This window comes from Hordeum vulgare, chromosome 5H, assembly GCF_904849725.1.
Source record: "Hordeum vulgare subsp. vulgare chromosome 5H, MorexV3_pseudomolecules_assembly, whole genome shotgun sequence".
Taxonomy (NCBI): Eukaryota; Viridiplantae; Streptophyta; class Magnoliopsida; order Poales; family Poaceae; genus Hordeum; species Hordeum vulgare.
The window spans coordinates 35897720-35969808 of NC_058522.1; the positions used below are offsets into that span (position 1 = coordinate 35897720).

Here is a 72089-nt window from a genome sequence, read left to right on the forward strand (position 1 = left end):
CTATCATACTACCTCATAATCATCTTGAAATTCATATTGGCATCCAAGACAAACCATTATAAGCTCCTAGCTAATTACGAATGGCATTAGAAACTATGATCTCTAAGTTGTCATTGCAAACATGTTTCTCTCATAACAAAGCTGAATTAGGAACGATGATCTAGTCATATTTGCAAAAACAAAATAGATCGAGTTCATACCATCTTTTCCAAGCTCAGTCACTTCATCATATATCGTCATTATTGCCTTTCGCTTGCACGACTGACTGATGTGAATAATAATGAGAGTGTTCATGCATTGGACTAAGCTGGAATCTGCAAGCAAACACAGAGGAGAAGACAAAGTAATATGGCTCTTTGACGGATAAACAGATATGCAAGTGAGAGCCACTAAACAGTTTAATCATGGTCTTCTACCTTGACCCAAAGAAAAGGAAAACTATTTACACGGGAAAGCTCCCAACAAGCAAAAGAAGAACGGGAAATCTTTTTGGGTTTTCTTTTTAAACACCACTAAGCAAGCTGGAAAGTAAACTTGCAACTAATTTTTTTTGTTTTTGTCAATCTAAACAAACACACGAGAAGAAAGCGAGAAAAAGAAATAAACTAGCACGGATGATACAGTGGCAAGGTGTGAATAGTGACTAGCAAAGTGAAAGTGCAAGCATGAATATAAAGTCGGTGAGAAACACGTACTCCCCGAAACTTAGGCTTTTGGCCTAAGTTGGTCTACTCCCACGGCTGGTCCGGGCGATATCCAAAATCATAATGGGGGTTGTACAGGAACGCGGCAGCTACCGCCTGAATATCTGTCTCACGGAGGCGAGCAGCCTTCGCCTCCCTCTCATACTCCCCTGCCTCTCCTCTGGTTATGTAATATCTCCGTTTTACCTGAAAGTCAAAGAAGGCAGGAGCAGGAAGGGTAAATTGGAAAACACGTTTTCGGTTAAATATTAACCGGTATAGGAGGGATTCATTATCCCTCTCAAGGAACTGAGAACGTGTCATAGCGACGTGATCAAGGAAAGCTGTATGGAGCGGGGGATCTCCTTCGCGGATGGGTACTCCAAGAAAATTTGCTATGCGAGTGGGATTGATCCCACCAAAGAAATCCCCTTCATTAGCGTTATTATTTAGCCTCCTCGTGATTATAGCTCCCATGTTGAAACTTCCATCACCCGTTACTGCACTCTTAAGAATACTGAGGTCAGGTGCGCAGAGGTGACAATGCTCAATCTTGCCGTTAATGCATCTACCTATGAAGAGGGCAAAGTAATGTAAGGCAGGAAAATGAATGCTCCCCATGGTAGCCTGCGTAATATCTCTAGTTTCTCGAACAGTTATACTAGAGATAAAATATCTAACCGAATACTTAGGAGGATCATTAATACTACCCCAATCAGGTATCTTGCAAATTCTATGAAAATCCTCTAAATCCATGGTATACGATTTGTCATAAAGATCAGATGGTATGGATGTGTCATGGCCAACTGAAAATTTGAATCTACGAACAAAAGAGGAAGTGAGTGTAGTATACTGTTCGCATTTGTTGGAGATGAATTCTTTGAGCCCGGGTTGTGAACAAATGCATCAAACTCGTCCTTGAAACCTGCATCAATCATGAATTCATCGGAAGGCCATTCACATGGTTGTACCTGTGCATTCCTCGGCTGATAAGGATTGGGCTCCCGAATCGAGAGACGGGGACCCCTTTGGCTTGAGGAACCACCATGATAGTTTCTCCTGAACATCTTCCTTTTCTGAAATTTTTAGTGACACAAAAGAAAAGTGAACAAGGCTCAACAGAACTCATAGCAACTACTCCTACAAGTGCCTAGAGGCCATATCATGCATCAAAACTACTTGGGACCAACTAAGATTATCATGCAAAGCTAAAGAACAAGGTCACCAAGGCAGCAAAAATATGCATGTAATAAAGCACTAGAGCAAAAACTAATTGGACCAATGGAGGAGTCACATACCAAGGAACAATTCCCCCAAAATAGTTTGGTGAATGGGGCTTTGCACAAGGAGATCGAAAAATGCAGCAAGAAGAGCAAGAACACGGGTTTGAGTTGTGGAATGATTTTTTCTCGAGGTAGGAGAAGGAGATGGGAGCTGGAATAAGTGGAGGGGGTCCATGTGGGACCCACAAGCCTGCCAGGCGCGGCCAGGGAGCTGCCCGCGCCTCCCGGGCTTGTGGCCCACTCGTGCATCCCCATGTCTAGCTCTCTATCTCAAAAAAATTCAAAAATTCCAGAAAAAATCATACTTGAGTTTGAGGGCATTTGAAGAACTTTTATTTTCGGGGCACTTTTCTAAGGGACGGAAAAAGCAGAAGACAGGAATAAAGCTAAGTTTATCATTTTTCTTCTAAACAACAGAAAATAAAAGTTCGGAACAGAAGGTTGTGACTCCTAGATTCATCCATCTCATGGTCATCAAAAGAAATCTGTCAATGAGGTTGATCAAGTTTCCTTGACAAACTTTTTTCGAATCACATAAAACCGGAGAATTTTCGAATAATCACTAGGTTACCTCAACGGGGATGTGCATATCCCCAACAAGTAAATCATACTTCATCTTGGCAGTAGGTATAGGGCATTCAATGCTTCCAATAAGAATTGATGAAGATTTTTCAATAGCGTTGATGCAATGTACTCGATATTGTTTCTTTGGAAAGTGCACCGTGTGCTCATTACCATTAACATGCAAAGTGACATTGCCTTCGTTGCAATCAATAACAGCCCCTGCAGTGTTTAAAAATGGTCTTCCAAGGATGACCGCCATGGCATCATCCTTGGGAATATCCAAAATAACAAAGTTTGTTAAGATAGTAACATTAGCAACCACAACAGGCACATCCTCGCAAATGCCGATAGGAAAAGCAATTGATTTGTCGGCCATTTGCAAAGACATTTCAGTGGGTGTCAACTTATCCAATTCAAGTCTACGATAAAGAGAGAGAGGCATAACACTAACACCAGCTCCAAGATCGCATAAAGCAGTTCTAACATAATTTCCTTTAATGGAGCAAGGTATAGTGGGCACTCCGGGATCACCAAGTTTCTTAGGAGTTTCACCCTTGAAGGTGTATTTAGCAAGCATGGTGGAAATCTCAACCTCAGGTATCTTCTTTTTATTAGTCACAAGATCTTTCATGTACTTAGCATAAGGAGACATTTTGAGCATATCTGCCAAACGCATTTGCAGAAAGACATGTCTAATCATTTCAAAAAAGCGCTCAAAATCCTCATCATCCTTTTTCTTGGATGGTTTGGGAGGAAAGGGCATGGGTTTCTGAAACCATGGTTCTCTTTCTTTACCATGCTTCCTAGCAATAACGTCGTTCTTATCATATCTCTTGTTCTTAGGTTGTGGGTTATCAAGATCAACAGCAGGTTCAATCTCCACATCCTTATCATTACTAGGTTGAGCATCATCATGAACACCACTATCGATATTATCACTAGGCTCATGTTCATCACTAGATTGTGTTTCGGCATCACAAACAAAGATATCATTTGGATTCTCAGGTGTAACAGCAGCAGGTTTGCTAGCATGCAAGCTCCTATCATCTTTCTTTTTCTTCCTATTACTAGGATGACTAGGTGCCTCAGTGCTAACTCCTTGAGAATCTTGTTAACATAATCATTGAAACTTTGTTGTTTGGCAACAAAATTATCAAATTCATCTAAGGATAATCTCGCACGTTTATCAAAAGGAATATCACTCTCATTGAATCTACGAAGAGAATTTACCTCTACTACCTGTGTCGGGTTATCAAGACCATGTATCTCTTCGATAGGTGGTAGATTCTTAACATCTTCAGATTTAATACCTTTCTCTTGCATAGGTTTCGTGGCTTTTTGCATATCTTCATGACTGAGGAATAGAATACCTCTTTTCTTCGGAGTTGGCTTCGGAGGTGGTTCGGGAATAGTCCAAGCATTATCATTGCTCAAGATATTATTCAATAGAATTTCAGCTTGTTCCACAGTTCGTTCCCTGAAAACACAACCACCACAACTATCCAGGTGGTCCCTAGAAGCATCGGTTAGTCCATTATAAAATATATCAAGTATTTCATTTTTCTAAAGTGGGGGATGAGGCAAAGCATTCAGTAACTGGACAAGCCTCCCCCAAGCTTGTGGGAGACTCTCTTCTTCAACTTGCACAAAGTTATATATATCCTCCAAGGCAGCTTGTTTCTTATGGGCACGAAAATATTTCTCAAAGAAGTAGTAGATCATATCCTGGGGACTACGCACACAACCAGGAGCAAGAGAAGTAAACCAAGTCTTAGCATCACCCTTTAGCAAGAAAGGAAACAACTTAAGGATATAGTAATGGAGAATCTTTTCCTCACTCGTGAATAGGGTGGCTATATCATTTAGCTTAGTAAGATGTGCTACAACCGTTTCAGACTCATAACCATGAAAAGGATCAGATTCAACCAAAGTGATCAACTCAGGATCAACAGAGAATTCATAATCCTTATTAGTCACAAAGATGGGTGAAGTAGCAAACTTAGGATCGTATTTCATTCTAGCATTCAGAGATTTTTCTTTCCACTTGCATAATAAATTCTCAAGATCATAGCTATCCTTACAAGCAAGAAAGTCCTTAGCTACCTCTCCCTCCCTAACATAACCCTCAGGTATATCAGGCAATTCATATCTAGGAGAGCTAGTTCTAATAGGTGAAAGAGCAGGTTATACTTCTATAATTTCAGCAGTTTCAGAAGTACCATCACATTCAGCAGCAACTCTAGCAATTTGTGCATCAAGGAATGCACCCAGTGGCAAAGCAGTATCAAGCAAAGCATCATCATCAGCATCATGGATAGTAGAAGTAGCATCATAAAGCACAGGTGACATATCAGAATTTCTAGTAGGTGGTGGTGTCGCAAACTTACTCATAACTGAAGGTGAGTCAAGTGGAGACCTAGATGGCAATTCCTTAACTGTCCTCGTAGTTGAGGGCAAGACATTAGTTTTTGGATCTCTCGGATTCCTCATAGTGATCAACAGACGTAAATCCCAAGTGACTCACAGAATAGAGTTATGCTTCCCCGGCAACGGCGCCACAAAATAGTCTTGATAACCCACAAATATAGGGGATCGCAACAGTTTTCGAGGGTAGAGTATTCAACCCAAATTTGTTGATTCGACACAAGGGGAAGCCAAAGAATATTCTCGAGTATTAGCAGTTGAGTTGTCAATTCAACCACACCTGAAAGACTTAGTATCTGCAGCAAAGTTTTAGTAGCAAAGTAGTAACAGCAGTAGCGGTAACAGTAGCAGCAGTGACAGCAATAGTGGTAAAGTAACGTAGCAAGGACCAATAGGAAAAGCACGTAGGCATCAGATCGGTGATGGATAATTATGTCGGATGACATTCATCATGTAACAGTTATAACATGGGGAGATGTGTAATTAGCTCCAGTTCGTCAATGTAATGTAGGCATGTATTCCGTATATAGTCATACGTGCTTATGGAAAAGAACTTGCATGACATCTATTGTCCATCCCTCCCGTGGCAGCGGGGTCTTAATGGAAACTAAGGGATATTATGGTATCCTTTTAATAGAGAACCGGCACAAAGCATTAGCACTTAGTGAATACATGAACTCCTCATACTATGGTCATCTCCGGGAGTGGTACCAGCTATTGTCACTCCGGGGTTGCCGGGTCATAACACATAGTAGGTGACTACAACTTGCAAGATAGGATCAAGAACACACATATATTGATGAAAACATAATAGGTTCAGATCTGAAATCATGGCACTCGGGCCCTAGTGACAAGAATTAAGCATAGCAAAGTAGTAGCAACATCAATCTCAGAACATAGTGGATACTAGGGATCAAACTCCATCAAAACTAACTTGATTACATGATAGATCTCATCCAACCCATCACCGTCCAGCAAGCCTACGATGAGATTACTCACGAACGGTGAAGAGCATCATGGAATTGGCGATGAAGGATGGTTGATGATGACGACGGCGATGATTTCCCCTCTCCGGAGCCCAGAGCGGACTCCAGATCTGCCCTCCAGAGGAAGAACAGGTGGTGGTGGCGGCTCATTGTCATGAAACGCGATGAACTCTTCTCTCTTAATTTTTTCTGGGTAAGAGAGACTATATAGAGCTGGATTGGAGGCGGCGGAGCCACGAGAGCCTCACAAGCCTGCTAGGCGCGGCCAGGGGGGCCACGCCTCCTGGGCTTGTGGGCTCCTCGCTCCGTCCCTCCAGGTAATTCTTGCGCCAGTATTTTTATATATTCCACAAAAAATCCTAGTAAATTTCTAGGTCATTCTGAGAACTTTTATTTCTGCGCAAAAACAACACCATGGCAATTCTGCTGAAAACAGCGTCAGTCCGGGTTAGTTCCATTCAAATCATGCAAATTAGAGTCCAAAACAAGGGCAAAAGAGTTTGGAAAAGTAGATACGATGGAGACGTATCACACATCCATTTGACAAAGAGTCATATTGTAATGATTAACATAAGCAAGCAGTATTCGAATAACTTCAAGTCTAGCAACAAGTGCAAAAGTTTCATCAAAGTCAATTCCTTCATCCTGTGTGTAGCCTTGGGCTACAAGTCGTGCCTTGTTCCTCACAACCTGACCATCCTCATCTTGCTTGTTTCGGTAGATCCACTTTGTGTCGGTGATATTGTGCTTGCGAAGGTCAAGTATTTTCACAAGCTCCCAGACAACATTTATCTTTAACTGAAGAAGTCCATCTTGCATGGCTTGAATCCACTCAGGTTCCATGAAGGCTTCAACAACTTTTGAGGATTCTATGCTAGACACAAAAGAGAAATGCCCACAAAAGTTAACTAAATGTGATGTTTTTGAGTGAGTGAGAGGACCTGCCGCATCTATGTCATCAACGATTTTGTCAATTTCCACTTCGTTTGCAATCCTTGGATGTGTTGGTCGATGACACTGGATGGGCTGAGGAATTTGATCTTGAGTATTTTCCTCAGGAGCACCCGCATCAACTTCATCATTCTTGGGAACGATTTTTCAAGAGGAGGTTGTTCCTCACAGTACAAGAAATATGCTCATACATGACGTTCTTTAAGATGTCGTTGATGAATTCGTCATAAATCTATGACAATTTCATCCAAGATTGTCGTAACCGTTTGAGGGGATCAAATCTACATATAAATTACGACGATGTGATTCAAAAACGTCGTAACTGCATAAGATGAGATCGTCATAACTTTTACGACGATTATAAAAATGTCATACCATGTTAACTATGTTGACATGTCACTCGTGGGTCCATTATATCCCACCTCATCCTAGTTTGTGAATCAACCTACTATTCTGTCATTCCAAAAATTCTCGAAAAATTCTCATAAATACTTTTGATCATATATTCCTCAAATATGTGAAAACCCTTCCTTCCATAGTTCTAAAATAATTCATCAATATTCATTTTCCTATTTTGTTCAGAATAGCACTTTGTGAAGTAAGTGCTATTTCTATTTCTTTTATTACCCTCATATTTTTTGGGCACTCTTTCCTATCCAAATCATTGCCTCATGAAAACTTTCATAACCATTTGCCTAGTAAATCTTTCTCAGCAAATTTCCAAAGTTTGTGTTCATCTAACAGCTTTGTGAAGGAAGTACTAGATAGGAACATCCCAATGAGTTGAATTGTTTCCACATCTTCTATGTGCCCAAAACATAGCTCTCCACAAAATTTTAGCCCCTTCTAACAATTCATGTGAGGTCATCATCCAATCTTTGTTTCTGGTAATATTTTCAGTTTGTCGGGACCCCGATCCTAAGCCATAGGAATCAAGCCTGTAACACATCGCATCCCTTTGTGGTCTCACGCACGGTTAACTCAACGGCTGCAGCCTTACCTTAGCCGGGACCGTTTGCGTCTTTTGACTCACGTATGCGATAGTGTCGCTAGCAATCCAATGTCAAAGAACCCGGATCGACATGTCTAGTCATAAACCAAAGTGGCAGTACCGCACAAGGACAGGCATACATGACCCAACAAAGCAGGTGTCGGTCATCGGCGAATGTAGACGAGTCGTAGCAAGCTACAAGGACTCCATTACATTGCGTGACATTTCCCCAAAGAGGACAGACACAGCAGCTAAGAAGGACACATGCCGGTCAACCAATGTGTCCGGAGCAGTAGCGAGCTACCAAGGCTCGTTGGATCACAAAGGGGCATTTCCTTGTAAGGAGTGCTACTAAAGTTCACGACTAGGTATTCGAACCCCATACATACCAAATAAGACACACGTACGCATGGCATACCGATATGTATAGATACATCGATGGCATCACAACATAACCATAAACATACAAGCTTTATTTAAGAGGCTCGGAAGAGCCACACCCATAATATTACACATTAAGGGTCTCACGACCCATAATAGCAGTCATACAATACAAGCCAGCGGAAGAGTTATAAACTGTCTGGGTACAGACAGTGCAACTAGAAGGCACATGGCCTGACTATACTACAGAGCCGACGTAGGGCAAGATCGTAGCTGGGACACCAGCTACTCGTCGTCGTCGATGTCTACGAAGAACCCTCCATTAGGGTCATTAGCAACCTCTGCAAGATTTATTAAGAAAACATGAGTACGAAGGTACTCAGCAAGACTTTAGAAGAACTAACTACTCATGCAAGGTATCAAAAAGGTATTGTGGGGTTTCATGCGGGAAGCCAGCATTTGACTCGTGGCTAGACAACTTGCATTTTCAAATTAGTTTTGACAACTTGATTTCTCGCACACGAGTCCACTAACACCACAACAATACACTATCGTGGAATCATTCCGTCTCCATACGGAAATGCCGTCCACGACACTCACGCTTATCTTGACAATTTTATGAGTAGCCATTGAAGTTATCTATGAACAACATATGTCTCCAAGTAGTCCATACCCGCGGACGCGGCTATTCGAATAGATCATAACCCTGCAGGGGTGTACTTCATCACACACGCTCTCGCCACTTATCGCCATGTGCGCGTCATGCACCTCGGCAACCTTCAAGCGGAAGCCCAGCGAGGGAGTCGGCCACGACCGTTAACCACACTAGTCCAGGTTTATCGCCTATCTGAGAGTAACCCGTACGGAAGTCCGGCCGAGGTTTCCGCCACGGCCTCAAACGATGTGCGCAGGGTTCCCAAGACCACCATCCGGGTGCCACTTGGTACACCGTGCCACTGCCTACCGCATCCCGGTCCACCTCTCAGGTCAGCACCATGCACGGCCTCCAGCATTACTATAAACACCAGAAACTACTTGCAACTCCTGGACCGAGTACTACGCGATTAATAGGCCGAGCGGGGTCATATTTCAGGGCCCAGCATGTGGTAGTATCTAGTCTTGGATTACATACACGGAACTCAGTTCCTAAGGACGGTTCCAATGAAACAACCCGCCATGTACTCCTACACAGCCTTTCACCGGTACCTTAACCAAATCAAGTTCAACACATAACCTTTGCTTACCGAACATATTCCACATTTCTGTTCATCTCCCAGATGACAGACCATACACAACTCTAAGCATAGCATGCATAGCAGGATAAGGCACATCATAGCTCAAGCAACTACCAGGTATGCTAGGTTGCAAGGTTCGGCTATTTACTGTGACAAGGTTAAGTCATGCAAACGAAGTGGGTCCAACTATCGTGGCAAAAGCAGTTGAAGCATTTGATCCTAATGCAATAAATAGGTGCAGGAGCAAGAACATGGGAGTTATCAGGATGATCAAAAGGGTTGCTTGCCTTGTTGCTCAGAGGAGGAACGATATCCGTCAGACGGATATTCGGTGGAATCCGGGGGTGCGGAGCCTACCGAAAAGAATGGCACCATTCAATAACAATAATATGCACTCAAAATGATGCATGAGCATGGCATGAGAATGCAAGGTGATAAGTTATTATTTTCAACATGTAGTAGGTTTAGAGTTGATTTGAATCACATTCGAATAGCAATTCAAACGGGGTATTCTCGGGTACCGGTTTAATTGATTCGACCTGATGCTCGGTTCAACTTGATATTAACATGCATGAAATGTCATGTTATGATACTGATTTGTAATTAGGGCAGTGTGTGATCATTGCATATATAATGAAATTTGAATATTTTTGCAAATTCCATTTATAAAGTGATTAAAGAATTGAATTATTCCTTATTTCACAATTTAGGGTTCTGTAACTTTTTCAAACATGGTTGAAAATAGCATAATCAGAATCCTTGAATTTTTCTGATACTTTTTCATATATAAATTATTTTCATTGGAGTTACAGATTAATTTTCTATGATTTTTACAATTTTTAGAAATTTCCTGAATTAGTTTTATATTGGAAATTCTATTTATTGCATCAGGCTGACGTCAGCAGGTCAGCCGACCTGTGCAGGTCAAACCTGACAGGGGGGCCCCACTGGTCAGCCTCTCTGGGACTAATCCCGCGCTGACCAGCCCCTAATTGGGGTTTGACCAGACGTGGGGCCCTCTTGCAGCGACTGAGGGGAGGGCGATTATGCCCTAATGGTCGGCCACGTCGACGCCCACCGGAGGGTGGTCGCCGGCGACCAGACCCGCGGCGGAGGGCTCGCCGGAGGCGACCTAGACGGCGCTGCACAGCACCAAAATGCGCGCGGTTGGCAGCAACAGCATGCTCGCGAAGTGGCCGATGTGGCAGGACCAACTAGGAGGCTAGGGTCGCTGGAAGAGGCGTCGGCGACGAGCCGGAGCGGCGGCCGAAGCTCGGGCGTCATCGGGGTCTTTGAATCAGGGGGATCTACGCTCGGTTCTTAGCTGCTACGGCATCTACGCGTCGTCCTGGAGCTGCTGGTGCCCTCGGAGGGACGAGCTGATCATCGGAGGGCTACCAGCGACGAGCGGCAGCGGCGGTCCTCGTCGGGCTCCGGTGAAACTAGGGCTAGAGGAGGGGATCGACGGTGAAAACTTAGGGGAAACGACCGCATGCTCACGGGGAGTGCAGAGCAGAGCTTAGACGGCTCGGGGAAGGCCTGGGGGCGACGAATCGACGGGGGAGGTCCGGCGGCTGGAGGTGGAAGACGACGGCGTTGCGGGCGTTGCAGGACTCGAGGAAGCTTCGGCTTCTGCAGAAATGACCAGGGCGACGAGGCGGAGCTAATGGCGTGCTCTGGGAGGGAGTCCTATGGCCAGGGGCACGGGCAGCTCGAGCTCGAGCTCGGCTCTAATGGCTGCGGCAAGGAGGAGGAGGAGATCCGGGAGGAGGAGGAGAACCGAGGCGGGGAATGGATAGGGGAAGCTCTGGGGAGCTTATCCCCGTAGTCGCCAGCGCGAGGCGGCGGCCAGGCAGGCACGCAGGTGCATGGCCGCGCCGGAGGGGGCGGCGGCCACCTCCTGCTGCCTACTGGCGCGAGGGAGGGGACGAGCGGGGAGATGGGCCGGGCCAGGCTTGGGCGACAGGTAAGTTTTTTTCCATTTTCTCTGTTTTTGTTTTTCTGTTTTGCTAATTATTGATTTTCCAATTAATTCAGCTCCAAAACAAAAGTAAAAACTATTTTAGACCTCCTGAAATATTTGTTATAATATCCCCACTCATTTCCAAGGTTTTCAACATTTTTGGAAAATTATAGTTTCTGATTTCAAATTTTAAATTTGAAACCAGTGGGTTTTTGCATTAATTTAAAATGTTTAGAGTGTCAAGAAAATAGTTTTCTCCATTGCTCATTTACTTTCATGATTTATCAGAAAGTTGGAACATTTCTTGAGGCCATTTTGGGTTCATTGATTTTGAACTAGTTTGAGATTTCCTTTAATTGAAATGGTGGCTAGGGTTTTGAGTTTTTCCTTTGCCACTTTGTTGTTTTTGTTGAAACTTCTTAGATGCAAATGCAAAGAAAACATGAGCACAAGGCTATCTTGCTTAAGGGTTAGGGATGTGACAACTCACCCCCACTCAAAAGAATCTCGTCCCGAGATTTAGAAGTCGTCGGGAATAACGCAGGATATTCGAGTCGGAGACGATCCTCTCTTTCCCAACTTGCCTCCTTTTCAGAATGATTTGACCATTGAACTTTAAGAAACTTGAGGTTTCGACGTCGAGTGGTACGCTCAGCTTGATCAAGAATACGCACGGGGTATTCTCGGTAAGAAAGGTTATCTTGTAGATCAAGCGTTTCGTGGTCCACTTCACGGATAGGATCCGAAAAGCAACGCCTGAGTTGCGAGACGTGGAAAACATCATGAACCTTGGAAAGATGCGGAGGAAGTTCCAACTGGTAGGCAACTTCTCCTCGTTTGGCAAGAATGCGAAAAGGTCCAATGTAACGAGGAGCCAATTTGCCCTTGATACCGAATCGATGGGTACCCTTCAAAGGTGTAACCCGAAGGTAAGCCTTCTCGTCAACTTCAAAGGTCACAGCCCTATGATGACGATCATATTGGCTCTTTTGACGAGACTGGGCTGTTTTCAACTTTTCACGAATAATGGGAACCTGCTCTTCTGCATCTTGGATCATATCCGGGCCAAAGAGTTGCCTCTCTCCGGTTTCTGACCAATTAAGAGGTGTTCGACATCTTCGTCCATAGAGAACTTCAAAAGGAGCTTTGCCCAAGCTTGATTGATAACTATTGTTATAAGCGAATTCGGCGAATGGAAGGCACTTCTCCCAATTCATACCGAACGAAATAACACATGCTCGGAGCATATCTTCTAGGATTTGATTCACTCTTTCTACTTGACCACTTGATTGAGGATGGAAAGCAGTGCTAAAAGATAAGTGAGTCCCCATGGCATTCTGAAAACTTTCCCAGAAGCGAGAATTAAAGATACTTCCACGGTCCGAGTTAATTTCCAGGGGAACACCATGAAGAGACACTACTCGAGAGATATATAACTCTGCTAGCTGGCTAGCTGTTATACTCTCACGAACGGGAAGAAAATGAGCCACTTTGGAAAGACGGTCAATGACCACAAAGATAGCATTATTCCCTTTCTTGGTCTTGGGAAATCCGGTAATGAAATCCATGCTAACTTTATCCCATTTCCATTCAGGAATAGCTAGAGGTTGAAGGGTGCCAGCAGGCCTTTGATGTTCTGCCTTAACTCGACGACAAACGTCGCAGTTAGCAACGAACTCAGCAATTTCTCTCTTCATCCTAGTCCACCAGAACCTCTGGCGTAGGTCCTGATACATCTTAGTACTACCGGGATGAATGGTGAGAGGAGAATCATGAGCCTCCTTAAGGATTAACTGCCTTAGATGTGGGTTCTTAGGAACCACTAAACGATTATGGAAGAACACAACACCTTGATCATTCATGGAAAATTCTTTAGCGTTTCCGCTAAAAATATTCTCCTTGATCCGTGATATACCCTTGTCACGCTTTTGGCCAGTGATAATTTGATCCTTAAGAGTAGGCTTCGCCACCAGGGTAGAAAGGAATCCTTGAGGAACAATATGAAGATTCAACTTCCGAAAGTCCTCATGGAGATGTGGTTGACCTTGTTGTAGCATCAAATTGTTACAATAAGATTTACGACTTAGCGCATCGGCCATAACATTGGCCTTCCCCGGGGTGTAAGTTATCCCTAAGTCGTAATCCGAGATCAACTCAACCCACCGTCTTTGCCTGAGATTCAAATCCGGCTGGGTGAAGATATATTTCAGACTTTGGTGATCAGTGAATATTTCGCAACGATTACCCAAAAGGTAATGTCGCCAGGTTTTTAGTGCATGGACCACAGCTGCAAGCTCAAGGTCATGTGTGGGATAATTATCCTCATGTGGACGCAACTGTCGAGATGCGTATGCGATCACATGACGATCTTGCATGAGAATGCAACCTAATCCTTGTCGCGAGGCGTCGCAATAGATAACAAAGTCCTTAGAAAAATCTGGTGGTAGCAACACAGGTGCGGAAGTCAGGCGTCTTTTCAGTTCCTGAAAACTATGCTCACACTATGGTGTCCACTCGAACTTTTTATCTTTCTTGAGGAGTTCAGTTAGAGGCTTTGCAACCTTGGAGAAATTCTCGACGAAGCGGCGACAATAGCTCGCTAGACCAAGAAAACTCCTAACTTGCTTAACCGATTCAGATTGAGTCCAATCAAGGACAGCTTGAACTCTCTCGGGATTGACAGCAATACCCTTACCAGAGATTACGTGGCCTAGATAGGTCACTTCTGGTAACCAGAATTCACATTTTGAAAATTTGGCATAAAGGCGATGCTCTCGAAGTTTCATCAATACCAGCCTTAGATGCTCGGCATGTTCTTATTCATTCTTCGAGTAGATGAGAATATCATCGAGGTATACTACGACGAATTTATCCAAATACTCCATGAAGATTAAATTCATCAGCCGAGACAAGGTGGTTGGGGCATTGGTTAAACCGAAGGACATAACGGTGTACTCATATTGGCCATAACGAGTAACAAAAGCCGTTTTTGGAATGTCCCCGTTCTTAATCTTGATTTGATGGTATCCCAACCTCAAATCCATTTTGGAGAAGATTGAGGATCCAGCGAGCTGATCGTACAAGTCGTTGATCCTGGGGAGCGGATACTTGTTCTTAATGGTGACCAGATTAACTGGTCGGTAATCTACAACCATCTGATCCGTTCCGTCTTTCTTCTTGACGAAGAGGACGGGGCAAGCCCAAGGAGAAGAGCTAGGACGAATGAAACCCTTGCTCAAGGCCTCATCTAATTTCTTCTTAAGTTCGGCTAGCTCCAGGGGTGCCATCTTATAAGGTCTTCTGGCTATTGGGACTGTTCCCGGAACAAGATCTATCACAAACTCTACATCTCTCTCAGGTGGAATTCCTGGCAGTTCCTCTGGAAAAACATCCGGGAAGTCACGGACTACTGGAATGTCTTCAAGTTCCGGAAGAGGGTTGGCATTTAAGGAATACAGCTGGCATTTGGCAACTCGAGTAGAGACATTTACTATCTCACCCGAGGGATGGGTAAGCTGGACATTTCTAGAATGAGTATCAATCTTGGCATAGTAAGCTGACATCCAGTCCATGCCCAAGATGATATTAACATCCGAAGATTTCAATGCTATCAATGAGGCTAGAAAAACTAGCCTGTCTACTAGAATTTCATTATCATAGGTTATCCTAGAGGTTTGCCATTTACTACCAGGGGTTTGGACAACCAATGGGATTGGCATATCGCAAAATGACATGTTATGCAACTGTGCATAACTTTCTGAAATGAAGGAATGACAAGACCTAGTGTCAAAGAGAATGGACGCTGGGTGATGATTAACAAGAAGCGTACCCAGCATGACGTCGGGATCCTCTACAGCTTCTTCTGCTGACACATAGTTCACACGGCCACGTGCAGGAGTTGGCTTCACATAGAAAGCTTTGCCCGACTTGGCTTGCCCGACGGACTTTCCGGGTTGCTTGGCACCCACATTCTGAGGACACTCATGGGAATAATGCCCTGGTTCTCCACACTTGTAGCATATCACCTGATTGGCACGTGGTGCAGCATTGCTAGCTGGACCACCGTAAGCTTTTGCTGGAGGGTTGGCCTGATTCGTCTGAGGCGCCACGTAGGATGGCCTCGGAGTGTATCTTGGCGGTAGAGAACTGTTTGGAACCCACAGCCTGCGTTTTGGAAACGCGGAACCAGAAGATGAGCCAAAGTCACGGGAGTGCTTCCTTGTGGCTTCGAAGTCAGTATGACCAGTCTCCGCACTGATCGCTTTGTTGACCAGGGCTTGAAAACTTGCACACTCATGGAGGCGCAGGTCTCGATGGAGCTCAGGGCTCAGTCCCTTACGAAACCTTGCTTGCTTCTTGGCATCAGTAGACACCTCCTCTGTTGCATAGCGGGCGAGGTTACCGAACTCACGGCTATAGGCATCCACAGAGAACTTGCCCTGAGTGAAGGCACAGAACTCCTCTCTCTTTCTGTCCATCAGGCCCTCTGGAATATGGTGCAGACGAAAAGCTGCACTGAAGTCTGCCCAGGTGGCCACTGGTTCAGCGGAACGCATAGCTTCAAAATTCTCCCACCACAGATTGGCGGGTCCTGCCAGGAAATACGTCGCGAAGGTCACCTTGTCGGCCTCAGACACATTCGCCGAGCGAATCTTGCATGAGATGCTGCACAGCCAGTCATCAGCGTCGAGGGGATCGACGGAATGATGAAACTTTGGAGGATTCAGCTTCACAAAGTCATTGTGGGACACTGCAGCATTCCTAGGCTGTCGAGCCGTATTCTGCTCAATACGCTCTAGCAGTCGATTGGTCTCCCTTTTGTTTCTTTCTGCCTCAAGCATCACTTCTACCAGAGAAGGTGGGTGAGGCAGGTCTTCCTGCGACGCTTGACTACCCTCACCTTGCTCATGAGCAGGGGCACGGTTCAACCTGGTGAACACCATCCTGACAAACAAACTCATAGCTTAGACCAATATCATATCAATACTAGCTATGGATTAAGAATGTACTGAACACACAGAATGCGGAAATGAATATCCGAACAACATGGTAACAAGCAACTGCTATATATACACCATGGTTCATACACACCCTTACATAGTTCAGTACAAACTTACCCGAAGAGCAAACTACTGAAATGGTGGAACTACTCATCAGAGGCTTACAAGCTTCCTATACATTATTTATCTAGGCCTCCGGAATTCATTTCACATTACTACCATACTTCACAAGTCACGCAGGACTGTGAATGTACGGCTACTACCATACTATCCTTCCGCTCACAGCTCAGGCATCCACATAGAACATCTCATAGAGATTACCTCCATGACCTGGAAGCTCAACCTGCGGATCAGGAAACACTCTAGCCTGAGATCCCTGGGATCCATAAGGACACGGATGTGGCCTTGGTCCCCTGACTGGTGGTAAGAGGGGCCCCCGAAGAGGTGTGACTCCTCCTATAGCTGGCTAGTCAACGTGAGCCGGAAGATGGGTCCTAACAGGGTTCAGCATCTCCATCTCTCCATACCCTGTCTGGACTACCGGTGCCAGCTGCGTCAAAGCTGTCCACAGACGGGCACGGGTAGCATAAAGCTCCATGCGGAGAGCACGAGCATCCCTGTCTCTATTCTCTAGCATCTCAACAGTGGACTGCAGAAGTGGATCCTCCATAGAAGAATCAAAATAGACTCCACTCAGGTATCCCTCTTCACCAGACTGAGAGGCCGGAACATAGCAGAACTCTGAATTCTGCAGCAGTGCATGTCTCGCTCTCATAATAGTCAGCATTGAATAGGCAGCATCTTGTACTGCCATGTCAAAAGTGACTCCCAACCCATAGGACCAATGGATTGGCTCCTCAGCTCCAGGGTAGTCTGGAAATACCCTAACAGTGCAGATGTACTAGCTCTGGTTGAAGTCTCGGTACTGTTCCTCCACTGTGTACTCGGGGTACCAGCGGTAACCGCACACCGACATCACCCTGACCAACATGGCCGTATGACCCGGCACATCAATGCACCTGGTCAGACGTACCACCTGACGAGAAGGACGGCCAGGCATCTGTAAATAGAGAGTAATGCAAAAGCATTAGAGCTCTGAATGCAAAATTGGGCAGCATAACGGCTCTAAATGCTCAAAACAAATTTGAGACAACCCAAAAATGGAATAGCATAACCACTCAACTATCAAGTTCAACTCTCTGATCATCAAACTTACTTCCTGCTTCCTAGGAATAAAAGAAACCCAATATCTCTCGACCCGTAGTCCTATAAGCTACCGATCAGAAACACGAGCCTAGGAGAAGATGAGTAACCTAGTCCTTAATTCCCGCAGAAAAGACGAGGATGACCAGAATAGAATAACTTGAGAAGAGAACAAGAGTCTTACGTTCCCTTCCACAAACAATTCCCTTATATATAACTAAAGCAATTCTAGACTCAACTTCGACCAGTTTGGCTTAGTAATCCTACAGTCAGTCAGGCTCTGATACCAACGCTGTCGGGACCCCGATCCTAAGCCAAAGGAATCTAGCCTGTAACACATCGCATCCCTTTGTGGTCTCACGCACGGTTAACTCCACGGCTGCAGCCTTACCTTAGCCGGGACCGTTTGCGTCTTTTGACTCACGTATGCGATAGTGTCGCTAGCAATCCAATGTCAAAGAACCCGGATCGACATGTCTAGTCATAAACCAAAGTGGCAGTACCGCACAAGGACAGGCATACATGACCCAACAAAGCAGGTGTCGGTCATCGGCGAATGTAGATGAGTCGTAGCAAGCTACAAGGACTCCATTACATCGCGTGACATTTCCCCAAAGAGGACAGACACAGCAGCTAAGAAGGACACATGTCGGTCAACCAATGTGTCCGGAGCAGTAGCGAGCTACCAAGGCTCGTTGGATCACAAAGGGGCATTTCCTTGTAAGGAGTGCTACTAAAGTTCACGACTAGGATTCGAACCCCATACATACCAAGACACACGTACGCATGGCATACCAATATGTATAGATACATCGATGGCATCACAACATAACCATAAACATACAAGCTTTATTTAAGAGGCTCGGAAGAGCCACACCATAATATTACACATTAAGGGTCTCACGACCCATTATAGCAGTCATACAATACAAGCCAGCAGAAGAGTTATAAACTGTCTGGGTACAGACAGTGCAACTAGAAGGCACATGGCCTGACTATACTACAGAGCCGACGTAGGGCCAGATCGTAGCTGGGACACCAGCTACTCGTCGTCGTCGATGTCTATGAAGAACCCTCCATTAGGGTCATTAGCAACCTCTGCAACATTTATTAAGCAAACATGAGTACGAAGGTACTCAGCAAGACTTTAGGAGAACTAACTACTCATGCAAGGTATCAAAAAGGTATTGTGGGGTTTCATGCGGGAAGCCAGCATTTGACTCGTGGCTAGACAACTTGCATTTTGAAATTAGTTTTGACAACTTGATTTCTCGCACACGAGTCCACTAACACCATAACAATACACTCTCGTGGAATCATTCCGTCTCCATACGGAAATGCCGTCCACGACACTCACGCTTATCTTGACAATTTTATGAGTAGCCATTGAAGTTATCTATGAACAACATATGTCTCCAAGTAGTCCATATCCGCGGACGCGGCTATTCGAATAGATCATAACCCTGCAGGGGTGTACTTCGTCACACACGCTCTCGCCACTTATCGCCATGTGCACGTCATGCACCTCGGCAACCTTGAAGCGGAAGCCCAGCGAGGGAGTCGGCCACGACCGTTAACCACACCAGTACCTAGTCCAGGTTTATCGCCTATCTGAGAGTAACCCATACGGAAGTCCGGCCGAGGTTTCCGCCACGGCCTCAAACGATGTGCGCAGGGTTCCCAAGCCCACCATCCGAGTGCCACTTGGTACACCGTGCCACTGCCTACCGCATCACGGTCCACCTCTCAGGTCAGCACCATGCACGGCCTCCAGCATTACTATAAACACCAGAAACTACTTGCAACTCATGGACCGAGTACTACGCGATTAATAGGCCGAGCGGGGTCATATTTCAGGGCCCAGCATGTGGTAGTATCTAGTCTTGGATTACATGCACGGAACTCAGTTCCTAAGGACGGTTCCAATGAAACAACCCGCCATGTACTCCTACACAGCCTTTCACCGGTACCTTAACCAAATCAAGTTCCACACATAACCTTTGCTTACCGAACATATTCCACATTTCTGTTCATCTCCCAGATGACAGACCATACACAACTCTAAGCATAGCATGCATAGCAGGATAAGGCACATCATAGCTCAAGCAACTACCAGCTATGCTAGGTTGCAAGGTTCGGCTATTTACTGTGACAAGGTTAAGTCATGCAAACGAAGTGGGTCCAACTATCGTGGCAAAAGCAGTTGAAGCATTTGATCCTAATGCAATAAATAGGTGCAGGAGCAAGAACATGGGAGTTATCGGGATGATCAAAAGGGTTGCTTGCCTTGTTGCTCAGAGGAGGAACGATATCCGTCAGACGGATATTCGGTGGAATCCGGGGGTGCGGAGCCTACCGAAAAGAATGGCACCATTCAATAACAATAATATGCACTCAAAATGATGCATGAGCATGGCATGAGAATGCAAGGTGATAAGTTATTATTTTCAACATGTAATAGGTTTAGAGTTGATTTGAATCACATTCGAATAGCAATTCAAACGGGGGTATTCTCGGATACCGGTTTAATTGATTCGACCTGATGCTCGGTTCAACTTGATATTAACATGCATGAAATGTCATGTTATGATACTGATTTGTAATGAGGGCAGTGTGTGATCATTGCATATATAATGAAATTTGAATATTATTGCAAATTCCATTTATAAAGTGATTAAAGAATTGAATTATTCCTTATTTCACAATTTAGGGTTCTGTAACTTTTTCAAACATGGTTGAAAATAGCATAATCAGAATCCTTGAATTTTTCTGATACTTTTTCATATATAAATTATTTTCATTGGAGTTACAGATTAATTTTCTATGATTTTTACAATTTTTAGCAATTTCCTGAATTAGTTTTATATTGGAAATTCTATTTATTGCATCAGGCTGACGTCAGCAGGTCAGCCGACCTGTGCAGGTCAAACCTGACAGGGGGGCCCCACTGGTCAGCCTCTCTGGGACTAATCCCGCGCTGACCAGCCCCTAATTGGGGTTTGACCAGGCATGGGGCCCTCTTGCAACGACTGAGGGGAGGGCGATTACGCCCTAATGGTCGGCCACGTCGACGCCCACCGGAGGGTGGTCGCCGGCGACCAGACCCGCGGCAGAGAGCTCGCCGGAGGCGACCTAGACGGCGCTGCACAACACCAGAACGCGCGCGGTTGGCAGCTACAGCATGCTCGCGAAGTGGCCGATCTGGCAGGACCAACTGGTGAGGCTAGGGTCGCCGGAAGAGGCGTCGGCGATGAGCCGGAGCGGCGGCCGAAGCTCGGGCGTCATCGGGGTCTTTGAATCAGGGGGATCTACGCTCGGTTCTTAGCTGCTACGGCATCTACGCGTCGTCCTGGAGCTGCTGGTGCCCTCGGAGGGACGAGCTGATCATCGGAGGGCTACCGGCGACGAGCGGCAGCGGCGGTCCTCGTCGGGCTCCGGTGAAACTAGGGCTAGAGGAGGGGATCGACGGGGAAAACTTAGGGGAAACGACCGCATGCTCACGGGGAGTGCAGAGCAGAGCTTAGACGGCTCGGGGAAGGCCTGGGGGCGACGAATCGACGGGGGAGGTCCGGTGGCCGGAGGTGGAAGACGACGGCGTTGCGGGCGTTGCAGGGCTGGAGGAAGCTTCGGCTTCTGCAGAGATGACCAGGGCGACGAGGCGGAGCTAATGGCGTGCTCTGGGAGGGAGTCCTATGGCCAGGGGCACGGGCAGCTCGAGCTCGAGCTCTGCTCTAATGGCGGCAGCAAGGAGGAGGAGGAGATCCGGGAGGAGGAGGAGAACCGAGGCGGGGAATGGATAGGGGAAGCTCTGGGGAGCTTATCCCCGTCGTCGCCAGCGCGAGGCGGCGGCCAGGCAGGCACGCAGGTGAGTGGCCGCGCCGGAGGGGGCGGCGGCCACCTCCTGCTGCCTACTGGCGCGAGGGAGGGGACGAGCGGGGAGATGGGCCGGGCCAGGCTTGGGCGACAGGTAAGTTTTTTTCCATTTTCTCTGTTTTTGTTTTTCTGTTTTGCTAATTATTGATTTTCCAATTAATTCAGCTCCAAAACAAAAGTAAAAACTATTTTAGACCTCCTGAAATATTTGTTATAATATCCCCACTCATTTCCAAGGTTTTCAACATTTTTGGAAAATTATAATTTTTGATTTCAAATTTTAAATTTGAAACCAGTGGCTTTTTGCATTAATTTAAAATGTTTAAAGTGTCAAGAAAATAGTTTTCTCCAATGCTCATTTACTTTCATGATTTATCAGAAAGTTTGAACATTTCTTGAGGCCATTTTGGGTTCATTGATTTTGAACTAGTTTGAGATTTCCTTTAATTGAAATGGTGGCTAGGGTTTTGAGTTTTTCCTTTGCCACTTTGTTGTTTTTGTTGAAACTTCTTAGATGCAAATGCAAAGAAAACATGAGCACAATGCTATCTTGCTTAAGGGTTAGGGATGTGACACAGTTTGTCAAGCAACTACATTTTATAGTGCTTTATAGTTGATGAAAATTTACCACGGAATAAAACTGACCATATAACCTCACTCCACCAAATTTTAGCTCATTTAATTCAGCCAATTTCCCTCAATATTTTTCCCAATATTCTGTTCAGTAGAGATCATTGTGAAGGAAGGACAATTTTTGTTTATCCAAATTTTATGAAATTTTCACAGAGCCTTAATGTGTCCAAATTATCATCCTCCTCTAAATTTCAGCTCAATCCAATCATATATATGAGCCGAGTTTCAATTACCATTTTCTGTCCAGATTGGCACATTGTGAAGGAAGTTTCACTTTGGCATGTCCAAATTGTATAATTTTTTTATAGTACCTTCATTTTCCCAAATTAACATCATACACCAAATTTTAGCTAAATCCATTCATTCATTTGATCCCAGCTTCAGCATCCATATTTCTGCACAATGTATTGCTTTGCAAAGCAAGTGCCTCCTAGGTTCATTCATTTGAGCTAAAAATTTGCCACGAGAGTCTCCTTAGTAGATGATCATCCTCAGCCAAAATTTAGGCCCATTGTCTATTTTCATTACCCGCACCGCGAATCAAACACTTGGCTGCTAATTCATGTTTGAGCTTAGTTCAGTCTCCTCGTGAGATTCTTCTATTGTATTCTTCTTCCTAACACCTACTGAGGGATTATCCAACCCACCAGACATGCCTATTCCACCCAGAACACATGGCAACGCAACGGTCAGGCGGTGACCATGCGGTTGGCATGCAAGTTCACGCGCTCTACAGTTGGGGCCATCGACCACCATCCAAACCTGGACGTCAAGCCAACACACCGTGTATTTCTAATTAAATAGATCCTTATGTACCTATAAATGATTTTTGGGAAAAATAAAAAGCAAACTATAATGCAACTGCAGTTCAAATTTAACCCGCTTCCAACTGAATCGACATAAATTTGTCGTTTTCACGAGAGGTGGATAAAAGCTTTTAACACCCAACCATTTTGTCAATTGTACATTAAATATGGCCTAGTATTTTATAAAAATGATTTGGTCCAATTTTGAAACAAATATATGGCAGGTCCTTCACAAAAAAATTAATTTGGGGCACTTGAAAAATGGAAAATAATTTTTACATACAAGAAAAATGAAAACTTCCTTAATCAACATTGTTTTCCATTCCAATATGCACCCTTGTGCATAATAATATATCATTTCAACAAACTATGTCATGAATGTGGCCATAAGATTGATCATTTGGCTTGAAAGCCAAGAATCTTCACACATGATAACCCATCTCTAAGAACAATTTTTAAAAATAATTGTCGTATTACAAGTTTATTATTTTTCGTGATAACTTTGTCACATATAATGACACAATGCAATGGTTTTCCATTTTTTTGATTTTTTTGAATTTTTCATGGCCATTTCAAAATGCGGTCAAAACAACAGGTATGACCGTTCCTACCTAGTGGTTGAATCTTTGAAATATTTTGGTATTTCTCTGATTAAATAGATACTTGTGTACCTAGAATGATTTTTTGGGAAAAATAAAGAGCAAACTATAATGTAGATGCAGTTCAAATTTGACCCGCTTCCACCTGATTCAACGAAAATTTGTCTTTTTCACGAGAGGTCGATAAAAGCCTTTAACACCCAACCATTTGGTCAGTTGTGCATTAAATATGTCCTAGTATATTAGAAAATGATTTGGTCCAATTTTGCAACAAATATATGGTAGGTCCTTCACAAAAAAAACTCATTTTGGGTACTCGAAAAATGGAAAATGAATTTTTCGTCCAAAGAAAATGAAAACTTTCTTAGGCAACATTGTTTGTCATTCCAATACACACCCTTGTGAACAATACGAGACCATTTGGACAAACTATGCCATGAATGTGGCCATAAGATTGATCATTTGGCTTGAAAGTCATGCATCTTCACACATGATATCTCATTTCTAAGAACACTTTTAAACAATAATTGCCGTATTACAAGTTTATTATTTTTTTGATAACTTTGTCACATATAATGAAACAATGCAAAGGTTTTCCAATTTTTTGATTTTTTTTAATTTTTCATGTCTATTTCCAAATGCGGTCAAAAAGGCGGGTATGACCGTTCCTAGCTAGTGGTTGAATCTTTGAATTTTTTTGGTGTTTCTCTGATGAAATAGATACTTGTGTACCTAGAAATGATTTTTGGGAAAAATAAAGAGCAAACTATAATGCACTTGCAGTTCAAATTTGACCCCCTTTCAACTGAATCAATAGAAATTTGTCTTTTTCACGAGAGATGAATCAAAGCTTTTGACACCCAACCATTTGGTCAATTGGACATTAAATATGACATGCTATTTAAAAAAAATAATATGATTTTATTTTGTAACAAATATATGGTGGGTTCTTAAAAAAACCTTATTTTGGAAACTTGGAAAATGAAAATTAATTTTTTTGTCCAAAGAAAATGAATACAAGTTGGTGATAATCCATGAAATATGATATATCTTGAGTGGAAATTTTAGTGGCGCCATTTTACAATGCACTCTTGATAGTTTTTTCACAAACACACATGTTTTTAACACTTGAAAATTATTTTTAGTGTCACATATCTCAGACCAATCAAAACGCATAACTACCCTTCCCACGGATCATTCAGCAAACACTGTTGGATGCTCCGAGATTCAATGGCAGCCATCAATCCCATCCCCTCTCACCCACGTAGCCCTATCCTCTCGTCCCTTCTCCCCCATGCAGTCGCCACCCCAACCTTCTCCCTCCCTCTTTGATCCAGATACAGATCCACGACCGCAGCTCGGGGACCAGGTCTATCTGTTTCGCCGGAGCTCGGGGGCCGGCCCGCGAGACGACCCCGACCATAGCTTGCCGCCGGCCACATCCCCACGCCAGGAGCCGGTCGGAGCCCCCCCCCCCCCCCCCCGCGAGAGGAGAGGAAGCGGGCGCCGCCGTCCAGCATGAAGAGATCCAACTCCGAGGCGAGGAGGGCCGAGGTGACCCCGGCGCCGACGGCTCGGGTGGTCCAGGCAGCCGTGCTGGAGGAGGAGGAGGACGACGACCTCGTGGAGCATGCGAGGGCAGACAATGAGTTGTCCGACAACAACAGCTTCACGACACCACTGGAGCAGCAGGTAGAGGAGGAGGAGCAGTACTACCATGGAGGAGTTCACCACATGGGGTGGTTCGCCGCCCCTTCTTCTTCGGCGACTACCTGGCCACCATGCGGGAGCGGGTCGGCGAGAGGCTGCCGAATTTCACGCCGGAGGAGCCCGCGCTTGTCAAGGGGGCGCTTTACTTTGTGGGCATCAACCACTACACCACCTACTACAACCGACACAACGATACCGACATCATCGTCCGCCTGCTCAACGACACCCTAGCTGACACCGGCACCATCAGACCCTGTCGGTCACCTCTCCCTCTCTGAATCTCCCTCAAGTTTTTACTCTCCTTTTCGTGTTAAAATGAGAATGTTGATGGTTTTTGGCGATCTGCAGCATTCAAGAGCGGCAGAGCGATTGGGGATAGGGTGAGTCCGGCACGCACACATTCTCTCCAAGATTATCGTGTACTACTAGTAAACTGAAAGTGTGATGGTGAAACGCAGGCGAACTCGATATGGCTGTACATTGTGCCGAGAGGGATGAGGAGCCTGGTGAACTACGTCAAGAACAGGTACAACAGCCCACCGATCTACATCACCGAAGACGGTAAGGGCACGACGAACCTGGATCATCATGATCATGCGGCTATATAGGCACCAAGTTTCAGAGCTCTGACGGTGTGCAAATTCAATGGCTGATGGTGGTGCAGGGATGGATGACAGCAACAACCCCTTCATTGCCCTCAAGGACGCACTCAAGGACACAAAGAGGATCAAGTACCACAACGACTACCTCACCAATCTGGCCGCCTCCATAAAGTACTGCACTCTACTGCCACCACTTCTGAATCCGTGCTGAATTTCACGCTGCCATGGCTGCAATTGAAGCAAAAAAAAGGTGTACGTATGATTTGTGCAATGTTTCAGTGACAACCTTACGTGTTCTGGTGTGGTGGTCGAATGCAGGGAGGATGGGTGCGACGTGCGCGACTACTTCGCGTGGTCTCTGGTGGACAACTGGGAGTGGGCGGCCGGGTACTCGTCTAGGTTCGGGCTCTACTTCGTGGACTACAACGACAAGCTCAAGAGGTACCCCAAGAGCTCGGTCAGTGGTTCAAGAGCCTCCTCACCTCCAGCTGAGGTCGAGCTACTAGTTGTTGGTTTGTGCTCGCTCATATTGGTTTGTGCTCGTGTGCATGGTGGGACTCCATGTATTTGTCATCGTGTCTGTTGCTGCCAGTGTGTTAGGGTGATATATACACACACAATGAGGCACAACAGTTTGGATTGTGCTATGCAATCCACATTGTTGTAAAAAAAACTTGCAAATTGATAGTCAGCTTTCCTTAACTGTTCAAGGTTCATGCATTAAATTGTAGGGCTCTGTTATGTCATGATCTTTTTTTTGGAATTTCGTCTGAATTATTTCTATTGATTTAGATCAACAATGCCGGATCAAATCCATATAGTTACAAACCATTGGTGGAAACCTCTGATGAGGCTCTAATGTAATTCTCTATCTCTATATTAGCAAGGCTTGAACAAGCACACCTTCAGTTAGTTGTACTTTCGAGTGCCAATAGTTCATTGACCTTTTTCTTTGATTTAACAGCGAGGTGATCACCATTAACACTCTTGGATTGATGCTATGTTGTCGTGGGGTATTACTTTCCACTCAATATTAGATCTTTCTCGTATAGTATGATGACTGCTGAAGAATTCCAACATTTATCCTCTTGCCATCTTAAGCAATAAATATGATGTGGAAGCAACCTCGAGGTGGTCACGTATTTAACATTAATGGTGCTGGCTCTGATGGAAGGCCAACCCCAAGGTACCATTTCCGCTCGTTCTCTTATGTAGTAATTCTGGATACTCAGCTAAGTGTGTCATCACATGATTTAGTTTAACTGCTCATATATTTTGAACCCGTGGAATTGAACATAATGTAATACACCCTGTTCTTTTGACACTGATATTAGTATCTCCTTTCATTTTTCTCCAGATTTGTGTATTGCACTTGACATATTGAATCTGCATCGCCATATGGTAGTATCAGTTATTTGTATTAAATGAAGATTGTGAAATACAGCTGCTGCTAGCTTCACCATGGCTTGTTTTCTGTATTTCTTTATAAACTTTGGCCATCCTACACATCTCTGTGTACACCTGATTAGTCTTTCTAATATGAAGCTATGCACTTTGGTTTGCCCTTCCTGACATGTGTGCTACAAAAACCCGTGTGTATCCTAATATGTTGTTGTCTTCGTGATTACTTATTATATTCATGGTCTGACTTGACAGAGCTACAAGATGTTCCTTCTATCATCAACCAATTGGGTATGCTACTCTTTGACTTACTCAGGCCATCCAATAAATTGGTTAGTTTAATAATCTTTTAAGGTGATTTATAAGCCTGTGCTGGCACTTGGACTTCAAGTATTTGACTTCCATTTTATTATTTGTCCAGTGAGTATGCTACTCTGTGTGACTTGGTGAGACCAGCCAATAAATAGTTTAGGTTAATAATCTTAAAGTTGATCTATAATTGTGTACTGGCAATTGGGCTTGAAATTTATGATCTATGTTTATGAATAGGTAGTATTAATTGATGAATGTTCCGTTTTATTAACTATTGAGTGACTCAGATTACCTGTTGTCTTTCCTGTATGAAAACTAATATCAAGTCACATTCTTACATTATACTTCTCCTTCCTTTGCTCACCTCAGTTTACATGAGCTGACGGTTAGTGTTTTGATGCTCGTCAATTGGCAATTGATAGTCATCCTGTTTATTGCCTCTCTGTTGTTGTTCTTTCTCTAGCTTTGACACATCAATACTTGTTTAGTTCCTGTTATGTACTGTAGGCAGCATAAAAGAAACACCAGCATGGTTCTAAAATCTTTCTATTTGTTGCAGGCCCTGACAACATGCAGCACCTGAAGAGGATCGCCGAGGAGATGCAGAAGCAGGTGGCTGCTGCAGGCGCCATCCATCCCAAGAAAGAGAACGACGACGACGTTCGGGAGCTCGTTCCTCGGGAGACTTTTGAGGAGGTAGCCCAGGAGACGAAAGCCTGATCTCATAGACTCCGCCCGCCCTAGGGGACGAAAGCCTGATCTCATAGACTCCGCCCGCCCAGGAGGGTATGCTTTTTTTACTTACTGAGGCCATCAATAAATTGTTTAGTTTAATAATCTTTTAAGATGATTTATAAGCCTGTGTTGGCACTTGGGCTTCAAGTATTTGACTTCAATTTTATTCAGTTCAGTAGAAATATGTTTGCTCACTCACTTAATGTAAGTTATGGTTTGTATATGTCATCTGTCATATGTGTATAGGTGTAGGTTTATCTTACTTGTGTTGTGGCTCCTTATGCACTACCCTGTTACTATTCTACTTTAGCTGTTCATAACCGTGTTAGTGTTCTTTAACCCTGTGGAAAAGTTTGGTACCTTTCTCTACATTCTTCTTACCTAACAACAAAGGATTGTGCTGTTTTCTTTTACCATGTTTTATTCCATCTTTTTATTATTAGCAAGGATGTTCCTTTTTCTTCCTTATAATTTGTCAAGCTTCAATGCCCTGTTCCTTGTGATTTGAAGTTAGTGATCTGTGCTCTGGTGTAATATTACGGTCTAATGTTTTTTGTTTTGTCTTTTTTCTATTTCTAGGAAAGTGGTGAGAAGATGTCGATGATGCCTACTTGGGACATTCAAATCAACACAACATAAAAATTTCTGAACCTATGTCTCAAAGGAGATTGGAATGAACTCCATTGTTAGCAGATGTCCCATTGTTCTCTTGTGCAATTTTGTCCGTTCTTACTATATTCCTGTGTAAGGAAATGTATTCGTGAGATGAGTTATTGTGTTATGTAAACCTGGGAGATGTATTATGCGATGTTATATGATGGATGATATTAATTCGACTTGGAGTTTTCTTGATTTGAATATGAAATAGTGTTGGATTTAATATTAGACAAATAATTGGGTTGAAAAGACCCAAAAATAGAAATGAAACCAAGTTGTGGAACAAAAAGTTGCTGAATTCAAAAATGAAAAAAGGCCAAAACTGAAACTGGACCAAATGTATTTGGGCACTAAAAGACCAGGGCCCAAATTATAATGATACACAAACATTCGAAAAAATACTAAAAGTGGTTGTAAATAGGCTAAGGCCCAAAAAGAAGCCCAATAAGAAAAAGCCCAAAAAAATAAAACCAACCCATGTGGTCAATTGAAATGGGTTGGGCTGATTTCAACCATGACGTTTTGATTTCGTCGTAATTTTGCCACGTAGGACTGGGTTAGATTGCCAACAACGATTTATGATCGTCGTAAAGGTTACAACGATCCAGGAATTTACGACGATTTCGATCAAAGCGTCGTTGCTGTCAGTTTTTGACGCTTGGTTTTTCGTCGTAAGATCGTAAATTAAAAACCGTGATGATGTAGCGACGAAAATTTATCGTCGTGTATTAGCATATTTCTTGTAGTGTCAGTGGGAATGATATCTTGAGTAGCCTTGTGCTTAATTGCTTCCGGAGGAGTCAGTTTATCTGGAACAGGAGGCAGTTGCTCTCTTTGCGGGCCATTAGTTTCATCGAACCGCACATCTACAGTTTCAACAACCTTGTTGTGAGAGGAGTTGAAGACTCTGTAGGTGTGCGGATCCTTTCCGTAACCGAGCAGAAAACCATCATGTGCTTTAGGTGCAAACTTTGAGGTATGGTGAGGATCTTTAATCCAGCATCTTGCATCGAATACTTTGAAATAACTTACATTGGGTTTCTTGTCAGTGAGGAGTTCGTAAAAAAATTTCTTGAGGAATTTGTGAAGATATACCCTCTTGATAATGTGGCAAGGAGTGTTGATTGCTTCAGGCCAACAGCAACGAGGAGTCAGATATTCTTCAAGCATAGTCCATGCCATTTCAATCAGAGTCATGTTCAACGATGCCATCCTGTTGAGGAGTATAAGGAACAAACAATTCATGAGTAATACCAAGTTCATCAAGATAGTCATCAAGGCATGTATTCTTGAATTCCGCCCCATTATCACTCCTGATGTGTTTAATCTTGACGCCGAAGTTTGTTGAGGCCATTGAGAAAAATCATTCGAAGACTTTCTGGACCTCAGTTTTGTAAACAACGATATGCACCCAAGTATAACGAGAATAGTCATCAACGATGACAAAGCCATATAGAGATGCTTCATTGGTTAGAGTATCATAATGAGTACCTCCAAAGAGATCCATATGAAGCAATTCAAACGGACGAGTAGTAGTCATGATAGTCTTCGAGGGGTGTTTGGATCTGCTTATCTTTCCAGACTCACAAGCACCGCAGAGATGGTCCTTGAGGAATTTGACAGTTTCGATGCCAATGTCGTGCTTCTTCTTTGCCACCGTGTGCAAATTCCTCATGCCCAGGGACGATTCTAGGGGGGGCGAGGGGGGGTCTAACAAATTGATTTTTCTACTGTAATAGTGATTGTTGTAGCCAAAAAAAATTCATTTCATACGAACTTTGCCCCCTCCATGTACAAACTTGCACCCCCTATGCGTGCATGCTGGCTCCGTCCCTGCTCATGCCTGCATGACCTAGTCGTCGATGCCATATCCAGCCTTCTGAGGTTTTAGCTAGGAGACACGTGGCTGGTTGAGGACCTGTTGAAAAACCAACAATATACAGATCTCCTCTCCTAAAGCCTTCAAAGACTTTGGATTTGTCAAGATTCCATGATTACTACACATCTATATTTTCCAAAGATGACAATCATATCAAGATCACAAAGCATTGAGAATGACATGAGGTTAAACCCAAGGGATTCGACAAGCATGACTTTGTCCATGTACCGATCCTTAGAGAAAGCCACTTTACCAAGTCCCAATACCTTGCTTTTACCTTTGTCAGCGTAGGTGATATGCTTCAATGGTGATGGAGTCAGTGGGATATTCATCAATAGGATTTTATCACGAGTCATGTGATTTTTACATCCACTGTTAAGGACCCACTCGGTGTTCCTGGGTTGATCATCCTGGAGATGAATTAGTACTGCTTACCATCTCATATGCTTCAGACTGAAGAATAAGATATCAATTTCATCAGATTTGAATTTCATTAGAAAAATAAATTTGAGGATATAATGAGGATGAGTGAAATGATGAATCACTTCGTCACGATTTAGCTTGCGTCCTACCAAACAATTTCCTCAGGTCTCCAGCAAATTCTTCAGATGATGATTTTCATCCGGAGACCTGACTTGTAGAAGTGATTAGTTCGATTTCTTCACCACCCACATGTCAAGGGGTGGTAAAGAGTTCATAATCCTGGGAGCACCATATTAGAATGGAGGCATTGAAGCTAATGCACTTTTTTTCACCGTACGTAGGGGGATTAGAGTACTCAAATGAATAGGCAGAGAAATTCTTTGAGGACTTATGAACATAGTGATTTGAGGAATAGTGCACATATTCGTGTCCCTTCTAGTTTCCCTGCATATCAGAGGCATTAGTGTGAGTACGAGCATAGTTTTGACCATTTGAGGAATTTGATCCCCGTGAGACTTTGGTCCACCTGAGGAATTTGATCTGGGGTTCCTGTTCTTCACAGGTGATGTCAGAAGGACATTCACCTGAAGACATTCCAAGCAGCTTTTGGGGACCCAGATTTTCCTCACAGGTGGTCCATTCCTGCAGTTACTTCCAACATATCGAGCAAATACTTCACCAGCTTGATTTTTGAACAGTTTATAGTTGGAGTCAAGTGACTCATCACAGGAATAGGACATTTCACATGCAAAGCCTGTTAGAGTGGATGGATCAACAGGAGGTCCTTTTGCATCAACCCATCAGGTTTTGGGGTACTGCTTAGGTTTCCAGTATGATCCATCAATGTTCAGTTTCCTCTCGAAGGCAATGCCCTCTTTCCTGGGTTCCTATTCAGAATCTGCTTTTTGAGCACATCGCAAAGGATTTGATGCCCTTTGAGGCTTTTGTATATGCTTGTCACGTACAATTCCTTCAATCCTGCATTTTCATTAGTAGCATTTGTTGTTTCTTCAAGTGAAGAATTTCATACCACAGGAATAGTTGAAGAATTTGTAGCGATAGAAGCATTTGAGGATTCAGGTGAAGAATTAGCAGTTTCACGTTCGTTTCATTTCAGACATGGTGGAATGAATTCTCCCTGAGCGGTACTGATTTGTTGAGCACGCAATGAGTCATTTTCCATTCGAAGATTATCATAGGACATTCTCAACTTCTCAAGATCAAGCTTCCTTTCAATAAATTCATAGGAAAGCTTCTCATGATCAGCCAAGAGTGTACCATAACAATCTTGAAGACTATCAATTCTTGACTGAAGACTTTGAACCTCTTGAGTGAGGATTTGAGTATGATTCATTTCATCATTCAAGATATCATCACTTTTATCTAGCAGTTTCTGAAGCTTTTCCATAGCAATTTTTTTTGCTTAGTAGCAATGTTGGCAAGTTTATAGTAACTGGGTTTTCGATATTCATCAGGTTCACAGTCACTGGAATCGGAGGAGGGTGTGTGGCTTGGTACCTTTGAGCCTTTTGCCATGAAGCAATAGGTGGGAGCGAAGTCATCATCATATTCATGAGTGTTGTTGACGTTGTCAATTTTTTCAAGGTTGAAAATGGACTTGGTGATGAATGCATTAGCCGGTGCAAGACTTGCCACACCAGATTCAGACTCTTCTTCAGAACCTTCCTCTTCATCACATTCCTTAGATTCTTCTTGAGAATCCATTTCCTTGTCAATGAGTGCCCGAGCCTTTCTGAAACTGGTCTTCTTGTGCGATGAGGACTTTGAAGATGAAGACTTTGAGGATTTCTTATTTTTCTTCGAGTCGTCAGAACTTACATCCTTGTACTTCTTCTTCCTTGATTCCTTCACCCAACGAGGACAATCAGCAATGTAGTGACCAGCTTTCTTGCATTTATTACAGGTTCTCTTCTTGTAGTCCTCAGGTGAATATTCTGACTTCCTCATATCTCTTCTCAAAGACTTTCCGAACTGGCCACGCCTTGTTAATTTGTGGAATTTCCTCACAAGCATAGCAAGTACCTGACCAAGTTCTTTAGGATCACCAAGACTGCAATCAGATTCTTCTTCTTCAGATGAGGAAACAACTTTTTCCTTCAGCGCACGTGGTCTTGAGTAGCTTGGTCCATAAAAGTCTCTCTTCTCTGCTTGTTGGAATTCATGAGTATTGAGTCTATCAAGTATATCAGCAGGATCAAGCATCTTGTAGTCTCTTCATTCTTGAATCATCAGTAGGAGTGTGTCAAATGATGGATCAATCGATCGTAGTATTTTCTTCACAACTTCATGGTCAGTGATGTCTCTAGATTCCACAACTTGTAGTTCATTTGAGATGTCAGTTAGGCGATCAAAAGTATCTTGGTAGCTTTCATTATCAAGCCTCTTGAAGCGGTTAAAGAGATTGTGAAGAACATCAACTAGAGAGTCACGTTGTGTGGAGACTCCCTCATTGACTTTGGACAGCCTATCCCCGATAAGCTTCGCCAAACACAACGCACTCACTCTGCCATACTGACCTTTGCTCACATGGCCACAAATGATATTCTTCACTTGTGAGTCGAGTTGCTTGGATTTCTTCACATCAGCGACAGTGATAGTTGCAGTGACAGAGGGAACACCATTGCCCACGATCTACCAGAGATCGTTGTCAATTACTTGAAAATGCATTTGCATCTTGGTCTTCCAGTAGGAGAAGTCATTTCCTTTGAAGGTAGGACAACTCGCAGTAACCTTGATCATACCTGTGGTCGACATAACTAAAACTCCAGGCAGTTAAACCAAAATCACACATAACAAGGGAATACCTTGCTCTGATACCAATTGAAAGTACGTTATATTGACTAGAGGGGGGTGAATAGGTGATTTTTACAAATTCATCACTAAGGAAATTCCTAGTGAGGAAAGTCCTCGGTCATGAACTAAGTGCAACGGAAATAGTATTAAGACAGAATTGTAAAAGGAGCCACACTAAAGTACTCTGCGTGAATAGACAGATTTGGTTTGCACAGGCCACAAGTACAGGATAAGCAGGTGATGAATAATTCAAGTGAAGAATTTGAGGTAAGGAATTTGGAGAAAGTCTTCAGTCAAATTCTTCAAACAGTACAGGTGAAAGTCTTCAACATGCAATTGATGAAATGAACAGAGTTGAAGAAATAGGGCCATTATCTCGATGAGGACAGTGGTTGATGACCCAGTTCCAACTGCTGTAAGAGTTGTACGTCTGGTTTGGAGCGGCTAGGTATTGAAACCTAAAGACGCACGGTCCCTACCGTATTCTCCTTAAGATAAGGACACACAGTCCTCGCCCAACACTCGTGGTAAGTCTTGAGGGCACACTTCCAAACCCTCAGAAACTCGATCACCCTATTGGGTAACGTAGCATAAATTCAAAATTTTCCTACGCACATTCAGATCTTCCTATGGAGAGACCAGAAACGAGAGAGGGGTAAGAGCATCTTCGTACCTTTGAAGATCGCTAAGCGGAAGCGTTGCTAGAACACGGTTGATGGAGTCGTACTCGCAGCGATTCCGATCTAGTGCCGAACAACGGCACCTCCGCGTTCAACACACGTGCAGCCCGGTGACGTCTCCCACACCTTGATCCAGCAAGGAGGAGGGAGAGGTTGAGGAAGAAGACCAGCAACACGACGGCGTGGTGTTGGTGGAGAGACGAGGTCTCCCGGCAAGGCTTCGCCAAAGCGCCGGCAGAGAGGAGGAGGGAGAGAAGCAGGGCTGCGAGAGAGAGATTAAACCGTGTCTCAAACAGCCCCGGACCTCATCTATATATAGGGGGAGAGGGAGGGGGCGCAGCCCTTAGGGTTCCCACCCCTAAGGGGTGCGGCAGCCCTCAGATGGGGAAGGGGTGGCGGCCAGGGCAACGGGGAGGGGTGGCGCACCCCTGTGGTGGGCCTAAGGCCCACCTAAATTAGGGTTCCCCCCCTCTTTTCCTTTCCCCTGCGCCATGGGCTGAGTGGGGAGGCATACCAGCCCAACTAGGGGCTGGTTCCCACCCCCACTTAGCCCATCTTACCTCTTGGGGTCACAGCCTCCTTCGGTGGTCCCCCGGGACCACCTCCGGTGGTCCCGGTGGTCCCGGTACGTTACCGGTGATGCCCGAAACACTTCCGGTGTCCGAAACCATCCGTCCTATATATCAATCTTTACCTCCGGACCATTCCAGAGCTCCTCGTGACGTCCGGGATCTCATCCGGGACTCCGAACAACTTTCGGTAATCTCGTATAACAATTCCCTATAACCCTAGCGTCATCGAACCTTAAGTGTGTAGACCCTACGGGTTCGGGAGACAGGCAGACATGACCGAGACACCTCTCTGGCCAATAAACATCAGCGGGGTCTGGATACCCATGGTGGCTCCCACTAGCTCCACGATGATCTCATCGGATGAACCACGATGTCAAGGATTCAATCAATCCCGTATACGATTCCCTTTGTCTGTCGGTATAGAACTTGCCCGAGATTCGATCGTTGGTATACCTATACCTTGTTCAATCTCGTTACCGGTAAGTCTCTTTACTCGTTCCGTAGCACGTCATCGTGTGACTAACTCCTTAGTCACATTGAGCTCATGATGATGTTCTACCGAGTGGGCCCAGAGATACCTCTCCGTCACACGGAGTGACAAATCCCGATCTCGATTCGTGCCAACCCAACAGACACTTTCGGAGGTACCCGTAGTGCACCTTTATAGTCACCCAGTTACGTTGTGACGTTTGATACACCCAAAGCACTCCTACGGTATCCGGGAGTTGCACAATCTCACGGTCGAAGGAAAAGATACTTGACATTAGAAAAGCATTAGCATACGAACAATACGATCTAGTGCTAGGCTTAGGGTTGGGTCTTGTCCACCACATCATTCTCCAAATGATGTGATCCCGTTATCAATGACATCCAATGTCCATGATCAGGAAACCATGATCATCTATTGACTAACGAGCTAGCCAACTAGAGGCTTGCTAGGGACACATTGTGATCTATTCATTCACACATGTATTACTGTTTCCTGTTAATACAATTATAGCATGAACGATAGACGATTATCATGAACAAGGAAATATGATAACAACCATTTTATTATTGCCTCTAGGGCATATTTCCAACAGTCTCCCACTTGCACTAGAGTCAATAATCTAGTTACATTGTGATGTATCGAACACCCATAGCATCATGGTGTTGATCATGTTTTGCTCGTGGAAGAGGTTTAGTCAACGGGTCTGCAATATTCAGATCCGTGTGTACTTTACAAATATCTATCACTCCACTCTGGACATGGTCCTGGATGGAGTTGTAGCGGCGCTTGATGTGCTTCGTCTTCCGGTGAAACCTGGGCTCCTTGTCTATGGCAATGGCTCCAGTGTTATCACATAAGAGTGTCATAGGACCCGACGCGCTTGGAACCACTCCAAGGTCGGTGATGAGCTCCTTCATCCAAATTCCTTCATGAGCTGCTTCTGAAGCAGCTATGTACTCCGCTTCACATGTAGATGCTGCCACGACTTCTTGCTTGCTGCTGCACCAGCTCACTGCCCCACCATTCAACACATATACGTATCCGGTTTGTGACTTAGAGTCATCCGGATCTGTGTCGAAGCTAGCATCGACGTAACCCTTTACGACGAGCTCTTCGTCACCTCCATAAACGAGAAACATTTCCTTAGTCCTTTTCAGGTACTTAAGGATATTCTTGACCGCTGTCCAGTGTTCTGCACCGGGATTACTTTGGTACCTCCCTACCAAGCTTATCGCAAGGTTTATATCAGGTCTGGTACACAGCATGGCATACATTAGAGAGCCCACGGCTGAAGCGTAGGGGACAGAACTCATCTTCTCTCTATCTGCTGCCGTGGTCGGCGACTGAGTCTTACTCAATCTCATACCTTGCAAAACTGGCAAGAACCCTTTCTTTGAGTTTTCCATATTGATCTTCTTCAATATCTTGTCAAGGTATGTACTTTGCGAAAGACCTATGAGGCGTCTCGATCTATCTCTATAGATCTTGATGCCTAATATGTATGCAGCTTCTCCAAGGTCCTTCATTGAAAAACTCTTGTCCAAATAGGCCTTTATGCTCTCCAGCATCTCTATATCATTCCCCATCAATAATATGTCATCCACATATAGTACGAGGAAAGCTACAGAGCTCCCACTCACTTTCTTGTACAGACAGGCTTCTCCGTAAACCTGTATGAACCCAAACGCTTTAATCACCTCATTAAAGCGAATGTTCCAACTCCGAGATGCTTGCACCAGCCCATAGATGGAGCGTTGGAGCTTGCACACTTTGTTAGCACCCTCAGGGTCGACAAAACCTTCTGGTTGCATCATATACAACTCTTCCTTAAGGTTTCCGTTAAGGAACGCTGTTTTGACGTCCATTTGCCAAATTTCATAATCATAAAAGGCGGCAATTGCTAACATGATTCGGACTGATTTCAGCTTCGCTACGGGTGAGAAAGTCTCATCGTAGTCAACTCCTTGAATTTGTCGAAAACCCTTTGCGACAAGTCGAGCTTTGTAAACGGTTACATTACCGTTCGCATCAGTCTTCTTCTTGAAGATCCATTTATTTTCTATGGCTCGCCGGTCATCGGGCAAGTCCACCAAAGTCCATACTTTGTTCTCATACATGGATCCTATCTCGGATTTCATGGCCTCAATCCATTTGTTGGAATCCGGGCCCGCCATCGCTTCTTCATAGTTCGAAGGTTCACCGTTGTCTAACAACATGATTTCCATCATAGGGTTGCCGTACCATTCTGGTGCGGAGCGTACCCTTGTGGACCTTCGCGGTTCAGTAGTAACTTAATTCGAAGCTTCATGATCATCATCATTAACTTCCTCTTCAGTCGGTGTAGGCACCACAGGAACAACTTCTTGCGATGCGCTACTTTCCTGTTCGAGAGGGGGTGTAATTACCTCATCAAGTTCTACCTTCCTCCCACTTACTTCTTTCGAGAGAAACTCTTTCTCTAGAAAGGATCCGTTCTTGGCAACAAAGGTTTTACCTTCGGATCTAAGATAGAAGGTATACCCAATAGTTTCCTTAGGGTATCCTATGAATACGCATTTCTCCACTTTGGGTTCGAGCTTTTCTGGTTGAAGTTTCTTCACATAAGCATCGCAACCCCAAACTTTAAGAAACGACAACTTAGGTTTCTTGCCAAACCACAGTTCATACGGTGTCGTCTCAACGGATTTAGACGGTGCCCTATTTAAAGTGAATGCTGCAATTTCTAATGCGTATCCCCAAAATGATAGCGGCAAGTCGGTGAGAGACATCATAGATCGTACCATATCTAATAAGGTGCGATTACGACGTTCAGACACTCCGTTGCGCTGCGGTGTGCCAGGCGGCGTTAGTTGTGAAACGATTCCACACTTTCTTAGGTGTGTGCCAAACTCGTGACTCAAATATTCTCCTCCACGATCAGATCGTAGACATTTAATCTTTCTGTCACGTTGATTCTCAACCTCATTCTGAAATTCCTTGAACTTTTCAAAACGTCTCAGATTTGTGCTTCATCAAGTAGATATACCCATACCTACTCAAATCATCGGTGAGAGTGAGAACATAACGATAACCACCGCGAGCTTCAACATTCATTGGACCACACACATCAGTATGTATTATTTCCAATAAGTTGGTGGCTCTCTCCATTATTCCTGAGAATGGAGTCTTAGTCATCTTGCCCATGAGGCACGGTTCGCATGTGTCAAATGATTCAAAGTCAAGAGACTCTAGCAGTCCATCAGTATGGAGCTTTTTCATGCGCTTAACACCGATATGACCAAGGCGGCAGTGCCACAAGTATGTGGGACTATCATTATCAACTTTGCATCTTTTGGTACTCACACTATGAATATGTGTAACATCACGATCGAGATTCATCAAGAATAAACCATTCACCAGCGGAGCATGACCATAAAACATATCACTCATATAAATAGAACAACCATTATTCTCTGACTTAAATGAGTAGCCGTCTCGCATCAAGCAAGACCCTGATACAATGTTCATGCTTAAAGCTGGTACTAAATAACAATTATTAAGGTTTAAAACTAATCCCGACGGTAGATGTAGAGGTAGCGTGCCGACGGCGATCACATCGACCTTTGAACCATTCCCGACGTGCATCGTCACCTCGCCCTTGGCCAGTCTCCGCTTATTCCGCAGTTCCTGCTTTGAGTTGCAAATGTGAGCAACAGCACCGGTATCAAATACCCAGGAGCTACTACGAGCGCTGGTAAGGTACACATCAATAACATGTATATCACATATACCTTTAACGTTGCCGGCCTTCTTGTCCGCTAAGTATTTGGGGCAGTTCCGCTTCCAGTGACCTTTTCCCTTGCAGTAGAAGCACTCAGTCTCAGGCTTGGGTCCGTTCTTTTTCTTCTTCCCGGCATCTGGCTTGCCGGGCGCGGCAACAGCTTTGCCGTCTTTCTTGAAGTTCTTCTTACCCCTGCCTTTCTTGAAACTAGTGGTCTTGTTGACCATCAACACTTGATGCTCCTTCTTGATTTCTACCTCTGCAGACTTGAGCATCGAGTACAACTCGGGAATGGTTTTCTCCATCCCTTGCATGTTGTAGTTAAGCACAAAGCCTTTGTAGCTTGGTGGGAGAGACTGGAGGATTCTGTCAATGATAGCATCATCCGGAAGTTCGACTCCAAGTGAAGTCAGACGACCGTGTAACCCAGACATTTTGAGTATGTGCTCACTGACAGAACTGTTCTCCTCCATCTTACAGCTGAAGAACTTGTCAGAGACTTCATATCTCTCGACACGGGCATGAGCTTGAAAAACTAGCTTCAGCTCTTGGAACATCTCATATGCCCCGTGTTGCTCAAAACGTCTTTGGAGCCCCGTTTCTAAACTGTATAACATGCCACACCTGACCAGAGAGTAGTCATCACTCCGCGCTTGCCAGACGTTTAGAACGTCCTGCGCTACTGCGGGAGCGGGAGGGTCACCTAGCGGCGCATTAAGGACATAAGCCTTTTTAGCTGCTTCAAGGATGAGCTTCAGGTTGCGAACCCAGTCCGCATAGTTGCTACCATCATCTTTCAGCTTGTTTTTCTCTAGGAATGCGTTGAAGTTGAGGTAGACGTTGGACATCTACAATATTTATAAAGACAACCTTTCAGACTAAGTTCATGACAATTAAGTTCATTTAATCAAATTAAGTATGAACTCCCACTTAAATCGACATCCCTCTAGTCATCTAAGTGTTACATGATCCATGTTGACTAACCCGTGTCCGATCATCACGTGAGACGGACTAGTCAGCATGGTGAGCAACTCATGCTGATCGTATTCAACCATACGACTCATGTTCGACCTTTCGGTCTCTTGTATTCGAGGTCATGTCTGTACATGCTAAGCTCGTCGAGTCAACCTAGGTGTTTCGCGTGTGTAAATCTGGCTTACGCCCGTTGTATGCGAACGTTAGAATCTATCACACCCGATCATCACGTGGTGCTTCGAGACAACGAACCTTCGCAACGGTGCACACTTAGGGGAATACGTTCTCGAAATTTTAAGAGGGATCATCTTATTATGCTGCCGTCGTTCTAAGCAATAAGATGTAAAACATGATAAACATCACAATGCAATCATATAGTGACATGATATGGCCATTATCATCTTTGCTCTTTCGATCTCCATCTTCAGGCATCGCATGATCATCATCGTCACCGGCGTGACACCATGATCCCCATCATCATGATCTCCATCATCGTGTCTCCGTGAAGTCGTCACGCCAACTACTACTATCACTACTACTATAGCTAACCGTTAGCAATGAAGTAAAAGTAGTAAGCACATGGCGTTGCATCTCATACAATAAATTAAGACAACTCCTATGGCTCCTGCCGGTTGTCATACTCAACGACATGCAAGTCGTGAAACCTATTACAATAACATGATCATCTCATACATCATACATGCAACATCACAACTTTGGCCATATGACATCACATGTCAAACCCTGCAAAAACAAGTTAGACGTCCTCTAATTGTTGTTGCAAGTTTTACGTGGCTGATTTGGGTTTCTAGCAAGAACGCCTTCTTACCTACGTGACAGCCACAACGATGATATGCCAAAGCTATTTACCCTTCATAAGGACCCTTTTCATCAAATCCAATCCGACTAGAGTAGGAGAGACAGACACCCGCTAGCCACCTTTATGCACGATGTGCATGTTTGTCGGTGGAACCAGTCTCACGTAAGAGTACGTGTAAGGTCGGTCCGGGCCGCTTCATCCCACAATACCGCCAAAAAGAATAAGACTAGTAACGGCAAGCAAATTGACAAACCATCGCCCACAACTTTTGTGTGCTACTCGTGCATAGAATCTACGCATAGAAAACCTGGCTCGGATGCCACTGTTGGGTAACGTAGCATAAATTCAAAATTTTCCTACGCACATTCAGATCTTCCTATGGAGAGACCAGCAACGAGAGAGGGGTAAGAGCATCTTCGTACCTTTGAAGATCGCTAAGCGGAAGCGTTGCTAGAACACGGTTGATGGAGTCGTACTCGCAGCGATTCTGATCTAGTGCCGAACAACGGCACCTCCGCGTTCAACACACGTGCAGCCCGGTGACGTCTCCCACACCTTGATCCAGCAAGGAGGAGGGAGGGGTTGAGAAAGAAGACCAGCAACACGACGGCGTGGTGTTGGTGGAGAGACGAGGTCTCCCGGCAAGGCTTCGCCAAAGCGCCGGCAGAGAGGAGGAGGGAGAGAAGCAGGGCTGCGAGAGAGAGATTAAACCGTGTCTCAAACAGCCCCGGACCTCATCTATATATAGGGGGAGAGGGAGGGGGCGCAGCCCTTAGGGTTCCCACCCCTAAGGGGTGCGGCAGCCCTCAGATGGGGAAGGGGTGGCGGCCAGGGCAAGGGGGAGGGGTGGCGCACCCCTCTGGTGGGCCTAAGGCCCACCTAAATTAGGGTTCCCCCCCTCTTTTCCTTTCCCCTGCGCCATGGGCTGAGTGGGGAGGCATACCAGCCCAAATAGGGGCTGGTTCCCACCCCCACTTAGCCCATCTTACCTCTTGGGGTCGCAGCCCCCCTTCGGTGGTCCCCCGGGACCACCTCCGGTGGTCCCGGTGGTCCCGGTACGTTACCGGTGATGCCCGAAACACTTCAGGTGTCCGAAACCATCCGTCCTATATATCAATCTTTACCTCCGGACCATTCCGGAGCTCCTCGTGACGTCCGGGATCTCATCCGGGACTCCGAACAACTTTCGGTAATCTCGTATAACAATTCCCTATAACCCTAGCGTCATCGAACCTTAAGTGTGTAGACCCTACGGGTTCGGGAGACAGGCAGACATGACCGAGACACCTCTCTGGGCAATAACCATCAGCGGGGTCTGGATACCCATGGTGGCTCCCACTAGCTCCACGATGATCTCATCGGATGAACCACGATGTCAAGGATTCAATCAATCCCGTATACGATTCCCTTTGTCTGTCGGTATAGAACTTGCCCGAGATTCGATCGTCGGTATACCTATACCTTGTTCAATCTCGTTACCGGTAAGTCTCTTTACTCGTTCCATAGCACGTCATCGTGTGACTAACTCCTTAGTCACATTGAGCTCATGATGATGTTCTACCGAGTGGGCCTAGAGATACCTCTCCGTCACACGGAGTGACAAATCCCGATCTCGATTCGTGCCAACCCAACAGACACTTTCGGAGGTACCCGTAGTGCACCTTTATATTCACCCAGTTACGTTGTGACGTTTGATACACCCAAAGCACTCCTACGGTATCCGGGAGTTGCACAATCTCACGGTCGAAGGAAAAGATACTTGACATTAGAAAAGCATTAGCATACGAACAATACGATCTAGTGCTAGGCTTAGGATTGGGTCTTGTCCACCACATCATTCTCCAAATGATGTGATCCCGTTATCAATGACATCCAATGTCCATGATCAGGAAACCATGATCATCTATTGACTAACGAGCTAGCCAACTAGAGGCTTGCTAGGGACACATTGTGATCTATTCATTCACACATGTATTATTGTTTCCTGTTAATACAATTATAGCTTGAACGATAGACGATTATCATGAACAAGGAAATATGATAACAACCATTTTATTATTGCCTCTAGGGCATATTTCCAACACACCCGACGATCCACAATTGACTGCTGGATGCTCTAGACCATGATGTCTAACCGTCTGGAGGATGCATAGTCCTTCAAGTTAACAGACCTCTGTTCCACATAGGAACAATCTCTTTAGTGATGCTCAATCACTTGGGTTTTGGATTTGGTTTGGGTGTTTGGGGTTTTTCCTCACTTGATGATTTTTGTTCAAAGTCCTCAAGGAATTGGGTTGTTCTAAATGACAAGTGTCAGTTTCTCTCGGATCAGCCAACCAACTAGTGGTTGTGGGGGTGGCTATTTATAGCGTGGGAGCATCCCGACATGATATGACTTTAATGCCCTTAATGATATGACAGTTGGTTGGATAAGGTTTGGGACAGGTGGCGCGCGGCACGGCAACTGTCAAAAATTTCAACTGTGAAAGTAATCATGTCTCTCATATTCCTCGCGTGGAGTATCTGGTAGGTGTAGTTTTGAGTTGAGCATCATGAGGAAATTCATTCCATAGTTTTATCTCGACCCCCCTTTAACAATACGGTGTTCCTATGACTCGAGAATGAAGAAAATGAAACAGAAAGAGTACATCTTCAAGCTTCAAAGTCTTCAGATCATTTTCTTCAGGACACACCGAATTCCTCATATTCAATACCTTCATGAGGAATATCAATTTCTTTGCAATTTCTTCGGGATCAAAGTCTTCAAGGAATGACCAAAGTCTTCACCCGAAGACATTCATTTTTAGGGGTCGATATTCATCGAATAACTCAAACTCCTCAGCGACTTATAGAGCCTGTGTACACTCACAAACATATCATTCTCTTAACCTATAAGTCTTCAATCCACCAAAATCACTAAGGGGCACTAGATGCACTTACACTACTCCCCGTCGGTCGCGCCGTATAGGAGGTGGAATGGGGATGGTGGAGATTTGGATCGAGGGGAACGTGGGTGGAGCGAGGCGCTGCCTTATCCGTAACCGCTTCCCACCACTCGCTCATGTATTATACGATGAGGGAGACCCGGGCGCTCCCCACCCCTAGCTCGTGGTGGCCGAGGCCCAAACGCGTGGCTGCCCCTCCGCTCGGCTGAAGTGGGCCAACCAAAGTCCATGCAGGCCCAGGCCTAGGCATGGTTGGCCTTCATGACGCCCCCTAGCTGTGGGTTGAATGGCTGCTGGACTCGAGTTGGGTCTCTTTAAAAAAATAGTAGTATTAATTATTGTATGTGTGCAGTATTAGACTCTGTTTAGTAACTAGTTTGATGGTTTACATTTAGTCTATTTCTAGATTTCTTCTATATTTGGACTTGTGTGATTATTTGTATGTTTATATTATGCAATGGCTTGATAATATAAATAAAGTACCGGATTTCATCTGGGAAGAAAGACATGTTATATGTGTTTACCACATATCAAATTCTCTCGAACATGTTTTTGCGATTGAGATTCGCGTGTCAAACTTGCAAATTTTTGAATATTTTCTCCCTTCTTTATTGGAATCACAAGGTAATGAGTTAGGATCTACTGCTCATTTGCAGACTATCCTCTCTTATTGTGAGGTATACGTTTTGTCAATCTTGACAAGCGATTACCTCCAAAGTGTATTCCATATATCTAAATTGTAGCATACACAACGTAATGGGCATGCAACCCGTTACTGTGAGATCTAAGTGATCTTCAATGTGCTATGTTCACACAATTGAGGTTGAGAATTTTTTAAGTTTTCACTTGACTATCAAATTTTTGCATTCTTATTACACAACCATGATGTTTTTTAATTTACCGCCCGTAAATTAATTATCTCTGGTTCCCCATGTAGGCAAAGATGATTGTCAAAGAGTTTGAGGAGCTTGCCCTCAATGGCCACAACTACCCTACATGGGCTATGGACATCAAGATCAGTCGTGCATCCCGTGGATAGCGCCTGCAATACAGCCTTAGAAGAGTCCTCTCCCGGCTGGAGCCACCCCGCTGACTAAACAACAGAACTATGCTGCCTTATTCATTATAAGGCACCATATTCATCCAGGTCTCAAGTCTGAGTGTTTACAGGAGGAATCTCCTAATACTATATTTGTGGCCCTCAAAACGAGGTATGACCAGAAGAAGGCAGTAGTCCTGCCAGAAGCTCTTCATGATTGGACTCAACTCCGCCTTCAGGACTTCAAGTCCATTGGTGAGTACAATTATGATGTTCATAAGATATGTTCCAAACTGCGTTTTTGTGAGAAGGAACCTACTAAGGGGGAGAAGCTAGAAAAAACTCTGTCTACCATGCTCCCTTCAGAACGAAAGGATCCTCCAACAGCAATACCATGCTCGTAACTACACTGTCTATTCCGAGCTTATTCACATGTTACTTCAGGCTGAAAAGCATGAGGAGTTACTCGCTAAGAATGGCTCTCAGCGCCTACTTGGGGCACAACCTTTACATGAAGTTTATCTGTATGTCACGAATAGACAGAAGTTTAATGGTACCTTTCAGGGTAAACAGTCCAATTTCGAGCACAAGAGAAAATGCAATGGGAACAGAAAATTCGGAAACTCGGGGAAGGGAAAAGACACTTCAAAGCCCAAGTTTGATAAATCTAAGCTTTGCAACAAGTGTGTAACCATTCCATTCCATCTATTATCTCAATCAAACGTAGGAACGGAACCGACCCATTCTAGTGGAATGGAATGTCATGAAACCATGGCATTCCATTCCACTTCGTTTCACAACCAAACACACCCTAACTAAGCATTCAGGAACAAGTTGCCCACGTCGCTCTCTTGGGCGGCTCGGGCGAACCCACCCACCGTCAGGAGAAGAGATGACGATGACATTGCAGGCAACCTTAACGGCGTCCTTTCCACGGCGGTGTGTGTGGTCTTGTGGGTGCCAGATCGGCCGAAGTGCCTTTTGTTGCGGCTGTGTTGTATGGGTTTTTGTCCGGGTTTCCTTTAATTAATCGGGCAATCCTCTTCTTTTTAATCAGTGAAAATGGAAAGTCTTTTGCCTTGTTTAAAAAAAATAAGTTAGACAAAAATAATTCAGGTGGGCGTAAAAATATCAGGTGTGTCCACAAAATGTCCAGCACTGATCGGACTGGGCCAGCTAGCGCCACTTGGTTGTGCCTGAGTGGCTGACGACTAAACTTGCACATCTTAAACAGATTCTAAGACCGATTAGTTTACTTTTATAAGTTTTAGACTAAACCATCACATCTTATACAAGTTTTAGGACTTCTAGTGTATTTACCTCTTCCCTTTTTTTAAAAGATACGCAGATGCACCAGTTGAATTTTCTATATATGGTACTAGTAAAAATGCCTATGCGTTGCAACGGGGTAAACATTTTATTTTATTTTAATTATTATTTTGATTTTGATATATTTTTCATTTTGACTTGTTATATTGATGGCGTGCATTTACGATTACACTCACGCAGCATCGGAGTGGGCCGTTCGATACTTTTAATCTTTGATGAGAAATACTACAAAGGAGAAAAGGAGACGTTGAGTGGATAGTCATTATAACGAAGATTTTTGTGCAGATGTTGAATTATCCACACGTGCACATTATTAACATGCGTTTGTACAAACACTGAAATTATGCATCCGACAACTTAGTTTCTTCCTTACTAGCAAAAGGGCCCGTGCGTTGCAACGGGAGAAAAAATACCACGTGCTTTTAATCTTTTTATAATCCTTTTGATTTATTAAAATAATAAGCTAACTAACTAATGCAGTCAGTCCTATCCTATTTTATTGAGAAATCAACCTGTCCATTGTTAATTCCATCGTGATGAGAAATTGAGCGGGACAAGCAAAGAAAAACAAAGAGGCTACGTGAATTGATCAATGGACTGTTATCTTATTTCACTCATGGGGTAGAGAATGTGGGATCAGATGACAAACTGAAGGTGGTGTTCCATTCTCTCTCTCTACAACCATACAATCTTACATTCAATACATTCATTCATCAGCAAACAAATTCTCACAAAACAAAATTTCTTGCCGGTGCTTGGCACACGGTTGGAGGCATGGGGAGGGGATTTCACCAGATGATGAGTTCCTGCCGGAGGTGGGGATACGATGAGGGGGGCAAGGGTTAGGCGCCTCTATCTGGCCATAAGGAGTCGCCGTTGTCGCGCCATAACCTCGGAGTTCCCCGTGTGAGCCATGGAGGCCCGCCTTCACCTGCAAGTACTTCGCTCCGCCGCACCTTATCCGCGCACCGCCGCTGTTCTGCATCGAGCAGACACATCATCCCAAGTCGCTGTAGCTGTCGCGTTGATTTGATCCAGAAGCTGTGCTCAAGCGCCGAAACGGGGGAAGCAAGCGGGCAGAGGTACGACCGCGGAGGCAGGTGGGTTGAGATCGACAGAAGTGGTGGTTGAGGTCGGCCTCGGCGGCGAGTGGTGTGGCAGCGGCCTGGGCACATGCCATGGTGGACCAGGGGTCGACGCGATGCGCTCGAGCGCCGCAATGGGGGCAGTGAGCGGGGAGAGGTACAGTCGCGGAGGCGGGTGGGTTGAGATCGGCAGCGGTAGCGGTTGAGGTTGGTCGCGGCGGCGAGTAGTGTGGCGGCGGCCTGGGCACAGACTAGGGTGGCCCAGGGTCGACGGGAGGAGGCGATGCGTACGGGTATAATTTTTGCAGCGAATCGTTTTTTCCTTTTGCGTTGCAGATAAATGATGGAGCGTGGGTTGAATAACAAAAATTACAGGGGCTTTATTATAAAAATACCGCGGTGGGTTTTCCGACGGAAGCAATAGCCGCTTCATTAGTACTAGCAAAAGGGCCCGTGCGTTGCAACGGGAGAAAAAATATCACACGCTTTTAATCTTTTTATAATCATTTTGATTTATTAAAATAATAAGCTAACTAACTAATGTAGTCAGTCCTATCTTATTTTCTTGAGAAATCAACCCATTTATTGTTAATTTCACCATGATGAGAAATTGAGCGGGACAAGCAAAGCAAAACAAAGAGGCTACGTGAATTGATCAATGGACTGTTGTCTTATTTCACTTATGGGGTAGAGAATGTGGGATGAGATGACAAACTGAAGGTGGTGTTCCATTCTCTGTCTCTACAACAATACAATCTTACATTCAATACATTCATTCATCAGCAAACAAATCCCCACAAAAAAAAATTCTTGCCGGTGCTTGGCACACGGTTGGAGGCATGGGGAGGGGATCACATCACATGACGAGTTCCTGCCGGAGGAGGGGATACGATGAGGGGAGCAAGGGTTAGACGCCTCTATCTGGCCATAAGGAGTCGCCGTTGCCGCGCCATAACCTCGGAGTTCTTCGTGTGAGCCATGGAGGCCCGCCTCCACATGCAAGTACTTCGCTCCGCCGCGCCGTCACCGTTCTGCATCGAGCAGACGCATCATCCTTAGTCACTGTAGCTATCGCATTGATTTGATCCAGAAGCTGTGCTCGAGCGCCGAAACGGGGGCAACAAGCGGGCAGAGGTACGGCCGCGGAGGCGGATGGGTTGAGATCGACAACAGTGATGGTTGAGGTTGGCCGCGACGACGAGTGGTGTGGCAGCGGCCTGGGCACACGCCAGGGTGGACCAGGGTCAACGCGATGCGCTCGAGCACCACAGCGGGGGTAGTGAGCGGGGAGAGGTACGGTCGCGGAGGCGGGTGGGTTGAGATCGGCAGCGGTGGCGGTTGAGGTCGGCCGCGACGGCGAGTGGTGTGGCGGCGGCCTGAGCACAGGCCAGGGTGGCCCAGGATCGACGGGAGGAGGCGATGCGTACGGGTATAATTTTTGTAGCGAATCGTTTTTTCCTTTTGCGTTGCAGATAAATGATGGAGCACGGGTTGAATAACAAAAATTACAGGCGCTTTTTTATAAAAATATTGTGGTGGGTTTTCCGACGGAAGCAATAGCCTCTTTATTATTAGGTATAGATTAGGTAGGTATAGATATTGATTCATGAGACAGCTCCTTGTTACCCATAATATTAAGGACGTATATAAGTTGTGAGAATTGCATGTAAGCAAGAACTAATAGATGAATCAAGCCTTATGGGACTGCGGGTTAGTTTGGATTAAATATAGGGGGTTTTGTGAGCGGTACAAAGACAACATATATGACTTCTCTATAGTGCTTAGATCGTTCAGATCTACGGGTTCAAAAGGTGCCACACTGCTCCAAAGTTACACAGAGAAACAATATCTAAAGCATCAAGAGATGAATTATGATAATAAAGAAGTGGTACAAACTGCATCTAGTAACTGAAGTTTAAAGCCCACCTACAAGCGAGGCGACAGCAGAGCTCCCAGTAGTTTGAAATGCAAATACCTTATATGAGAAAAGATCTATCTTATGTCCTGAACCGAAGGAACTGCTAGTAACTGCTAGAGTCAGGCGGCCACAAGCACATGAAGAAACACGAACGTCAGGTAGATTTCAAGTGAAAGAAGAAAACAATGACTTATCACCCGCTTACAGGCAACAACATACTGTCCCAAGCAGGCATTGAGTTACGCTTTCATCTCGGCGAGTGCGAGCTGGAAGGCGTCCGCCTCGACCTTCTCCCACTCCTCCTTGGCATCACCCTTGGCAGAATTCTTCATTGCCATGCCGAGCTCCTTGGCATGCTTCACCTTCCTGCTCTTGACCAGCCCTTAGATCAGATCCTTGACAGCCTGGAACGGCGGCGCCCACTTGTTGGAGTGCAGTGACAAACGCGTTGTTTTTGACCAGCGCCTCGATCAGGATGATGTAGGTCTCGAAGTTGGGCGACACGCCTTTCCCATTGGGCCTTGGCACCTCCGGCATCCTCTTGAACATCGCCACTGCAGCGCCTACCTCCCCCTCATTGCAGAGCCCGCCGATGACGGTGTTGAAGCACTCCCAGTTAGGCGGGACGCCATTGGCGGCCATGGCCTCCAGCAGCTCCTCTGCCTCGAAGCTCCTGCCCTTGGCGCACAGGCCGGACATACGGAGCTTGTAGGTGGTGACATTGGGCTTGAGCCGCCTCTTGCCACCGGTGACCTCCTTGAGCAGCAGGTCAAACGCCGCGTAGTCGCCTGTCTTGAGGTACCCTTTGAGCATCTCGTTGCAGGAGACTATGTCCAGCTGCAGCCCAGCCTTGTCGATCATTCCGTCGAACACCTGGCGGGCGCCGGCGACGTCCCCCGTGGCAACCATGCACTTGAGGAGCACGTTGTGGGATACGACGCCCGGCTCGATGGAGAGCTCGGCTGAGAGGTCGCGGAAGGCCTGGATGGCGCGGGCGGGCTGGCCGGCGTCATAGTAGGCGGCGAGGAGCGCTGAGAGGGCGTGATCGGAGGGGGACACGACGAGGTGGGAGGTGGAGAGGGAGTGGGTGGGCATGCCGGCGGCGGCGTAGAGCGAGATGAGGCGGATGAGGAAGCCCTCGGAGGGGTGCGACGCCGGGAGGGCGGTGAGGGAGGCGAAGAGCACGGAGGAGACGAGGTCGGGGTGGGCGGCGGCGGTGAGGAGGGAGACGGCGAGGGAGAAGATGGAGCAGTCGCCAAGGAAGGGCGTGTGGGGATCCCCTTCAAGAAGAGGGCGGCCAACTCGTCGGGCGGCGTGGCGGCGCTGCGGATGGAGTTCTTGATGCGGACGAGCTCGGCGGGGCTGATGGTGGATGCAGGGGCTCTTTTGTAAAAACGAAACGTTTTTTCCACTTAATGAAGAACCGCGGGTTGATTACGAACAAATAGGAGGACGTTTTCGAAAAACTGCCATGACGGACGACCAGAAACTGTATTTGCTTTATTATTAGGGAGAGATAAGACGCACCATGGTACGAACGGACGCCAAGACGCTTGCTAGCCTTGTCACGCTTTTGATGAAGACCATTACGACTACGACTAGGACACAGATTCTGGGCTGGACGAGCCACGGCCGAATATAGCCCCACCGTAGCTCCGCCCCGGGCACAATCATCAACGGCCCAACGCTATTAAAAGCTTACAACTGAGGTAAAAGCCCCCGACCCTAAGCCCTAGAGGTTGGCATGATGGAAGGGAAGCGGCCGACTCACCATGGCGGCTACGAGATGTCTGAGGACTTGCTGATGGAGATATTCTCCCGCCTTCCGGCCCACTCGGCTGCACGCTGTGCCGCGCTCTCGAGACGTTGGCGCAAGATCGTCGACGGCCCCGATTTCTGGATCCGCCACCATCGTCCGCCGTCGCCCAACTTCAACATGGCTTACATCCACGAGTACACGGGCGAGGGCGAGGGCGAGCACAGGCCGCTCCAGCACGCCTTCCACCTGCCCGGCCTCCTTGCGCAGGGGCTGCTCTCCAACGACCGCCACGGCCTGGCGTACCGCTACGTTGGCACCTGCAACGGCCTGGTGGCGCTTCAGGTGGAGGGGCTGTACCACCACAGCTTCTTTGCGTGTGTCGTGCTTAACCCAGCTACCACGGAGGAGGTCACGTTGACCTACCTGGGGTTATGCGAGGACCATTACCTGTGCGGCTTCGGGTACGGCCCCGCCAGCAAAACCTATAAGCTGCTCGTGGTACGACGACCGTACGGTTGTTTCTTCGGCGGGCCACTGGAAGTGCTGTCCCTCGGAGACGCCCGTGGAGAAGCGCGGGCTGTGTTCCCTAATGTATGGTGCAATGACACCTTCTCGTTGTGCATCGGCGGCGTGCTCTACGTGCTCGACTACAAGCATCTGAGCGTGCTAGCTCTCGACGTGGACAGCGAGACGATTAGCGCCGTCGAGCTCCCCGTGGGCGGAGTCGTGTGCTCCGAACCTATGGAGGTAAGGGGGCGCCTCTGCATCGCGATGCACACGGACGAAACCCACGAGTTCGTGCTCTGGGTGCTCACGGCAAGCCTCGATTGGGAGCGGCGGTGCGTGCTGCGTTACATGGTACCGACGACTCTGAGGTCCCACTGGTTGGTCGGAGCGTGGGACTCTGGAGAAAACCGGCTGCTCGTCTGGTATCGGGGGGCAGGCCTGAGGCTCTACGACCTGCGGGAGATGGATAGCGGCGGTGCGCACGAACCGGCAGGGAGTTGGACGCTGGAAGACCAGAAAGATTTGAGAGATTACATGAGGTGGGGATACGGCCAGTACAGGTTATGCTGGGGTTACCGGCCGACTACGATATCCCCCCGGGTCACTATTGCCAACTGCGCGGGCGTACCTCCCGTCCTCTGCAGTTTCCGGTCAGGCCGTCAGACTCCGCAGCGCCCTGTGGCGCCTTTCAGCAACGTATTATTAGACCTCGTCAAGACAATCCTCGTCGGCCAGGAGGTACGTGGTGGATAAACATGGAGTATACTTCATTGTTGATTTTTCTGATATGGTAGCTGCTCGGGCGTATAGATTTTGTAACAGGTTTTCCCGAGTAATGCTAGGAAAACATGCTAGAGAACCATGCTGCACCTAGCGACAAGCAAACATGTTACAAATTCTTACTGGTGGAACATGTCACTCGAATTTAAATTCTAGACTAGAAATGAATGCTCATACTTTCCGATATTATTGAGGGCTTTAACGAATTCATTCTTTCAGAGACAAGCGACGTTTTCGTTAACAACGAGATGCCAGTAATAACTATATCAGTCTCTGTGCAACCAATGAAGATTGTGGCATTGGATTTCGTACAATCAATTTGATGACGGTTCAATAAGGCCTCCCATGTCTACTACACAACTTGTTTTTGGAGACTCGTGTTGAACCTCTCCAAGCGCAGAGTTTTGTAGAAAAGTATCAATTTTTTCTCAAATGGATGACCTAACCTTTACTAATACGTGGGAGGCGTAGGATGAAGATGGTCTTCCTTAGACAACCCTGCAACCAAATAATATGTAGTGCCCCAAGTGTAAAACCTTCCCTTTTTGTAACCTTTCATGTGGGACCACCTTGACATTGATATGAGAGAGCCCCTTGCATGTATGATTTCATGTGTCTCTTATTTTGTTTGTCTCCCTTGCATGCATGCATATCATAATGTTTCATGCCATGTGTTCTTCTTGTTGCAAAGTGGTCATATGATTCCATGTGGAGTTTGTGGTCTTGTGTTGGATGTGATCTTGTGATTACATGTGATGATGCACATGTGATGATGTGGTGTGATGTAGTGAAGTGTGGTGCTTGGCATATTTTTTTTCAAAACCCCCTTGATTAGTTTCAAACCTTTCCTCTCTTTTATTCCCAAGTTCAAAACCTACTTGCTCCTATGCTGTTTTAAAAATGTTACACCTTTAGTGCATTTTGGTTGGAGTGTGGGCATGTAGGACAGGGGGTTTTAAAACCTCTTTTGCTTGAGGTTTTACTTTATTTCAGATTTAATTAAATCTGTTTGGCAATTATTTTAGTTGCCCAAATAGCCATTGTGGTATTTTATTTAATTGGGGCATAATTCCCTTATGCCGAGGGATATTTTTTCTCTAATTTTATGCCCTTAGTTTTTCCTAGGATTTAGTTGCATGTGATGTTGTATTTAAATTAGATAGGGCCAGGTTTCCCTCTTTCTCTCTATCTTGGCAGCAGCAGCCCAACACCTCCTTGGCCCATAATCTCTTCGCGCCAGGAGCCCACACGCCGTCCCTCGTCTTCCTCCTGGCGACGTCACGTTGTACGACCAACGCTCCACCACCGATCTTCCTTACCCTCGACCAAGCAGCCGGCCCTCCTCCCCGCAACCCTAGGACGCCGTTTTCCCCTCCTCTCATCTCTGGCGCCGTCGGGAAGGAGCCCGAGCAGAGCCACGCCATGGTCGGCTCCAGGTGAGCTCGACGCCGCGGCGGATCGTTGCCCCTCCTTCTGCCCCAACCGGTTCAAGAGGGTGCGGTAGTCCAGGGAACCCATTCCCGTCAAGAACGAGTGGCGGGAACGACCACTTCGTCGGCCTCGTCGTCCTCCTCTACGGCGGTCGTTTCTGCTGCACCTCGTCGACGCCAGCTCCGCCACCACGACGAGTGCCTCTCCTCCCGACGCTAGGTGAGCGAGACCGTGATCCCCTCCTCGTTTCTTCTTCGTTAGGCGCGCCGGGCCTCCTGCTCGAGGCCTGCCGGAGTTGCACCGGCAGGCTGTGTGATGTTGTTGTGCTCGCTGGTGCTGCGACAGGGGAGACCCCCCTGTGTTCGTGGCGACGTAGTCGCGGTCTTGACGAGGTAGCCCCGTGGCTGTGTGTAGGTGTAGTAGGGCCTTCCTTCCCCTCGTGTTGCAACGGTTCCTCCGGTAGCGCAGCAACGGCGAGACAGCCCCGTCGGTCTCCCTGACGCGGCTGCTCCCTTGTAGACAGGTGGAGAGTAGCAGTTGAATTCCTTGCACGTGAGCCCTCCTCTGTCAGTACTTGTATCGTAGCGTAGTGGTTGTTGTCCTTGTATGTGCCCTTGAGATGCAGGGTTCGAATCCCCCTAGGCACCCCTTTTTATTTTGCATTTCTTCGGCACAGTAAGCCACCAGGGACAAGTTTCCTTGCTTGTGCATCTCTCTGTGTCGAGCAAAGGCTCGTAGCAGAGTGGTGTTAGTCTGATGTGGTGACCCAGGGGATGTGGGATCAAATCCCTCCCCTGCCCTTTTATTTTTTTTGTTGTTGCAATGTAAAACTGTTTTGCTATGCTTTGTTTGCTTAGTTGCTGCAGAGGCTTGGCCTCATGTGGGTATTTTATCCACTCACATCAGTATGAAGTTCCTAGTGTTTGATGCTAGCAAGAGTAGGGTGCATGGTATATATAACTTGTGAAGGTAAGCATGCATATATCTGAGAGCATATATGTGTGTGTGTGTTTAAGTAGGTGTGTGTGTGTGCACCTTGTGAGTGTTTGTCACCAAGTGGTGATGTATATGTAGGGGGTGAGCCTTGTGAACGAAAGTGGATCTTAATCACTAGCTTGTGCAAGTGATGTGTTGTATGTGTGTGGAGAAAACAGCCCCGCTTGCAACTTGTGCACCTCCTCATGTTAATATGAGAGAGGGCATGATGTGTGTGTGTGTGGGTGATCTTGTGGTAGTAGTGTTTGTGATGTTGTTGTGCATGACACAAACATGGGGTCCAAACCCTCATGTCCATATTGTCTTTGTGCACATGAGCATAGTTATGTGGTAGTTGTTCTAGTGAAAGTTGCATGAAATGTTGCACTATTCACTATGTAGGAATCTATGTAGTTTTTCCCTCCTAGTTTGTGGCCACTTGCTCCAAACAAGTGCATGCATATTTTATATGAATTTGGGGTAGAAAGATCCCAGGAATCCATTGGTGAAATCATTTTTGCAGTTGGAACATTTTCTGGAGATGACATATTTTCTTTTTCTTCTATGTTTAGAGCTTGGTTCCATCAGTTGTGATGTGCTCTTGTATTTGTTTCTTGGTTGTGGTAGTAGAGGGTGACCCCCTCTACCACATGTTGGTTTCAATACATGATTTGGAATCCATGTGTGCAAGTTGTGCCCATCCAAAGTAGCCATGTGACTGAAGTTCCAGATTAGTGAAATTCTGAGATTTTCACTAAGTCTGAGAATCTGTTTATATTTGCTTCTCATGTAGATGAGGTTGTGCTGGTCATTGTGTTGTGATCTAGCCTTAGCTTTCAACTAGAAAGTTGGACCTGATATGTTTGTTTAGCTCCCTGTAAAATTTAATGTCATTTGGAGCCCTATAGGTATTGTTTTGGCTGCTGTCAAAATGCTTCAGAGCATAGACAGAAAGTGAGAAGCTGGAATTTTCACTAAGTCCCTCAAAATTGATGGTTTTGGGCAAGTTTGCAGCCTTGTAACTTTCTGCGTTTAATTCCTTTTTGTGTGATTCTTGCTTGTGCTTGTACTATTATTGTCTAGCTACAGCCACATATATTAATTGTCATAGTTGGGTGGCTGTAGGTGCTTTGCATGTAGCTCACAAAGTGCTATGATGCAGTTTATGGCAGATTGTGTAGTTTTGTCATTTTGATGTTTGTGAGTGCTTAGTTGATGTTGTGGTGTTCTTATTTGCTCCACCCCATCCATGATGGTTTGTTTTATGTCTTGGAAACCTGGGAATACCAGATTTGTGCCATTTGAGTGTGTGGTGATGATTTTGACACGTAGGGCTTCATATCTTGTTTCGTTGATTCCCGTTGATCCGTAGCTCCGATTGTAATGTTCTTTATATGGTTTTGCATCATTTTGACGAGACGCATCTGATCATGTCATTCTAATGCATGTCAAAATATCTTAGGATACAGTTCTGTCCAGGAACATGTATTTACTCCTTATGCTTGTGCTAGTGATAGAAATAGTGATGCATGCTCATATTCATCTGATGCATCATGTGATTGTTGCATCTTGAGGTGCTGTTGTTCATTGGATGTTATTCTTATATTGGGTAGCACCGGGATCGGAGAACGAATACGTGGAGTCAGGAGAGTACGTGCAGGACGATAAAGAACCATTCCAAGCTGAGGATATCACAGGCAAGATGATATGACCTTGATTCCATCTCTAGACTTGTTATGCTAGATTACGTTTCCTTGTCATATGATTGCTGCCTACCACTGAAATATTTCCCTCTTGATATGCCATGAACCCAAACACTGATTCCTTCCTAGCAAACTTGAATGGCTAAGTAGGCCTTGCTCAACTACTAATGTTAGCATTGCTAGATGCAGATGCTTTGACTCATGTGATAACATGAGCTTGATATCATTATCTTAAATTCTGTTATTTAATTAATGCACTTATATACTTGGTAAATGATGGAAGGCCTAGCCTTTTGCCGGGTGCTTTGTTCCGTTATTGCCGCCTTAGTTACCGGCTACCGGTGTTTGATTCCATAATGATCGCTCCTAACACTTTCGGGGTTGTTATGGGGACCCCCTTGATAAATCGCGTAGTGTTAAGGCTTGTCCGGCAGGACCCAACATTGGTGTTAATTTGCTAATCACTTAATAATAATCTGCATAGGGAATGGCCTACCCGAGGAATTTAATCAACAACCCGGGCCAGTGCTCCTCATGAGTGTTGGTCCAAACTAGAGTCGTGTGCGGGGCCAACCCGGGGCAACTCGGGAGATGTCTATCAGGCCACTATACGCTGTGCTCATCCGGCGTGTCCTGAGACTGAGATACGCGTCTCTTATCAGGGTCGTCGACACGTGGGGAGGTCCTGCTAGTCTTGCCTTACCATAGCGATATATCTTGCATATAGGAATCCCGGTGAAGCTTTGGTTCTCCCTTGAATTGAGGTTTTCCTCTAAGGAATCCGACGAAATCACGAGATTCGTGATAGAGGATTACTTTGCGGCCTGTGTACGTTTGTGATGGACTAGTTGGAGCACCCCTGCAGGGTTTAATCTTTTAGAAAGTCGTGCCCGCGGTTATGTGGCAACTTGGAATATTTTGTTAACATCCTGTATTAGATAACTTAATCATAAGCTAATAAAATTGCCAACCGTGTGTGTAACCGTGACTGTCCCCTCGAAGATCTCTCTTCGATCGGGAACACGGTGGGGTTATGAATGACGTAGGTAGGTGTTCAGGATCACTTAGTGATCAGGTATTCTCGACCTCTAGTATAGTGCACCTTCATAAATGTTCTACATAAGTTAGCCACCATTTCAAGATTAGGTTGCTGCAACCTTAAACACTAAACCTATCCAACCTAATAACTTGACTAGTTCTGGCACCAAGGTCATAGATTGCTAAGTCCCCGTGGCTCACAGATTCCTTCACAACACCAATAGGTTCAGGTACCCCCGAGACAGATGATCCCGACAGCACGCAGCTGGCGTGGCAGTACGATGAGGAGACCGACCGCCTGTACGTGAACTATCCAAAAGATTGAGGCGTGGTCGTGATCGTGGGCCAGCAGGCAGGGTAGCATAGCCTTTTCTCTTGTTTTGTAGTCTGTAGCGGAACTACTTTGGTTGTATGCGTGATGTACTCTGATATATTTATGAGAAGGCAATTGAACCCCTGATTGTCATCTTTTATTATTATGTATGTGTTGTGTTACCTGTTTGCGAGACGCTTAGATGCGCTCCTTTCCAATTCGGGGCCTCGATCCCCAGATCGGAAAGGACCGCATCTTGGTCGTTACAAATTGGTAATCAGAGCCTTACGACCATAGGAGCCTTTGTGTGATCGTACTTGGCCGAGTCGAGTCTAGAAAAATGTTTTGAGTCTTAGTTATATCGGAGAGTAGGATTCTTTTTTCTCCTCTTCCATGCTCTAGTGAGGTTCCCGACTTAGGAAATCTTTAATTCTACTCCTCTTCTCGCTCAAAAAATTTTTTGGATCACGCGGGTATTTGTGAAATCTATATGATTTCGATGTGACGGAGTCCTGTCTTGGTGCCTCCTGTCTGCTTTGAGTTTCTTCCGGGGAGTTGAGCTCCAAGGGATTCTTGTGCACATCGCCATCATTCAGATTTCTGAGTATCTAAGAACGAAGGATGTTCGTAATTGCTTCAATACTTGTAGTGGCGAGATAACCCCGATGTCCCCAGTACTGGTGTAGATTGTTCGGGAGTACTGGCATACTTAGTATCGTTGTGATCACGAGGGTCTGTTGTAGATGAAGGTCCGAGATGTTGGTTGTGTGTTGACAGATGTGATACAGGTGACGGGTTTGTATAGGAGTTTTGTGATATTACTCCTTGTATCCGTCTTCCAGATTGCATAACCAGTTATTTCGGGAATTCATAGGTGGGATATCAAGTAGTATCTTATAGGACTATCTTCCTACAGATGCATTCTTGAGGTTGGGATTCGATGTTAAGTGGGTACGTTTGTTGACGGTTGTCTTACAGTGGTTCTCGTTGTGTCTTAAAGAGTCCTTGTAGCTCGCTACGACTCGGGGATACTTCGTATGTCGTGTGCCCTGCCTTGCACAGGATGGCTACTATAAATGCGAGCCCGTGCGATCTTATCCACGAATATATCGGATGAAATCTCGATCATATGTTTGTTCCGAGCAGTTCTAGCTCATACTCGTTTGTAGTGGTCTTAATCGGAATTTTGTCGTCCGTCACTTTGAGGAAGCATTCTTACGAATTGTTCGAGTGCATTGCTTATTCCTGTTCAGATATTCCTATCTTTTGATTCAGCAATATCTTCGATTTTATTCCGTGGGCTAATATGTTGTCCGTCTTCAGGACGGCTCCACGGACTCGTCAGAACCCTGGGCGTGAGGATATGCCGCCTCCACCTCCTCCTCCGGAAAACCCTCCGCCACCGCCGCCTCCTCCTGCAGAGGCCTGACAAGCGGTGATGGCTGCTACAAATGCAAACACTCAGATGCTGCTACAGTTGCTGCAAGAGAGAGCCAACCAACAGCAAGGCAATTTTCAGCATGGTGGAAATCAGTTTGCGAGTCTGAGTCAGTTCCAGTCAAACCAGCCATAGACGTTCACTTCATGCGACCAGCCATTTGATGCAGAAGATTGGATCCGTGATATGAACTAACATTTCGAGTGTAGCAATGTGCGTCCGGAGGATTATGTCAAGTTTGCAACGTTTCAGTTGAAGGGGCAGGCTTCTATATGGTGGCAGCAGCTGAAGGACTCCAGAGGCGCCAGGGTGATTTCTTGGGATGAGTTCTGTCGTGACTTCAGGTCCCACTACATCCCTTCCAGTTTTGTGGAGGAGATGCGTGAGAAGTTCAGGCGTTTGAAGCAGGGTGGCAATTCCGTGTACAAGTACAACGTTGAGTTCCACGAGGTGGTCCGTTACGCGCTGCAGGATATCCCGGATCGGAAGAGCAAGATTTATTAGTTCAGGGGTGGCTTGAAAGAAGATTTGCAGTTAGCTCTTGCCTTGCACGATCCTGAGGAGTTTGACAAGTTCTACAACCTAGCTCTCAGAGCAGAGGTAGCCTTGCTCAGGGTTGAGAATTCTAAGAAGCGCTTCAGAGATTCCAGCTCTTTCTCGACTCAGGTGGTTCAGAAGCAACAAAAGTTCTCGGTGTCTCCTCCTCCTCGACACTCGCAGCATCTTAAGCACTCAGGTGGTCGTGGTTCTTCCCACCCACCCAACCCTGTCTTCCAGCAGAGATACCAGCATCAGAAGCAAGGGCCTCCTCAGACTCAGTACCGGCATCCAGCAGATGTCACTTGTCACAAGTGTGGGCAGAAGGGTCACTATACCAACAAGTGTACTTCTCAGCTCGGACTGCCGCCTCCTCCTCTAGGCAAACCTCCAAGCAACGCTCTTGTCAAGTTCAATCCGAGATCAGCTCAAACAGCGCATGATAGGGGCTTTTTAACTTGACCACCTCAAACATGAGCGACTCACTTCTGTAGTTAGACGCTGTTCCAAACGCAACTGTGAGCCTGACTCGGCCTATGGGGTACGCCGATTTGCCTGGGACAATCCCGTGGAATACCGTGGTTGAGGGCATCAAATCTTTCTCCAACAGGTTCATCCTTCGAAAGGTGTTGAAGTATAATATGTTGATGTTGCTACCACCATCCATCAGTACCTTTGATAAGGTATATCCTCCAACTTGTGGAGCCACGACCAACGCTAAGTCGCCGGGATTGTCAACTCTCAGCGGGTGATCCTCCCTACTCCATGATATAGTCTGCTCGGACCAGTGGAGATATCTAGGGAGTGCCGGCTCAGATACACTTTACGCTCGGTGACTCACCTTTTTATCACGCCTGCAGGCATTGGTGGTGAAAACATGGTACTGTCCGTTGCTTAACTGCTTGGGGTTGTTGCGGAAGCCACCATTATCATCCTGCCCCTGCGGAGCCCCCTGTGGGGGTGGTTGTTGAAAGACTCCCGGCGGGTTATACTGCCGTTGGTGGTGCACCACATACTGGCCACTGCTTGGCTGCGGGCCGCCCTGTGCCCCGGTTTCGGGGAAGCCGCCGAAGGGGTTCTGGCGTTGATTAGACGCGCCAAACTGTTCCTGCCGTTTGTCCGGGTCGCCGCCTTGCCCTTTTTTGATCGCCTCCGCCCGAAACTTCCGCATCACGTAATAGTCCTCCCAGGAATGAGTCGTTGGCCCGTCTGCCATGGCGTGGTGCGGGCAGGGGCCCTTGAGTAACTTATTATAGTTGCGTGGCTTTTTGCCACTGTAACCCCTATTCTTCTTCTAGCGCTGGTTGCCGTTGTTGGCGTTGGTGTTGGCGACTAAGTCCGAAGACTCTTCCTGCTGCCTTCTTTTGCCATTCGCTCCATGATTATGGCGGGCGCGTCCTCGGAACCGGGTGTGGTTTTTGGATTACTCGCCTTTCTTAGGCGAGTTGGCTTTACCACCATCTTCTCCTGGATCCTTGGTGTCGTCCGCCTCAGCGTACCTAGTGAGGGTGTCCATTAGCTCCCCATATCTTGAACCTTTCGCTTGAGTCGTCCCAACTTCTGCACCAAGGGCTCATAGTGGCAGTTCTACTCCAGGATTAGCACAGCCTGAGCCGCCGTGATACCATCCGATGAATGAATGATTTCCGCGACCCGCCGCGTCCAGCGGTGGGCCGACTCATCCGGGCATTGAACGCAGTGCTGTAAATCGACTATTGTCATCGGGCGCTTGCAGGTCCCTCGGAAGTTTTTGACGAAATGCTCTTTCAATTCGGCCCAAGACTGGATGGAGTTGGGGGGCAAGTTCTTTAACCAAGTACGCGTCGTCCCTTCGAGCATCATTGTGAAGTATCTGGCGCAGACTGCTTCGCTTACATCGAGCATGTCCATGGCGATTTCGTAACTCTCGACCCATGATGTCGGCTCAAGGTCCGGAGTGTAGTTAGGCACCTTTCTTGGTCCTTTAAAATCCTTGGGCATTCGCTCGTTGCAAAGGGCGGGGGCCAAGCATGGCACCCCCACTTATTTGCTGCTTCCAACAAGAGGCGCTGGGGCGACTTGGGTGTCTGGGTGATCCCGACCTGGCGGGTCACGGTGATCAGGCGAGTTGACTTGGAGAAAGGGTCGCGATGTGCTGGTTATGGAGGGCTGGTCCTCTGGTCGACTCCTGGTGCGGCTTGCCTGGGGGGTGGAGTGGAGCCGATCTAGGCTGTGTGAGAACTGGGCGTTTTGAACCACCGCCGTCTTCAACATCTTAATGGCGTTCCTTGCTTCTATCTCAGCTAGAGTGTTGCCATGAATCGGAAGGGATTCTAAATGGCGAGTTGCGGCAAGGACGTTGTCCACCGGGTTGGAAAAGTGACCTCGAGGTGTCTGGAATTGGGGAACGCGATCCACAGCTGGCTGAAACGGCGGGTTTTGTGGCTGGCCCGGCCCTTCCCCCGGAGCGTCTCCTGCCCCGAGAGTTCGTGGAGTGTTGAACAGGCGGGTCGGGTTGAGATCAGGGGGCAAACGACCCTGATCCTCCGCTGATGGACGGCGTCAGATGCACGCTAATGCCTTTCGAGCCGCCAGTTTTCTGTATTCAAGCGAGCTACCTCAGCGGTAATTTGAGCCTGCCGGGTCTCGATCCTGGCGGCTTCCACCTCAGCATCCCGTTGAGCCTTTGCCACCCCATCTCTTAGTTTTGTTAGCTCCGTGTTTATCGCGTCCTGGTTTTCTGACGTTATAGGGGTCGCCATGAGCCTTGTTATCTCCGCCATTAACTCCACCAAGATCGCAGCCGGGATTCTAGATGTTTCGCCAGCCCCATCTTCGCCTGCCGGGTTTGGCGAGGGCTGAGTCGCTCCTGTCATGTAAACGGCGATCTGACGGAGTGTCCGGTCAAGAACCTCGGGGTCCATGGCTAGTGACAAGCCCCCAAGGCAGCCCTCATGTAGAGACTGAATTGAACCTGACTCTCCCATGGACGATTCGTCATCAGTGTTGACCGGCGTGGTCTCCTGGGTCGCGGATTGTTCTGGTTCCTCATATCCCTGCGTGAACCCAACAAAGACCGGGCGGGTTAGGTTTGGCGTTGCGACAGGGCGGACGTTCCTGGCCGGCTCGACGATGTCGGAGGAGATGTCCGGCTCAGGCATAGGTGCTCCAACCATGCCGATGAATACGTTGATCTTGCCGAAGGGGATTCTGTAGCCGGATTCGATCAAATCGGCCTCCGCCCCCCATAGCAAGTTATTGATGTAGTACTGAAGGGGGAACGTCGCATGGGAAACAAAAAATTTCCTACGCGCACGAAGACCTATCATGGTGATGTCCATCTACGAGAGGGGATGAGTGATCTACGTACCCTTGTAGACCATACAGCAGAAGCGTTAGTGAACGCGGTTGATGTAGTGGAACGTCCTCACGTCCCTCGATCCGCCCCGCGAACAAATCCCGCGATGAGTCCCACGATCTAGTACCGAACGGACGGCACCTTCGCGTTCAGCACACGTACAACTCGACGATGATCTCGGCCTTCTTGATCCAGCAAGAGAGACGGAGAGGTAGAAGAGTTCTCCGGCAGCGTGATGGCGCTCCGGAGGTTGGTGATGACCTTGTCTCAGCAGGGCTCCACTTGAGCTCCGCAGAAACGCGATCTAGAGGAAAAACCATGGAGGTATGTGGTCGGGCTGCCGTGGAAAAGCCGTCTCAAATCAGCCCTAAAACCTCCGTATATATAGGTGGGAGAGAGGGGACCTTGCCTTGGGGCTCAAGGAGCCCCAAGGGGGTCGGCCGAACCAAGGGGGGAAGGTCTCCCCCCCCCCCAAACCGAGTTGGACTTGGTTTGGTGGGTGGGAGTCCTTCCTTCCCTTCCCACCTCCTCCTTTTTTTCTTTCTCTTTGATTTTTCTTCCAATGCGCATAGGGCCCTTTTGGGCTGTCCCACCAGCCCACTAAGGGCTGGTGCGCCACCCTCAAGGCCTATGGGCTTCCCCGGGGTGGGTTGCCCCCCCGGTGAACTCCCGGAACCCATTCGTCATTCCCGGTACATTCCCGGTAACTCCGAAAACCTTCCGGTAATCAAATGAGGTCATCCTATATATCAATCTTCATTTCCGGACCATTCCGGAAACCCTCGTGACGTCCGTGATCTCATCCGGGACTCCGAACAACATTCGGTAACCAACCATATAACTCAAATACGCATAAAACAACGTCGAACCTTAAGTGTGCAGACCCTGCGGGTTCGAGAACTATGTAGACATGACCTGAGAGACTCCTCGGTCAATATCCAATAGCGGGACCTGGATGCCCATATTGGATCCTACATATTCTATGAAGATCTTATCGTTTGAATCTCAGTGCCAAGGATTCATATAATCCCGTATGTCATTCCCTTTGTCCTTTGGTATGTTACTTGCCCGAGATTCGATCGTCAGTATCCCCATACCTATTTCAATCTCGTTTACCGGCAAGTCTCTTTACTCGTTCCGTAATACAAGATCCCGCAACTTACACTAAGTCACATTGCTTGCAAGGCTTATGTGTGATGTTGTATTACCGAGTGGGCCCCGAGATACCTCTCCGTCAAACGGAGTGACAAATCCCAGTCTCGGTCCATACTAACTCAACTAACACCTTCGGAGATACCTGTAGAGCATCTTTATAGTCACGCAGTTACGTTGCGACGTTTGATACACACAAAGCATTCCTCCGGTGTCAGTGAGTTATATGATCTCATGGTCATAGGAACAAATACTTGACACGCAGAAAACAGTAGCAACAAAATGACACGATCAACATGCTACGTCTATTAGTTTGGGTCTAGTCCATCACATGATTCTCCTAATGATGTGATCCCGTTATCAAGTGACAACACATGCCTATGGCCAGGAAACCTTGACCATCTTTGATCAACGAGCTAGTCAACTAGAGGCTTACTAGGGACAGTGTTTTGTCTATGTATCCACACAAGTATTGTGTTTCCAATCAATACAATTATAGCATGGATAATAAACGATTATCATGAACTAAGAAATATAATAATAACTAATTTATTATTGCCTCTAGGTCATATTTCCAACAGTCTCCCACTTGCACTAGAGTCAATAATCTAGTTCACATCACCATGTGATTTCAACGAATCCAACACCCATATAGTTCTGGGGTCTGATCACGTCTTGCTCGTGAGAGAGGTTTTAGTCAACGGTTCTGAAACTTTCAGATCCGTGCGTTCTTTGCAAATCTTTTATGTCATCTTATAGATGCTGCTACTACTCGCTATTCGGAAATGCTCCAAATATCTACTCTACTATACGAATCCGTTTCACTACTCATAGATATTCAGATTAGTGTCAAAGCTTGCATCGACGTAACCCTTTACGACGAACTCTTTAACCACCTCCATAATCGAGAAAAATTCCTTAGTCTATTAAGTTACTAAGGATAACTTTGACCGCTGATTAGTGATTCAATCATGGATCACTTTCTGTACCTCTCAACAGACTTTGAGTCAAGGCACACATCAGGTGCGGTACTCAGCATGGCATACTTTAGATTCTACGGCTAAGGCATAGAAGACGACCTTCGTCTATTTTCTTTATTCTGCCGTGGTCGGGTTTTGAGTCTTACTCAAATTTACACCTTACAACGCAACCAAGAACTCCTTCTTTGCTGATCTATTTTGAACTCCTTCAAAAAACTTGTCAAGGCATGCATCTTATTGAAACTTTCATTAAGCGCTTTTGATCTATCTCCATAGATCTTTGATGCTCAATGTTCAAGCAGCGCAATCCAGGTATTCCTTTGAAAACTCCTTTCAAACAACCTTATATGCTTTACAGAAATTCTACATTACTTCTGATTAACAATATGTCTACCACATATACTTATCAGAAATTCTATAGTGCTCCCACTCACTTATTTGGAAATACAAGTTTCTCATAAACTCTGTACAAACCCAAAATCCTTGATCATCTCATCAAAGTGTATATTCCAACTCCGAGATGCTTGCACCAGTCCATTTAAGGATCGCTGGAGCTTGCATACTTGCTAGTATCTTTAGGATCGACAAAACCTCATGGTTGTATCTCATACAATGTTTGCTCAAGGAAACCGTCGAGGAAACAATGTTTTGACATCCTACATGCAATATTTCATAAATAATGCAGCAACTACTAACATAATTCTAACAGACTTTTAGCATCGCTACGAGTGAGAAAGTCTCATCATAGTCAACTGTTTGATCTTGTCGGAAACATCTTTGCGACAAGTCGAGCTTTTCTTAATAGTGACTTATCACTATCATCGTCTATCTTCCTTTTAAAGATCCATTTTTTACTCAATAGTCCTATGACCATCAAGTAGTTCTTCCAAAGTCTACACTTTGTTTTCATACATGGATCCTCTCTTGGATTTCATGGCTTCCAGCCATTTGTCGGAATCTGGGCCCACCATTGCTTTCTTCATAACTCGTAGGTTCACTGTTGCTCAATAACATGACCTCCAAGACAGGGTTACCGTACCACTCTGTAGTAGTACGCGACCTTGTCAACCTACGAGGCTTGTAGTAACTTGATCCGATGCTCGATGATCACCATCATCAGCTTTCACTTCAATTGGTGTAGGCGCCACAGGAACAACTTCCTGCGCCCTGCTACACACTGGTCGAAGTGATGGTTCAATAACCTCATTAAGTTCTACCACCCTCCCACTCAATTCTTTCGAGAGAAACCTTTCCTTGAGAAAGGATCCGTTTCTAGAAACAAACACTTTGCTTTCGGATCTGAGATAGGAGATGTACCCAACTGTTTGGGATATCCTATGAAGATGCATTTATCCGCTTTGGGTTCGAGCTTATCGGACTGAAACTTTTTTCACATAAGTGTCGAAACCCCAAACTTTCAAGAAACGACAGTTTAGATTTCTCTAAACCTCAGTCTATACTGTGTCATCTCAACGGAAATCCGTGGTGCCCTATTTAAAGTTAATGCGGTTGTCTCTAATGCTTAACCCATAAACGATAGTGGTAATTCGATAAGAGACATCATAGCATGCACCATACCAAATAGTGTGTGGCTATGACGTTCAGACACATCATCACACTATGATGTTCTAGGTGGCATGAACCGCGAAACAATTTCCACAGTGTCTTAACTCCGTACCAAAAATCGTAACTCAGATATTCATTTCTATGATCATATCGTAGACAGTTTATCCACTTGTTACGACGAACTTCACTCCGAAACAGATTTGAACTTTTCAACATTTCAGACTTGTGATTCATTAAGCAAATACTCTAGTATCCACTTAAATCGTCATTGAAGTAAGAACATAATGATATCCACTGCGTGCCTCAGCACCCATTGGACTGCATACATCAAAATGTATCACTTCCAACAAGTTACTATCTTATTTCATCTCAATGAAAACAAGGCCTTGCTCATGTGGCATGATTTGCATGTCACTAGTGATTCAAAATCAAGTGAGTATAAAGATCTATCAGCATGGAGCCTCTTCATGCAATTTATACGAACATGACTCAAGCGGCAGTGCCACAAGTAAGTGGTACTATCATCATTACCTCGTATCTTTTGGCACCAATATCATGAACATGTGTAACACTACGATCGAGATTCAATAAACCATTGAAGGTGATTATTCAAGAAAATAGAGTAACCATTATTCTCTTTAAATGAATAATCGTATTGCAATAAACACGATCCAATCATGTCCATGCTTAACGCAAGCACCAAATAACAATTATTTAGGTTCAACACCAATCCCGATGGTAGAGGGAGCGTGCGATGTTTGATCATATCAACCTTGGAACAGGGCCGGCTCTATATTTTTCGGGCCCTAGGGCGAAGTTCAAAAATAGGCCCTTCGGGAAAAAAATACGTACGCATTTATAGATTTACAAATGTAAAATATTAAAGTTTGAATCTAAGCATACATTCTTATTTAAAGATGTTTATAAATAATTCATAAGCGCTGAAGTTATGTCATATCACGACAAAAGAAATAAAAGAGTAGCGAAATATAACAAATAATATTCTCTGCTAGTTTGATTATCTCAAATAAGTACCAAGTTCTTATGAGTTCATCAACAACAATGTAGTCAGATCAATCAGGGCCTAAGATCAACTGATCTAAAAGGACTAGGACACTAGGCAAATATATACGCAGACATGCAGTATTTAAATTACCTTTAGCGAATGGGCGCAGGGATCAGGGCGTTGTTATTTGTTAATCACCAGGCCTGATCACGTGCTGCAGTGTTGGACGATCTCCAGTTCTCCACCAGGCCTGATCTCCACTACAGAAAGTATATACAAACTGCACATACATATATACCAGTTCTCCTCTTTCTCCGTCAGGGTCGGACGTGCCCGCCGGAGTGCCGGAGGTGCAACCGCGCATGCACAGGCGCATCGATGCAGGCAGGCGGCCGAGGCAAGGCGACGAACGAACAGGCAGGGATGGATCGATGCCTTCTCCTCTCCCGAAGTCCCGATCAGATATTTTTTCTCTTTCAATCAGATACCTTTTATCAGCCCATATAACAGCAGAAGTATATTTACACATACGCGGTGATGGGCCCCTCCGGAACATGGGCCCTTGGGCGTTGCCCATGTTCGCCTAGGGCCAGAGCCGGCCCTACCTTGGAAACACTTCCAACACGTATCGTCCCCTCGCCTTTAGCTAGTCTCCGTTTATGCCGTAGCTTTCATTTCATGTTACTAATCACTTAGCAACCGAACCGGTATCCAATACCCTCATGCTACTAGGAGTACTAGTAATGTACACATCAACATCATGTATATCAAATATACTTCTTTCGACTTTTGCCAGCCTTCTTATCTACCAAGTATCTAGAGTTGCTCCGCCTCAGTGACTGTTCCCCTCATTACAGAATCACTTAGTCTCGGGTTTGGGTTTAATCTTGGGTCTCTTCATTAGTGCAGCAACTGTTTTACCGTTTCACGAAGTATCCCTTCTAGCCCTTGCCTTTCTTGAAACTTAGTGGTTTTACAAACCATCAACTATTGATGCTCCTTGTTGATTTCTACTTTCGCAGTGTCAAACATCGCGAATCGCTCAAGGATCATTGTATCTATCCTTGATATGTTATAGTTCATCACGAAGCTCTCACAGCTTGGTGGCAGTGACTTTGGAGAACCATCACTATCTCATCTGGAAGATTAACTCCCACTTGATTCAAGTGATTGTCGTACTCAGACAATCTGAGCTCACGCTCAACGATTGAACTTTTCTCCTTTACTTTGTGGACAAAGAATCTTGTCAGAGGTCTCGTACCTCTCAACAAGGGCACGAGCATGAAATCACAATTTCATCTCTTTAGAACATTACTTATGTTCCGTGATGTTTCAAAACGTCTTCGGTGCCTTGCTTCTAAGAAATTAAGTATTTTGCACTGAACTATCATGTAGTCATCAGAAACGTGTATGTCGGATGTTCACAGCATCCACAGACGACGCTCGAGGTGCAACACACGGAGTGGTGCATTAAGAACATAAGCCTTCTGCGCAGCAACGAGGACAATCCTCTTCAAAGTTTGCTACTATCAACTTTCAACTAAATTTTCTCTAGGAACATATAAAAACAGTAGAGCTATAGCGCAAGCTACATCGTAATTCGCAAAGACCATTAGACTATGTTCATGAAAATTAGTTCAATTAATCATATTACTTAAGAACTCCCACTCAAAAAGTACATCTCTCTAGTCATTTGAGTGGTACATGATCCAAATCCACTATCTCAAGTACGATCATCAAGTGAGTCGAGAATAGTTTCAGTGGTAAGCATCTCTATGCTAATCATATCAACTGTACGATTCATGCTCGACCTTTCGGTCTCATGTGTTCCGAGGCCATGTCTGCACATGCTAGGCTCGTCAAGCTTAACCCGAGTGTTCTGCGTGTGCAACTGTTTTGCACCCGTTGTATGTGAACGTTGAGTCTATCACACCCGATCATCACGTGGTGTCTCGAAACGACGAACTGTAGCAACGGTGCACAACCGGGGAGAATACAATTTCGTCTTGAAATTTTAGTGAGAGATCACCTCATAATGCTACCGTCGTTCTAAGAAAAATAAGGTGCATAAAAGGATTAACATCACATGCAATTCATAAGTGACATGATATGGCCATCATCACGTGCTCCTTGATCTCCATCACCAAAGCACCGGCACGATCTTCTTGTCACCGGCGCCACACCATGATCTCCATCAACGTGTTGCCATCGAGATTGTCGTGCTACTCATGCTATTACTACTAAAGCTACATCCTAGCAAAATAGTAAATGCATCTGCAAGCACAAATATTAGTATAAAGACAACCCTATGGCTCCTGCCGGTTGTCGTACCATCGACTTGCAAGTCGATATTATCTATTACAACATGATCATCTCATACATCCAATATATCACATCACATCGTTGGCCATATCACATCACAAGCATACCCTGCAAAAACAAGTTAGACGTCCTCTAATTTTGTTGTTGCATGTTTTACGTGGTGACCACGGGTATCTAGTAGGATCGCATCTTACTTACGCAAACACCACAACGGAGATATATGAGTTGCTATTTAACCTCATCCAAGGACCTCCTCGGTCAAATCCGATTCAACTAAAGTTGGAGAAACCGACACTTGCCAGTCATCTTTGAGCAACGGGGTTACTCGTAGCGATGAAACCAGTCTCTCGTAAGCGTACGAGTAATGTCGGTCCAAGCCGCTTCAATCCAACAATACCGCAGAATCAAGAAAAGACTAAGGAGGGCAGCAAAACGCACATCACCGCCCACAAAAACTTTTGTGTTCTACTCGAGAAGACATTTACGCATGTACCTAGCTCTGATACCACAGAAGGGGGAACGTCGCATGGGAAACAAAAAATTTCCTACGCGCACGAAGACCTATCATGGTGATGTCCATCTACGAGAGGGGATGAGTGATCTACGTACCCTTGTAGACCGTAGAGCAGAAGCGTTAGTGAACGCGGTTGATGTAGTGGAACGTCCTCACGTCCCTCGATCCGCCCCGCGAACAAATCCCGCGATCAGTCCCACGATCTAGTACCGAACGGACGGCACCTCCGCGTTCAGCACACGTACATCTTGACGATGATCTCGGCCTTCATGATCCAGCAAGAGAGACGGAGAGGTAGAAGAGTTCTCCGGCAGCGTGACGGCGCTCCGGAGGTTGGTGATGACCTTGTCTCAGCAGGGCTCCGCCTGAGCTCCACAGAAACGCGATCTAGAGGAAAAACCGTGGAGTTATGTGGTCGGGCTGCCGTGGAAAAGTTGTCTCAAATCAGCCCTAAAACCACCTCCGTATATATAGGTGGGAGAGAGGGGACCTTGCCTTGGGGCTCAAGGAGCCCCAAGGGGGTCGGCCGAACCAAGGGGGGAAGGTCACCCCCCCAAACCGAGTTGGACTTGGTTTGGTGGGTGGGAGTCCTTCCTTCCCTTCCCACCTCCTCCTTTTTTTTTCTTTCTCTTTGATTTTTCTTCCAATGCGCATAGGGCCCTTTTGGGCTGTCCCACTAGCCCACTAAGGGCTGGTGCGCCACCCTCAAGGCCTATGGGCTCTCCAAAAACCTTCCGGTAATCAAATGAGGTCATCCTATATATCAATCTTCGTTTCCGGACCATTCTGGAAACCCTCGTGACGTCCGTGATCTCATCCGGGACTCCGAACAACATTCGGTAACCAACCATATAACTCAAATACGCATAAAACAACGTCGAACCTTAAGTGTCCAGACCCTGCGGGTTCGAGAACTATGTAGACATGACCCGAGAGACTCCTCGGTCAATATCCAATAGCGGGACCTGGATGCCCATATTGGATTCTACATATTCTACGAAGATCTTATC

At 45.8% G+C, this 72089-nt stretch overlaps 1 protein-coding gene and 2 pseudogenes across 1 annotated transcript; 2 read left to right on the forward strand and 1 right to left on the reverse strand.

The window, feature by feature from the left end:
* Nucleotides 1-25058: 25058 nt before the first annotated feature.
* Nucleotides 25059-26474, forward strand: LOC123395700 (annotated as a pseudogene).
* A 511-nt stretch (nucleotides 26475-26985) lies between these two features.
* LOC123395701 (nascent polypeptide-associated complex subunit beta-like) lies at nucleotides 26986-29138 on the forward strand. Its single transcript, XM_045090733.1, has 3 exons — nucleotides 26986-27073; nucleotides 27544-27579; nucleotides 28160-29138. Exons 1-3 carry the CDS (start codon nucleotides 27040-27042, stop codon nucleotides 28318-28320), a joined length of 231 nt encoding a protein of 76 aa, XP_044946668.1. The 5' UTR covers nucleotides 26986-27039; the 3' UTR covers nucleotides 28321-29138.
* A 20624-nt stretch (nucleotides 29139-49762) lies between these two features.
* LOC123396272 lies at nucleotides 49763-51308 on the reverse strand (annotated as a pseudogene).
* Between the last annotated feature and the right edge of the window lie 20781 nt (nucleotides 51309-72089).

Coding starts and splice junctions, on each gene's coding strand:
- LOC123395701 (XM_045090733.1), top strand. CDS start 27,040: ATGGTGCTGGCTCTGATGGAAGGCCAACCCCAAG. Junction 27,074..27,543: donor GATGGAAGGCCAACCCCAAG/GTACCATTTCCG, acceptor CTGACTTGACAG/AGCTACAAGATGTTCCTTCT. Junction 27,580..28,159: donor TTCTATCATCAACCAATTGG/GTATGCTACTCT, acceptor TATTTGTTGCAG/GCCCTGACAACATGCAGCAC.